This window comes from Pimephales promelas, chromosome 9, assembly GCF_988280905.1.
Source record: "Pimephales promelas chromosome 9, fPimPro1.hap1.1, whole genome shotgun sequence".
Lineage (NCBI taxonomy): Eukaryota > Metazoa > Chordata > Actinopteri > Cypriniformes > Leuciscidae > Pimephales > Pimephales promelas.
This window is the reverse complement of record NC_142777.1, coordinates 20,616,449-20,688,537: the sequence shown is the minus strand read 5'-3', so window position 1 is coordinate 20,688,537 and position 72,089 is coordinate 20,616,449. Positions and strand designations below refer to the sequence as shown.

The 72,089-nt window shown below is 38.5% G+C and overlaps 2 protein-coding genes across 4 annotated transcripts; both read right to left on the bottom strand.

Annotated features, from left to right (window-relative positions):
* Window positions 1–41,306: 41,306 nt before the first annotated feature.
* Window positions 41,307–51,834, bottom strand: cyp4v2b (cytochrome P450, family 4, subfamily V, member 2b). Its single transcript, XM_039649078.2, has 11 exons — window positions 51,500–51,834; window positions 51,291–51,403; window positions 51,109–51,194; window positions 49,776–49,966; window positions 49,544–49,613; window positions 47,888–48,014; window positions 47,491–47,661; window positions 47,311–47,413; window positions 47,012–47,146; window positions 46,421–46,600; window positions 41,307–43,554 (listed from the first exon to the last, which is right to left on the bottom strand). The coding sequence occupies exons 1-11, from the start codon at window positions 51,690–51,692 to the stop codon at window positions 43,391–43,393; spliced, it is 1,533 nt and encodes a 510-aa protein (XP_039505012.2). The 5' UTR covers window positions 51,693–51,834; the 3' UTR covers window positions 41,307–43,390.
* An 83-nt stretch (window positions 51,835–51,917) lies between these two features.
* On the bottom strand, window positions 51,918–71,265 carry fam149a (family with sequence similarity 149 member A). Of its 3 annotated transcripts, none has more exons than XM_089134836.1 (15): window positions 70,868–71,265; window positions 64,028–64,120; window positions 63,767–63,899; window positions 62,974–63,116; window positions 61,706–61,834; window positions 60,366–60,533; window positions 59,173–59,357; window positions 58,370–58,506; window positions 58,174–58,268; window positions 57,803–57,982; window positions 56,446–56,569; window positions 55,802–55,930; window positions 54,532–54,610; window positions 54,237–54,386; window positions 51,918–52,767 (listed from the first exon to the last, which is right to left on the bottom strand). In XM_089134836.1, exons 1-15 carry the CDS (start codon window positions 71,059–71,061, stop codon window positions 52,691–52,693), a joined length of 2,016 nt encoding a protein of 671 aa, XP_088990962.1. In that variant the 5' UTR covers window positions 71,062–71,265; the 3' UTR covers window positions 51,918–52,690. The 3 variants fall into 3 exon arrangements, with proteins under 3 accessions (XP_088990962.1, XP_039505009.2, XP_039505011.2); XM_039649075.2 differs by having other exon boundaries at window positions 58,364–58,506; window positions 70,868–71,264; XM_039649077.2 differs by lacking the exons at window positions 51,918–52,767; window positions 54,237–54,386; window positions 54,532–54,610 and having other exon boundaries at window positions 55,829–55,964; window positions 58,364–58,506; window positions 70,868–71,260.
* Window positions 71,266–72,089: the final 824 nt, after the last annotated feature.

The following is a 72,089-nucleotide window of genomic DNA, read 5'->3' as shown; positions in this document are numbered from 1 at the left end:
GTGTTATGTTTTTCATTTTTCATTCTACAGATAGGGAAATGAAAGCTTTAGCATAAGTTCTGCCTGGGCAACTCAAGTACTACATCACTTACTACCTTCACATCTATCCAATCATGTCTTAATACTTGCTGAAACAATTACCTCCACCCTCCCCACGGGGTCATGTGTTTGATAAATGAAGTTGGTGCACACTAAAGTTTTTGGATGTAGTGTTCTTAAACCAGGCTTTACATAATTACATTATTTAGGTGTCTTATTAAAATAGCCACAGGTGGTTCCTCACATTAACTATTGACATGATCCAGTCATTTCTGATACCAAAAAGTGTCTAAATATATAACTTCGATTCGTTTATTAAACCAAGTAAATGTATGAAATGTGTGCTTGCTATCTTAAATTTATACAATTTAATTTAAAGGGGTACCTCACACCTCCAAAAAAGACAAAGAAACAAAAAGTATCAAGAAACTTCAAATGAAAAAAACTAATTTACTAATTCAAAAACTAATTTACCAGCACATCAGCAATGAATTGACCAAACTATGAAACTGCAATTGAACAAGAGAACTGCACCTCCAACCTATTATGAAATCACCATCATCGTATTATCATCATCATCATCACCAAACCCATTAAATAAACTGATGGGTTAGCCTCACCCTTTTTCACATCAAAGTGAAAGGGTGCTAGGCAGGCTGACTTCTGTCAGGGTGTTTCTTTCAGGCTTACAGAAATTATTCATTACACAGAACATGACACAAAGCAGCTGTTTAATTAGCATTAAAACTTGTTAATATGTTGAAGTTCTTGGCCAGGGTAAAACCTTGCCCAGCCTGACTCGTGTTCCGACTATGGGTGAGCATTGTCAAATCAGTCGGCACATATTATTAAAATGAGGGATGGGCCACAAATCCGTGAGTTTGCAAAACTGTTGGAACGGATTGTGAAAGCGCACCAAATTATGAATTTGTAGGTATGGATTTAAAAAAAAAAAAAAAAAAAACACAACAGGAAGGAAGTGCACAAGACTGTCCCAGGTCTGAAAAATGCCAAAGCACACTACACTTAATGCACATAAATTTAACTTAAAAAACATCCCACTCGATGGCAAAGAGCTCCCAACAACAGATCCTGGGATAGGAACCAATGTTTCCTCCACATAACCAAAGCACGGAAACACTGCCGCATGATCTTGATCGTACAGAGTGGGTTTCCCCTCAGGGAGATGGAAGTACCCAATATTGGTATTATTTGCCCCCAAAAGAAAACCTGAGGAAGTAGGCATCTTTTAGATCTATCATGACAAATCAGTACTCTGTTTTGTTTCTGTAATCTGATTTGAGTCACAAATGTCAGCATTTTGAACTTGAATTTCTTGACTGCACGATTCAACTGAGATCTAATAAAAAACGCAACCTCCTATCCTTTTTCGGAACAATGAAGTAACTTCTGTAAAAACATGATTCACTGTTGGGGGAATACACCTGCTCTACAGCCTGCATGGGTTCCACCACGTAGGAGGACCCCTAGAAATATGGGTGGATGATAACCGAACTGAATTATGTAACCCTTTTCTATAGTGAGCAGGACCCATTGAAATGTATTAGCAGTAGCTACCACGCTTCCTGAAAGTCTACTAAGGGGACCAGTCTCTCAAGACTGGCCTCTGGTACTGGTCAAACAGCCACTTTGGTGCCCTGAAGTGGTGAACCAGCAGGGAACAGCCGAACTGACTGCTTTACGACCCTCCTCTGAGGATTGTTTGGGCACACTGATACCTCGTTACCCTGAAACGGCAAATCAGCAGGGAAAACCAAACTGGCAGCACTGCGACCCTCATCAGAGAGTCACCCCCCAGAGGGTGCCACCCTCAGAAGCCTGATAGCCTTGGCATCAGGACTTTTTCTTAGTCGAAGCCTTCTTCGAGATAACTACTGTCCTCTGATATGTCTTATCCCAAGACAACTAAGGCTGAGAATACTAAAGGAACCAGCCTCTCGAGACGGGTCTCTAGTAAAGGTCGAGAAAGCAATCTGGAGTCCTGAAACTGATGACCATATATACGGATAACCAAACCAAACTCTTAAACCCCCCTTCTGCGAACTCGCTGGAGGGCACCGGAGGGAGATGGGCACTTGGACACAGGTGTCATCCACTTCCCCCTGGGAAATAGCCATTTATTTCCTCAGAAATAAATGAGTACATTTTTTTTTCAAAAATTAAATGCAGCCAAATATCAACATCAACAAGTAGAAATGGTCTAGTTAAATGGCTGAAACTAGTGTATTAATATAGACAGTCTCAAACATTAAAGAATACAAATTAGTTTGCACACATTAATAAGAGAATGAGAGAAAGGGAAATTCCCATCTGCTCAGCTCCCTGCACAAATTATACATTGCAGACCATTATCTACACGTTGCCTTGGCAAATGTGAGATAAAGCAATTCATTATTGCAGATATGCAGACCCATTAATCTACACGCTGCCTCTGCAAGCACACGATCTGAGCCATAGATTTTTATTTTAGAGATGCAGACCCATAATCTACGTGCTGCCTTGGCAAACGCGAGATCTGAGCCAATAGATTATTATTGCAAACCCGTAATCTACGCGCTGCCTCGGCAAACGCGAGATCTGAGATCGAGTCACAGAATCTATATTGCAGACGCGTAATCTACGCACTGCCTCACTAAACGCGAGATCTGAGCCAATAGATTATTTTTGCAAACCCAAAATCTATGCGCTACCTCGAGATCTGAGATCGAGTCACAGAAATTATGTTTTATAAACAAGGTTCGGGAGGAGCATGTTCAAATAAATCATTCCAATCAACTCGTCACCAAACAATTACATGTCTACCCTATCAGCACGAGAGGAAGCATATAAATATTCACTGTCAACTCACCTAACATTCCTAACAGTTTCAGCATCACCTCCACCACCCCGACTCCTCACTCCTGGCTTATTCTTATCACAGTCAGCCCTGCCACACAAGAGACCGTCCCGCCAGAGACCGTCCAGCCAGAGACCATCCAGCCAGATATCTTCTGCTCTGAAGCCCTCTTCACCGCTGGTTCCTTCCAGCCCAGCCTTCACCGCTGGTGCAGGTCAACCACGCAAAGACATGTCACTTCTGCCGATCTAGAGACTTTTCACATCACTTCTGCCGATCCAGAGACTGTTCACGTCCTGTCTGCCGAACCAAAGACTGTTCACGTCACTTCTGCCCAGTCAGAGACTGTTCACGTCACTTCTGCCGATCTAGAGACTGTTTACATCACTTCTGCCCAGTAAGATACTGTTCACACCACTTCTGCCGATCCAAAGACTGTTCACATCACTTCTGCCCAGTAAGATACTGTTCACGTCACTTCTGCCCAGTAAGATACTGTTCACGTCACTTCTGCCCAGTCAGAGACTGTTCACGTCACTTCTGCCGATTCAGAGACTGTTCACGTCACTTCTGCCGATCCAGAGACTGTTCACGACACTTCTGCCCAGTCAGAGATTGTTCACATCACTTCTGCCGTTTCAGAGACTGTTCACGTCACGTCTGCCGATCCAGAGATTGTTCACCTGACCTGGGCCGATCCAGAGACTGTTCACGTCACGTCTGCCGATCCAGAGACTGTTCACGTCCGTCTGCCGAACCAATGACTGTTCCTTTGCCTATTCCCGAGCCAGAGTCTATTCCTGTTCCCGAGCCAGTGTGTGTGTTGTCTGTTCCCGACCCAGTGTGTGTTTTGTCTGTTCCTGAGGCGGTGTGTTGTCTGTTCCCGAGCTGGTGTCGTCTGTTCCTGAGCTGGTGTCGTCTGTTCCTGTGCCCGAGCCGGTGTCATCTGTTCCTATGCCCGAGCCGGTGTCGTCTGTTCCTGTGCCCGAGCCGGTGTCATCTGTTCTTGTGCCTGAGACAGAGCCAGTAACTGTTCCAGAGCCAGCGTCTGTTTTTGTGTTTGTGTCTGTCCTTGTGGCCGTTTTATTGTCTGAGGTGTCTTCTCCGCCCCAGCCGCCCGAGGGGTCTTCTTCTTCGCCTTGGCTGCCACCTGCGCATCCTGCTCCGCCCACATTCCATGGCCCAGGTCTGTGCAAGTTCCATGCCCGCCATCGCAAGACCCTGGTCCCGTTCCCTGTGTGGACCTGGCCCTCCATCCCTCTCCCATGACCTTCTTCACCACCCTCCTGAACTTTTTTTTTATTGGCATCGGGAGCCGCCCATAGGGAAGGGGCTATGTCACAGTGTGGGTTCATGTCTCATTCCTGTTTGTCTTGTGTTCCCCCCCCCCCATTATTGTGTATTTGGTTCAGGCCTGTTCCAGTTTTCTCGCTCCTTGTTTGTGTTCATGTTTTCCACCTGTGTTCTTAGTTAATTTGCCAAGCTATGTCTTGTTTCACTCACCCGTTCCTCGGTGTTTAAGCCCTGTGTTCTTGATGTTGTTATGTTGCCTGTTGCTGTCTCCTTGTTCCTGTTCTGAGTTTCTGTCGATTACCCTGGATTATCTTTTTGTTTAATTAAATTTGTGCTTGCATTTGGATCCTGCTTCCTCCTTGCTTCTTTGCTGATTCGCAACAGCGTTAACAACCAAGTGTTATTTATAGGGCCGGCCGAAGAATGCTTCCACATGAAACACAAGCCAGATAATCATTTGGAGAGAATGAGATGTCAGGAGTGACAAACTGCTTCTTGAGTTAATGGGGACTTTAAATATGCACAATTTAGTGCAATTTTTTTTGAACATGGAAATTAACATTGATAGGAAATTATTAATATTCTGGCTTATAGGCGTATCAATCAATGACAAAATGTCAAAATTACAAAATGCATACAGTATGTGGTCATATCCCTTTTCCCAATGAGCATTGCTGCTGGCAATTCATTATGAATAGTTAACCACACGTTAACCTCCATCTCTGTTAACTAAATTTTCAGCCAGGAATGTTGTTCCAGGATCAACTAAATATGTTGATCCACGAACATGACTTTCTTGGGGAAAATCACGGTGACCCTACATGTACTGTGCTAGACTAACTGGGACTTGCATATTGTTGTCCTATTGTTGATTTGATTGCTTCTTTTCTACTCATTTGTAAGTTCCTTTGGATAGAAGTATTTGCTAAGATTAAATGTAAATGTCCCAGGGACACAAGTGTGAAGTTTCCATTCGAGTGGAATCTGACACTTGGCCAGTAGCACTGCCTGTGTTCTTGTTCACAAGGACTATAGACTAAGGAGTATGGGCCTTAGCTCCAAGTCAAATGAGTTTGCACATTAAATGTCATATGCTAGTTCAATAAATATTATACACATTAATTTGAACTAAATTATATTCTCCAGTGCAAGAGTAATGAGCTTTTTATTTTTAATCATCCATCTCCCTCAGTTTTAATTAATGGGCTGAGCTAAGAGAGCTGAGATAATTCCCATCAAAACCTCAACACTCAACAGTGCTGATATGGATTTTCTTTACCTTTTAATTTAATGAACTGTCTCTAAAATTAAGTACTGTGATAATAAGGCAAAATCGAAGCTAATGGTAACCAAAAATGTAAGTTTAGTATAACAACCGCTTAGGGAATATTTCTTCATTATTTAAGATAATGTAACATGGTTTAGGTTAAAATTAGTGAAGTGATATACAAAGCCTGCACACACACATATAAAACTGCATCCAAATTAGTAAAATAAACAACACTTTCATTAAAGTGAGAAAAAAAAGAAATTAAAATATACTGCTTTTTTGGCATTGTTAAACTGCATGTAATTGAAATTAATTAGAATGATGTAACTCCTGATTGGAGTAGAAGTCTGAATAAAACAGGAAAAGCAGCATTAAGGCTTCACAAGACATATCACATGCTGTTAGTGGCAATGTGACCCAAATAAAGAAAATTTTAAAATGAGACCTTTTACAATAAAAAATACTCAAGCATGTTAAACAATGCGGGAACTGTGCCAAAAGATAATACAACCCGCATAAAACATAATTCAACCCTGAATGAATAAATAGATAAAAACATTTTTCTTTCTGATGAATGTGTAAATAATCACGTTTCATTCTGTAGATGCACATAATTGCATTTCATTAAACCTTGGTGTTAAACAAAACAGATTTCATAATCAATTCCCAATGCTTTGTTCTGGAAATGCAGCACCACGGTTCATATTACGGGTAACGGAAGCAATCTGAAAAGAGAAATTTTTTTTTTACATGAACGACACATCACTGGCGACAAGGGTGGGGCTTCCCAACAACAGAGCAGCCAACTGGGCAGAGCTCATTTAAACGAATAAACTCTCCCTCTCTTTGCCATGTCTTTGAAAACACATGATATCCAGGCTTTCTCTTGAGAAAAGATCATTCAATGAGTGGGATTTATTTGCAAATAAACAAGCATTTAGCAGGCCAACGTGGAGTATAGGAGTTCAAGAGCCACCTGTAAGTCTCCCACGTGTTCTACGTTGGACTCATTCATAATATTCACTGCACTCGGATTATAGGTGGTGGGCGTGTCCACCGGGGTTTGGGCGGAAGTGATAGTGGTCTATTTGTTTGCTACACCTGTTCACCTGAGTTCAATAGGGCTTTGACAGAAAGTTTTCGCTCCCAGGCTCACTCACTCTCTCTGTTTACCGCACTCGCACTTTCGTTCTCACACAGCACTTTTATGACTTGGGAACTGTAGTATCAGTTGTATTTTTACGTGTGGAAGTAATAAATGAGTGAAACTTGATCTTTGAGTGGAACTGAGTTTTTGCGCGTCGCAGTGTTTTCAGTCTCTCAGTGTTTAGTCCCTCGCGGCTGCAAATTTTGTTTCACGGTGTCTACAGCCGCTACACCTCTCTTAAAACTGGTACCTTTTCCCACAGCATTTAAGCAGGCTCGAGTAACTCCACTGCTTAAGAAACTCACTCTAAATCCAGCACATCTGGAAAATTACAGACCGGTATTCCTTCTTCCAATTGTCGCGAAAACACTTGAACAAGTTGTTTTCAACAAGATCTCTTCCTTTCTGACATAGAACCTCCTGGACAACAACCAGTCTGGTTTCAAAAGTGGACAATCAACTGAGACTGCCCTGCTCTCAGTAATTGAAGCTCTGAGATTGGCCTCCAAATCTTCCAAAATCCTCCAAATCCTCAGTTCTTCATCCTGCTGGATCTGTCTGCTGCCTTTGACACAGTTAACCACCATATCCTCCAGTCAAAAGATGAATGGCATCTCGAGAACCGCACTCCAATTGTTCAAGTCTACACAGGTAAGTCCTTTAGTGTGTTGTGAAGGGGTGAGGTGTCTAAGACCCAACATCTAGCTACTGGGGTGCCTCAGGGCTCAGTGCTTGCACCACTTCTCTTTTCCATCTACATGACATCGATAGGATCTGTGATTCAGAAACATAGCTTTTACTATCATTGCTACTCTGATGACACACAACTCTACCTCTCATTCCAACCTGATGATCCAACGGTTGCTGCTTGCATCTAAGCATGCCTGACAGACATTTTTCTAGCTGGATGAAGGATGAACCACCACCTTCAACTAAACCATGTGAAGACAGAGCTGCTGGTGGTCCCGGCCAACCCAACACTACACCACAACTTCTCCATTCAGCTAGGTTTGTCATCCATAACTCTATCAAGGTCGGCCAGGAACCTTGAAGATTTGATTGATGATCAATTAAACTCTACAGACCACATTGCTAGATTTGCCTTATACAACATTAGGAGGAACATGTCCTTCCTATCAGAGCATGCTACAAACCAACTTCTAACTCCTAACAAAGGCAAAAGGTTAAATTTAAGCCATTTTCTTGTAGTGTTTGCCACACATGCATCTCAACCAGTCAAACAAAGAATGTTCCTATAGCGTAACAGTATGCAGCACCGAAAGATAGTGATTGGGATAGTGAACACCCAATTATGAACAAATATCTCACATGAACAGAAAAAGATTACCAGGTGCATCTTCTGTCGCTTTAATATACTGTGGTTATGATTCAGTACTGGACCCATGAATGGATTTTAATTTTGAGCTCCTAAAGTATCTGAATGATATTAAAAGCCACAAGCCGAGGAAGCTAAATGGACAGCCTCCCACTTTCATCAATCATTGAACAGCATGTGTCATGCGGTTGACCCAGAGAGATCATTCTCTGCTGGGCAATAATGAGCCAAGGCGCCAATATATTCTCCTAAGTAGGGCAGAGATCGTCCATAATGAGAAAACTCCAGTCTCCAACTCCCATGATTCTTCACCCTAGTTCCTCTATTCTCATCTACCTCACCGCAACAGCAATGTAATTGAGTTTTTGGATCTTGCCGTTTAGCTTACACCTTCCTTCACCTTCATTCTACCACAGTGATTCACTCAAAGGAGACAATGGGAGTCTGACAAGAGCAACGACGGGTGACGCAACCAAAAATTTCAGCCTAACAAAGCAATTGTCATGTGCTTACATTTTATGCCAGCCCCGAATAAGTCATTATGGGTACATATGGTCATAGCTAGTCACATTCTATGAGAACTACTGTTGAAGTGTTCTATACATGAGGACTTTTCTACCTGTTCCAGTGTGAAACTAAATGGACGGTGTGTGTTTATGTGTGAGCTTGCAGGTTCAAAGCGAGTGCAGTGAATCATGGTTTAAAGCTTGCTATGTTCACCCATCCACAATGATTGAGGCAGCTTACTGACCTCCCACTGTTACCTGCGGCCTCTGGGTCTTGCAACAACTAACAAGACGTTTCCTTGCAGAACAATCCGTATGAAAAACATAATTTCTTTGTTTGATAAGCAAGACTCCGTGCCTGACAGATTTAGCACATACTATGTTCACGAAGGACTGAAAGCAAAAGTTTTTTTTCCTGGAGATTTATCTTACCTCATTCAGATAAATCTCCAAAACCACTGAACTGTGCGGATGACATTTTGTATAGTTAGTGATTTTTGCTCGTTTTCTCCCCTTTCCCTCAGTGTGTAATGTGCACTGGTGTCTGATCACACTCACTGGAAGAGCTAGGTGGTGTGAAGCCCTGCAAAATGTCTCCACCTCTTTTTGTCTTTTCACCATCATCCTGCGTCTTTTCTTTACTCCCTGTCAGATAATTCACTGACACTCCTTAACTGTCCTTCTTCCCTTCATTTCTTTCCTTAAGTATTCCTCATACTTCACTGGGTCTTCCCTCAACCTGTGTTTGTATTCTCTCTGTTGTATTTTTTTGTATTTCTTTTAGGCATGTTGGTGTTTTATGTCATTCTCCCTGTCAAGTTAATCATATAAATTGACATTACCGACAACAACCTTACAGCTAAGATAGTATCATGAACTGCAACCTTAAGTAATTGTAACCTCATCACATTACAGAATTAACCGAATCTTGCATACTAAAACACTTATAAAACATACTACAGTGGTAATTATTTGCATAACTGTACTAAAATGTAGTTTATTCCTCCAAATAAAGGAGTATTCCCTTTTGTCACTACCAAAACAATAATGTAGTTTTGGTTGTGACAATTTTAGATACTTTTGAGCCTAGCTCGAAGATGCTAATCAGTACATGGTTAGCAATCACAAGTTACACACAGATTTTTAAACTTTAGAACACATTTATCTCAAAATGATGGGATCAATCTACTAACCATATAGCACATGAGAGAGAGGGACACAGGAATATTTCCTGATAAAAAAAAAAAGTAGGGGTGTGGTTAAAATTAGTCTCAGCCAATGGAGTACAACATTCACTGTTTTGGTAGTAACATGAAAATGCAGGACACGTTGTTGTTGTTTTTTTTCAAAGTTGAAATGATTAAATGATTTAAAAATAAAATATAAAATTATTATTTTTTAACTCCATTATTTATATTATATATATATATATATATATATGGGTTTCGATAGATAATTGAAGGATCTTAGTTAACATCTAAGACTTTAATAATTAAATTCTTTTCAAATGTTTTTTTTTTTTTTTTTTTTTTTTTTTGCAGTTTGCCAGCACAAAATGTGTTACAAAATGAAGAACCCTAAGAGTGTGAAGGATTTTTTTTTTTAATCATACAATTGAAAATCAAGGGGGTGCAGTGTTTTTTGGACCTTCGATGTATGGACAAAAATCATTTTAAAAATCTTCGTTTGTATTTCTTTTTCTTTTTTTTTTTTGTAGGTGTAATATCCCTTTAAAGCTCATCTGTTTTAATATATTTAATTATAACCTTTTATGACCTCAAAGCACATACTGTTAAACATAAAGCCTAATTATCAGTTTTCATTTCTGGATTAGTTACTGGATTGTTAATATCCTCACTGAGATATCTGAATTGTGAATGAGCAGCAAGATCCATCAAAAATGCACTCGAGTCACGTTTTCCCTTGTAGTTTGTGAAAGCCCTGGAGTGTCAGTCACCCACATTCCTCCTGGTTCACGTGTGTTCTTAACCTGCCACAACTGATCGCGTTTCATCCGTGGTAGCATGTATTGCCATTCACTGCTTTACAGGGGAGTCAAGGCAGTGTAGATTAGCTAAAGGCAAAAGACAAGCTGATTCATGTAGATTTATAAATATATGAATGCAGAGGCTCTATAAATAGACTTGATTTTCCCTGCAAAATCCATTCATTTGAGACGGCCTCCTTTCACCAGGGAGATTCTAGAGGCACTTCCATCTCATGAGAGAATACTACACATATGGTAGAAATGTGTAATTTATTGTTTGGCACTATGTAGATGGTTTTCCTCAGATGATGATATGATAGGTGATATAACAACCCTTGATTTATGTGGTGGACATCAGCTTTATGAAACTAAATGTATCATTTAAATTTCCACCAAGACATTGATGGAAATTATCACTCTATACAGAATTGAAACACTAAATGTAGTGATTTGTTGAGCATAAATAATCAGTAACGTTTTATACTGTAATATAGAAAATGAAATGAAACAGCGCATTAGCTTTGTTCAATGACAGATCAAGCTGCCCAGCAGCTGAGATGAAAATGGCTTACTTCATTTCCTCTCAAGAAAACTAAATCACTTTAATAGAATTGACAATGTTTTGTCAAACCTGATTTTGTAAGTATGAAGGTTTGAATTATCGTTCCAATTTTAACTATGCACTAACTCATTTGACATTTGATGTGTGAGAAGTCAGTATGATTATCATGCATCTTGAAGTAAAACACAATGCACGTTTAACACAATATATTCTTGTCAAAGAGCATGAGGTCCAACTGGTGAATATAGGGTCAAATTCTCTTCCAAGTCATCAAATATATTCTGTTGTAACCACAGTGGCCCTGATACCTGTTTGAAAATGGACCTTTTCCAGCTTGGCTGCACTTCTGTAATACAGACGGTCAGGTGACTGACTAAGCCCTCAAGGAGAATACGAAAGCAGTGTCAGATGCATGATTTATCACTATAATTCAGGAGAAACTGCTGAATTGGCGCTACATTTCAAATAATTTCAAATCACAGTCATGTCATTGTTTGTGGTGTTGATTGATTTGTGTTCGGCTTGAAATCATCTAGCATTAGTAAACAATAAGGCCTGCATTCACAAACAACTTGCATTTAAATATTATTTTGTTTTACCCCTTCCTATTTAAAGCCTCCAGTCAAACCATTGCAACATAATTGTGTATAGTACCAATGCAGCATCTTATTGAAGATATTCCAATATGGCTGTAAAAGAAGAATGTAAGACAATCAAAGAAATTGTCAGATACTTGAAGGATAAAGGTGGCAGTCAAAGATTAATTAAACACAATTGATAATAATTCATTCCTCAACAAAGACTCACACCATACTGCATTTGTGAAATATAGTTTGTCTTTTAAAATAACTCAACCTAAAGTGGTGTGAATGAAAATACTGAATAATTATAAAATTAGAGAACGTAAAGAACCTAACACCCATCTGGGTTTGGTTGGTTGAGTTTTGTAAAGTATAAGCTACATTGTTGAAATTTGTTAAAATTGAATTGAAAGTATAGCCCCTTGAGGATCTTGTTTTCGAAGGGATCCTAAGAACAAACATCTCCTCACATACAAGCCTTCTAAGTAGGGCTGAACGATTAAAGGGTTAGTTCACCCAAAAATGAAAATTAAGTCATTAATTACTCACCCCCATGCTGTACCAACCCCGTAAGACCTTCGTTTGTCTTAGGAGCACAAATGAAGATATTTTTGATTAAATTTGAGAGCTGTATAACTACCACATTGGCTCCTAAAGGACTGCCTCTTGACGGCCCAGAAAGTCAATGAAGAAAATGTTTAAATATCCCAAGTGACTACCGTGGCTCAACTATATGTTTATCAAGCGACGCGAATACTTTTTGTGCGAAAAAACAAACAAAAATAACAAGTTTATTCGACTATTTCTTTTCTTCCTTGTAGGCCAGAACGAGACTTCCTTAGATTTCCACGACGCATGCGCGAGAATTGCGATCTGAAGTAGTGTAAGCGGGTGTGAGCAGTGTCAAATCTCGCGCATGCGTCGTGGAAATCTAAGGAAGTCTCGTTCTGGCCTACAAGGAAGAAAATAAATAGTCGAATAAACTCGTTATTTTTGTTTGTTTTTTCGCACAAAAAGTATTCGCGTCGCTTGATAAACATATAGTTGAGCCACGGTAGTCACTTGGGATATTTAAACATTTTCTTCATTGACTTTCTGGGCCGTCAAGAGGCAGTCCTTTAGGAGCCAATGTGGTAGTTATACAGCTCTCAAATTTAATCAAAAATATCTTCATTTGTGTTCCGAAGACAAACGAAGGTCTTACGGGGTTGGTACAGCATGGGGGTGAGTAATTAATGACTTAATTTTCATTTTTGGGTGAACTAACCCTTTAATTGCATTTGCGATAAAATCGCGATATGATGAAACGCGATTTTGTAATCGCAAGAGCTGCGATTACACTGGTCACGTGACACGCGAGAGAAAAGCAGTCTGCAAGATAAAAGCATCAACTTGACACGCAACGCGGTCTGCGTTCGGAATAGAACAGTTTATTGTGTTATTTATTCTCTCCTCTCCTCAACAATCCTGGATCGATTCAGAGAATTTCAGAATTGAGTATGAGCTTAGTTTTTAAACACAGATGCGTGATGACGCTGCGCGTGCTTTAGAAACGAACCGTGTTCTGAATCTGCTTGCTTCTATTTTCTCGCTCTCTCTCTTCCTCACTCACAACACACGACACCGCTCGAACCTTCCAAAACATAGTAACGTTATTTTATAAAGTTCGGAATTGAACCGAATTACAAGGACATTCGCGGGCTTCATTGAACAGGTTTTGCGGCTTTGCTTGATGTTATAACCAGGGCCTGAAATTAACACCCGACCACCTGCCAAATGCGGGTGAATTTTGCTATTGGCGGGTAACACTGTCAATCTACCTGCCACATTGGCGGGTAGCCAATGAGAATTGAGTGATTCATTAGGATTTTTACATTTCAACGAAGTCCGCTATTGCGGTGGACTTTAGCTAAAATGTGGCGGCACATTACTGGGGTAAAGAGGCCAGCTGAAACAAAACAAACAGCCAACAAAAAGATGAGGATGAGAAAAAGAAAAGTAAAGAAGACATTTTAATACAAAGTGAACAATCGGCGGCAATGGCAAGGTTCGTGAGCGGCTGATTTATGACAGCGACTGTTGTTTCGTAACGTTCATGCGATCAGAAAGAAGATGAGGCTCTTTTTCTGACTACGTGTGCGAGTATTAAACTGTTGATGAGATGGGATGAGATAATGTAACGCGTCGCTGTTGTAGGTTACAGTACAATGACAGTTGCACAGATGTGTGTGCGTGTGCAACTGTGCATGTTGGGAGTTGGGAACCGGTGAGAAAATGTCCGGCACCCGGTAATTTTATCAGTAATAACATTATTAATTTAGTTCATATTTAACCGTTCCTGAACGCTGTAACTAAAAGCTGTTAAGAGTAAGACCTGTACGTGACTAAATCCGCCATCAACACAGCCGCGTGTGATTTGTTTACGAGCTGCGGTAGGTCTATCTGTTGAGTATTATATACAGTATGTTGTGTGTGTGTGTCTGTCAAAATCAATGAATAAAAATATATTTTTTTTTAATGTATGTTATTAGAGTTATTATTACTTGACAGCACTAAAATGTGTGTTCTTACAAGTTAAAGAACAATATTGTGAAATTCCCGGGTTTTTTTTTTTTTTTTTTTTTTTTTTTTTTTACGTTTATGAGGCAAAAAAAATGGCTGGTAAAAAGTCTCTGTGGCGGGTGAATTTTTAAATCCACCTGCCACAGTGGCCGGTGGCCGAAAAAATTAACTTCAGGCCCTGGTTATAACGTTACACTTGCAGTGCGCGTTCTCTCCCGCGGGAATTTTCTTTACAAATGCTTCACAGAGGCATTATTTATGTCTTTTGGAATGCAGTTGGCTTATATATTAAAACCATGAAAATCACTGAGAAGGCTGCTTTCATTTTAAAATACTAACGCGTGCTTTGTGAAGAGCGCTCGTGCATGCGGCTGTGAGCGACTCATTGGTAAATGTACTTGCATGTCAAAATGCTTTTATGACGCGAAATTAATGTAAACACGGTCAGTTATATCTTAAACCAACAGGACAAACCACATTTACAATTTCAAAAGAGATATATGCATCAGTGTGAATGCAGCTTATCGTATCTAAACTGAGGGGAAATCACTCCAGCTCTTGAATGAAAAACATTCAGACAGCCTACTTTTAAATACTGAGACTGTTTATTGCTTGTAATGTTTTTTTTTTGTTTCTCTTTATTTACTAGCTTTTATATTTTGAAGCTATATTATTTTATATAGCCTATTTAAAATTCTTAACATGTAATTGGTTTAATTAAATGTTTTTTTATACATTTATTTTTTAAAGTATGTGTTTTTACACATGTAATTAAATACATATTTTAGGAGTTATTAAGATTAAATAATAAAGAAAAAGAAGAAGAATCGGATCATGAGCTATCTAAAGATTCCCATCCCTACTGTACAATGATTTATTGATTGTCTTTGTCGACTAATAAAAAAGGAAAATCATTTTTTTTTTAAATCGCATATTAAATCGCAATCGCAATATTGGTTAAAAAAATCACAATTAGATTATTTTCCAAAATCGTTCAGCCCTACTTCTAAGTACATTGATACATTAATTATACATTAATCATGCATAACTTAATATATAACATAACATGCAGGTTCAGTTCCATAAAAATAATGAAGTTCATATGATAATTGGAAATGGCTGTACTCAAAAACAAGAGCATACTCTGCAGATGATCATGTAATAATGGCCTGAAGAAATTAAACGAGACATAACGACATAAAACCCATCTACTCTATTTCCTCAAAAGTGTTGATGTGAATAACAGCCTTTCTGAGAACAGAGTTGCACCATCAACCTTATAAAAAGCTCTGCATATCACCGGCCAAGAGGGGGGCACAAAAGATGCCTTTTCTTTAAAAGAATCACATTAAAGTATGTCTGGAGTTTGTCCTTGAGGTGCCCCTGAGACCAGCCATCTTTCAAAAAGAGGACACAGAAGAAGTCTTTTAAGTACCTCACATTTCACAAAGAATGGCAGAATAGGAATACTTCCCAAACAATTTCTACCATTGCTCAAAGAAACATAGAGATGTTTCTAAATGCCATCCAATAGTTCAATGTCTCCTATGTTCTTTCAGAGGGCACATTTACTTCTGGATGCACCCATGTTGCATTAATGGACTTAGCTGCGTGTTTAGCACTGCAAAATAACTGCTTTTCTTCTCATGTACACTACCATTTAAAATTTTATGGTCAGTCAGTAAGATATATTCATTGATCTATAGAAAAATAAATTAATACTTTAATTCAGCAAGGGTGGATTAAATTAATCAAAAGTGTCATTAAAGGTATTTATTGTTACAAAAGATTTATATTTAAAATCAATTCTTTTCTTTTGAACTCTCCGTTCAAAAGAAAATAAGAAAGCTGGGAAAGTCATGGGTGATTTTGATGATGTTCCCGGGATAACCCTGGGGTTTAATCAGGACAACGGGCATGGCCATGGACAACAGGACACAAGCAGTTTCACAAATGCAAGCCCTTGTGTCGCATCTATGAGCTCTGGGACGCTTAATAAATCTCAAGAAGAGCTCCCTGGTTCCATATCAGCAGATTTCATATTTCGGTTTAGAGATCGATTCAGTAAAGAACACAGCTATGTTGTCACTTCAAAGAGCCGAGAAATTTTGCAGCTGCCTGGGTCTTTTTTGACTGGGAAGGTGAGTACGCTTTCATACAGTGTTGAGGCTTCTGGGCTTGATGGCCTCAATGATAGCAGTCGTTCAGCTGGGTCTCCAATTTATGTGTGCATTCCAGAGATGGGCGCTGAGCTCTGGTCTGAATTTCACACGACATTTAAACAGACAGGTGGCGATAACGCCAATGTGTGTTCGGGCTCTGGTTCCCAGGGTCTGTTGACCGAGGGGATTCCCCTAGGCAGAGCCACGTCACGTATAGTAGTGACGACAGATGCGTCACATGGATGGGGAGCTCTATGTCATGGGAACTCAGCCATCAGCACAGAAGGGGCATCACAGGGAAGTTGCAGGCAGTTTTTCTGGCACTGAACCACTTTGTGCAGCATCTACGTGGCAAACATGTTTTAGTCAGAACAGACAACACGACAGTAATGTCGTGCATAAACAGACAAGGGGGCACCTGCTCTCTTCCATTGCTGCAACTGACACGGACACTACTGATATGGGCCAGCGTACACTTAGCATCGCTCAGGGCAGAACATGTGCCGGGCCGTCTAAATGGCGGAGCATGATAAATGGCAGACTTGCTATCCAGGGGGAAACCGCAGGTCAGGGAATGACGTTTGCACCCGAGAATAGTGGACAGATTTGGGATCGTTTCGGCACGGCCGAGGTTGATCTTTTTGCGTCCAGGAAAAACATGCACTGCCCGCATTTATTTTCGATGACAGACAGCAGCGCCCCGCTAGGGGTGGACGCGCTGTCTCATGTATGGCTCAAAACTCTGCTGTACGTATTTCCGCTGGTAGACCTGATACAGCCCACTATGGAACGGAGTACGCCAGGAGGGTCTATTGCTAATTTTAGTAGCTCTGTACTGGCCGACGAACACATTCATCATGACGCTGTTGTCAGGGACACTGTGGTGTCTTCCCCAATGCAGGGACCTGCTGTCCCAAGCAGAAGGTCAGATTCTACATCCTCGACCAGAATTGTGGCATCTATGGGCCTACCCACCGAGAGGGAAATTCTAATAGCGGCAGGTCCCCCAATTAATGTTGTGGCCACGATAAAGAGTGCTAGGGCACCTGCAACGAGGGGACTTTACGCGTCAAGAGATGGCGCATATTTGAACAGTAGTACGGACAAAGGTCATTATCACCATGTCAATGCCCGATTGCAGGAATATTGACTTTTCTACAAGAATTGTTGGAGGAAGGTCGCTCACATTGCATTCTAAAAGTGTACTTAGCGGCCATTTCGGCCTGTCACACAGGTATTAATGGGGCTGCGCCGAGCGCGCACCCACTGGCCATTCGGTTCCTTTAAGGAGCAAGAGGGCTGAAACCTGTCACAAAGTCGATGGTACCATCATGGGATCTGATTGTGGTTTTGGAGGCTATGTGTGGACCCCCATTTGAGCCTTTACAATCATTAGATCTAAAGATGCTGTCTTATAAAATAGCCCTGTTGCTGGCGCTGGCATCAACAAAACGCGTTGGTGATCTTCATGCACTGTCAGTACATCCGTCATGCATTCAGTTTGCGCTGGATGGGTCTAAAGTAGTGTTGCCAGTTTTGCGCAGGTATATTGAGCAAACGCAGGCTGTGCGTTTATCCGACCAACTTTTTTTGTTTTTAACCTTTCAGGGAAAACCGCTGTCTAAACAGCGTCTTTCGCATTGGATTGTGGAAGCAATTTCAATTGAATACAAAAGTAAAGGGTTAGCTCTACCGACCGGAGTGCGGGTGCATTCTACACGGGGCATGGCAACATCATGGGCATTGTTTAGAGGGGTGTCGCAGTCATTTGTTCCGTTTTACCGACTGGATGTCACTGCTTTAACGGTGGCTCGGTCCGTGCTTACTGCAAGGGCTTTAGACCAAGGGCCGTCACTCTCTTGAAAAAAAAAAAAAAAAAGGAAGATCATGTGACGGTTCTGGTCCCTAAAGTTTAGTTCATCGACTTTGCGGGGCGTGTATAGAGATCCCATAGTAATGTGCTGTACTGAGTTGACCGACTGAATGGGAACGTTGAGTTATTCATATAACTACTGTTCCCAGGAGGGAAATGAGGTACAACACCTCTGGTCCCCGCACACTCGGGGTCCCGGTGAAGAGCTGGACTGAACAAAGGGATTGACGCACTTGAATGCATTTATATGCTGTGGGCAGGTAGCATCATGCGTCATTGGCCTTTCAGGCATGAATGTAGGTGTCTTCCACAGCTGGCACTAGAGCGCGATATCCCATAGTAATGTATTGTACCTTGTTTCACTCAACGTTTTCTTTGTTCATGCTCTATATATTATATTATATTATATTATATTATATTATATTATATTATATTATATTATATTATATTATATTATATTATATTATATTATATTATATTATATTATATTATCAAAGCTAGAAATGAACTGAAAACATGCCCCACTTCTGAATATGCCAAGTTTATTTAAATGGACCGTTTTGTTTTTAACCTCAAGGTATTTCATTGTGATTTCTTGATGCAAAGTTGGAATTCTTTGATCATAAAAGGACCCAATACGTTATGCTGTTGGCATTTATTCTTCTGCAAATGGCTTGGCGTCTGTAATATAATGCCTATATCTCTGTTGAACACTGTGACAGAACTGAAGACCACAATAAGAGATCAAAGTAGGTAGTTTGAGCCTCACAAAATACATCTCACACCAAAAGCAATTATTTCGGTCCACTTTACTTGCTCAGCATATATGAATAGTTCAGATGCAAAAGCCTCTAAATGCCATTTGAAATTTTCTTCTTTAATGGTGATTTTTATCAAACTTGTATATTTAAGTTCAGTAATTTCACTTAAATAACAATTAATAGGTAATTATCATTGCCATTTAAGTTAAATCACTGAACTTAAATATACAAGCTTGATAAAAATCATCATTAAAGAAGAAAATTTCAAATGGCATTTAGAGGCTTTTGCATCTGAACTCTTCATATGTGTCTAATCAAATGCAATCACACACTTCACAATTGCTAGGGGTCAATGCCTATCGTTAATGTCTCTGGGTGCATTTTTTTATTTTTTTTGTTAAAACTATAACCAGTCAGCGGCATGCACATCAGAAGGGTCTAATAAGCATTTACATCTCTCATCTTCTCTCAGTTTGGAAAGTAATTCTAGCACTAACAGGATTACAGGGACTTTTATCTCTTTGAGGCGCCTAACGCTATTTGCCTGTGATCGCCAATATGTCTTCGGGGGATTACTGCTGCTGGTGTGGACGTCAATAATATCGATACGTGAAAGAGGCATTTTTAAGCCCAAGTACATATTGGGGAATGTAATCAATAATGGTTTTTGAGGAGGAAGTTTGTGTGGAAGTGGAAACATGTTTATGACATGAGCCATTAACATTTTCTCACTCTCACAAGACCTTGACTCAGCTGACTTCTTCCAGCTGCAGTTTAAGAGTAATTTTGCCATGTCATGGCATTGATTTGACAGAACTATGTCACCTCTGAATGATCTATGGTAGAGTTGTGCAACATATTTGCAACTTTTACAAGCTACCTGAAACAAAACCATATAGTTTTTCCAAAGAGGCTGTTATGACTCCTCTGCCACAAAATATAAGGGCTTAAAGGTATAGTTCACAATCACATTGAAATTATTTTTTGTTATGTTTTAGCTTACCTCAAAGGCATCCAAGATGTAGGTGCCTTTGTTTCAACAGTCGTTTCAATTTTTATATTTTTAGGTCAAACCATTCTTGACTGTCAGTCATATAAAAGAGGTCTATGTTTAGCGTCAGTTAGATGACGCCCTAGGATCCTCATCTAACTGACCTTAAAGGGTACTCTAAAACGTCGGATGTTGATGTATGGTCAAAAGCGTCAGTTAGATGGCGTCTTGGGATGAGAATGTGTTGGTTCACCACCTCAAAGAGCAAGCACAGAGAAGTCTAAATTAAACATGATTTAATGACGCGTAAATGTAAGTACACATTGATGGCCTAACGCCGGTTTCACACCGCACGCATTAGCAGAGCGTCAGCAGCGCGTATTTTTTTCGCCGCCCATGTTAACAGATTAGAGCATTCACACCGCACGCAGAGGCGGCAGCAGTGCCGCGATCGTTTCGACGTCCTTTCTATTTTTGCCACGCGGCTTACGCTGAATTAAAGCAAATTGCATTGATCATGACCAAATTACACAGCAGTTTTGCCCAAAAGCGCATTGATGATATCTATTGTGTTTTAAACAGTCAAACAAATGACCTTCATCAATTTAAAAAGAAAACAAAGTCAACAAAAACAAAAAGGTGAACCAAAAGCTACATAATATAGCCTATTAATTAATAAAATAAGCTCAAAGTCTTGACAAGTCTTTTCTCCTAAATGTATTTATAAAGCAAAGACAACTTACCCATTATAGAATACTTTGCCTGTAAACACGCAGCACGCGTCAACGCTGCCAGTGAAAGCAAAATGCGCGTATCCTGCTGCTTCCGCGTGCGGTGTGAAACCGGCGTAAGACACGAAACGAGCGGTTTGTATGAGAAAAGGAACAGTATTTATATCGTGCCATCAGATCACTTGGACCTTGAGATAAGCTAAAACATACCAAAAATTTTAAATATTCCTTTCAATTATTTGCGGGTATTAAAAATGCCTATAGGCAATGGTTTTAGTAAATTGCCTTATCTAGTTTAGTAAACTCTAGAGTGAGCAAGCTGATAAATTCTTTACATGCATTCTGCAAGCAATCACATCATTACTGCATGGCAAAAGCTGATTGGTCAGCTGATCCTGCAACCAATGAGATTGCTTTCTCAAAACTTAAATAGGCTGGTTCTTTGTTTGCAGTAAACTGAGGCCTCATTTATAAAATGTTGCGTAGAAACCATTCTACATTTGATCTTATGATCATTTTTCAAATGTGCGTAAGAGTGATTCAGAGAACAAACATGCCCCTGTTCCAGAAGAAAAATTTTACAAATCGCAAATTATCAAAGAATCATGGGTGGCAAGAATAACTTGCATAAAATAAATAAATAAATAAAAAAAATGAACGCTGACGTGGATTTTAGCTTATGCACACTCTGATTTTCAAATCAAGAAAATTCTTTGGGTTGCACCATATTTGCACTTTAATCTTTTCATTTAAATGTGTGTTATAAACATTTCACTTCATTGATTTATATTTTATAATGTTTTATAAATGAGGCCCCTGATCCCGCAGCAATTTATTAGATTTATTCTGAAACCCTCCACCTTCCCCAGTTCCACCTGCCTAGATCTGCAATAGAATTTATGTATTCATGCAGCAGTGCATTTATTAAATGCACACAGCAGCTTGTCTGTGTGTCTATTGGCAGGAGCAACAATAATCAACAAAAGCAGCAGCAGCAGCATAGCAGACCTAGGCCACCAAGACAAAATTTGACCTTAACATTCATAATTGCATTAACATGCTAAATCTATTTTGAGAGTTGTCAAGAAATGTAGATATAATAAAGGACAACTGGATGTCTGTCTTTCTCTACAGATTACAGTTTATTGATTTTGTATTGAGTGCAACTGACTGTAAAAGTGGCAGTACCACAAAAAGTCAATAGCATTATTATTACTCTAATAAAAAAAGGATTGTACTGGATTTAACTGTTTAACTGTACTTCATGTTACCATTGTACTTGTTTAAAAAATAAATAAATAAATAAATAAATAAAATGGTTCATAAAAGCATCATTATATAATATACTGCACAAATGTAATTACAATTTGAAAATATTTACCATTTGATGTCATAGTAGTTTATTTACACAGCCTTCCATTCCCATTCTCTCTTCTATACAGTATGCTCAAGTTGAGCTTTTTCAAATTATTATTTTTTTTTTTTACATACTATCCCTGTCTGTTATTCTTGTCCTTTTTGCATTGTAGTTGTGGTCTGGAAGATTTCCTGCTTCTAATACTTTCAGTATGTCATCCCTATTCCCTCAGACAGTATAAAAATGCTCTTAAGATCCAACCTATTAGCCCCTTAATGCACCTAAAATCATCTTCCTCCCTCAGGCCTCGTCCTCCACTACAGCTCTAATTCCATGCTGACTTTGGCAGATGCAGCACCTCTCAGTAACGAGTGGAGGAAGTCGAACCAAATAAGACACACTTTCAATAATTTTGGTGAGGATTAAAGGATATTTATGTATTAACTAGTCATTCCACCCACCGTGAGATAAAGAGTGGGCTGAACTAAGAAAACAATATAACATAATAATTGTATTCATGTTAAATGATAGCTTGTCATGTTGTAAAATTAATTACATCAACTTAAATAATTAGATAAAATCAGTTAACCAAGAGGCACTTTAGCCCAGTTGAACAGAAAATATATCAATATTTGGCATCCAAGAAATGAAAATAAAACAAATAATAATTCTTTGTAAAAAGTCTGCAACTTTTAGTCCCTTTAAAAACTATGCGAGTAATATAAATTAGCTCTCTGTCTCTATATAAACTTTTTTAATGTTTCTCACTAGAAAAACATGATCATAACTGCCATCATGCAGTTGTAACATGCATCAGTGGGATGAACTGAGGAAGTTTTTCCCCACTCTGCTCGACCAACTGAATCTACACACATAAAAGTATCACACTCAAAAAACAAAAAAACAACAACAAACAAAAAAAATAAATAAAAAAAAATGCTTACTTAAGGCTTTGAGATAGCCAACTAAATTTCACAACATTTAGTCCTGTTGCAGATAAATTCAACCAATATTTTCGGTTAAAAGCCATTTGGTCTTCTACTGTGGATTTACATGATCCAAATGTTGCAACTAATAAATTTGCATGATTTGAGACAAAGGTTTGCATCCATATTTTCATAGTCTATAGCTACACTGAAAAAAGTGCATATGCCATGTAGTTACACTTAAGAACAGTTTATACAGTATTTGATCTGACTCAAATTAGTTTAGTTGACTGAAAACAAAGTGAAATTAAGTTTTCTTGAAGTAATATCAACTAATTGCTTCAATTCAAATCACAGTTTTTTTCAGTGCATCTTTACAGCATCCACATAAATCATTTTGGTGGCTTCAATTAATTTAAATAAATAATTATTGTATATTTCTATAGTTCATGAATGTGTCAATCTAATTTGCCACCTTATACAGGGTGTAGTTATTTCTGGATGAAGTGACCTAGTTTCTACCTTTATAATATACTTTGACAATGAAGTTCTAAAAACGTCTTTATTCTCACCCGGGCAGCCTGGCCCTTGCACCTGAAAAACTGTTCCTAGTTAATGTGACAGGGTTCACAGTGATAACTCTGCTGCAATAACTGTGAGAATCTGATTTATTCTTTGGATATGAGTCAAATGAGAACTGTAAGTTACTTAACCATCTGCCCACCTGCAGCTAAACCGTTTGTCATGAGTTCTGCAACAGTTATGCACTTAAACCCTCAGATGAGATTAACGGAAATGGGTGTTGGATATCTGATGCAGTAAGATATCATTTCACCCTTTAAGGACTTTTACAGATTCACTTAACTAAAGGATTTTCAACCACAAGATCCTTGCTTTTCATACTTAAGTCACACCATTTGACTCCAGCTTTGCATTTGGTGTATTGCGGCAATGATTGAGATGAACCCACATGTTCCCAACATGAAAAGGCTTTACGAAACATGAACTAATGAAGTTTCATGGGTTGAAGTAATATGCAATGAATGGTGTAAAGCGATGTCATCTTGTGCACTTACATCATGTCCTTCAGGGATCACTTTTTAGAAAATACATTCATTTTCGGTTAGAAAATCATTATGTCAAAGGATTGTTATGAGTGCATTTTTTTAAAGATTGCTTTAAGTGAAATATATAATTTGAAAGGTTTATGTTGTTCTATTAAATATGTAATGAATAATATACCAAAAATATACCAAATATACCAAAAAAAAAAAAAAAAACAATAATAAAGTATACTCAAAACTAAGACCTAAAAGGGTTCACATTTCCAAGGTGCATAGATCTCAAGGGAGCATGACTTTTGGTGTATAGCCAGTTCCTGCCTCTCCTTTTAGCATCTTGCACTTTTTCATTTGGATTAATGGATCACCAGCAATCTCAGGCAGGACTCTATAAGCTCTGTATTGGACAGCCAAGAGTGTATGCACATTTAGGTTCTGAAAAAAAGAAAATATTTTACCACAATATGAAGAGGTGAGCTTTTACTTTCTGACAAGACTGCCTGAATTACCTACAGATGGCACTTTGGGGTAATCAAAGCTGTTTATATCTGAGAAAATATTTAAGAGCTTCAGTAAAGCACTAAACTTCACAATTATAAATTCAAACAGATGAGACACATTTCTAAAATTTGACATACACATCTTTGAATGTTTCAGCTCCAGCTCTGATTATGTCATGAGCTCTCTTTGCAAGAGAACTTTTTAAATACAAGGATTAATGATTTGCTTGGAGTTTGGCCGATTTATTTTCTAGACTATCAGAAGCAGTTGCTAGACGGCTCTCTTCCGGGATTATGCAACACAGCAGGTCAGTCAAGTGCTCACACGACAAACTCTTTACAGTAGTATTGAGCAAAGAGCAGGAAATAGAAAAAAGAGCAACTCTACACGTGTATTTCACTCAATTAGCATGTGCGCTGTGACCTCCTGTACATTCGCCCAGGGGACTAGTCACAGAATTCTCTCTCTCTCTCTCTTGCTCCCTTTCCCTACCCCCACTCTCTCCTGAGATTTCAAATTTTATCTCTAGTCACATTGTTAGTGAACGGAACGGCCGTCTTTGATACAATATGTGTGTAAAGAGCCAGATGAATTATGCCGCCATTTTATCAGCTCAGTAGTTTTATCTGTGGTTTTATCTCTCAAAAAGTAAAATATTTGAGTAAAAACCTAATTAAAATCTGTAGATATTTATCATCATTGCACATTCAACTGAGTGCAAAGGGAAAATATATATATATATATATCTAAGAAGACCGGCAGGCCTCGGAATCCTGAGACAGGAATAGAGGAGGTCGGTAAACGAGGCAACAATAAAACGGGGATAACCCTGTAGCGGACAATGGTAGAGAATTATGAGCTTATTCGGCCCAAGGTAGCTGTTCTGACTAGGACGAGGGATTCTGGAATGACAGACTACGAAGCATACAACCAAGAATTTGATTGGCCCTTTCGGCTTGCCCGTTAGTTTGTGGGTGGAATCCCAATGACAGCATGGCGAAATGAGAACACGGCGGGATGGGATAGGAAGATGTCTAAGAAGACCGGCAGGTGGAGAATTACTAGACTTGGTCTGAGTGCAGACAGAAAAGGATGCAACATAAAAACGGAAATTACGTTCTCTCGTAGGCCACCAAAATTCTTGGCGGATGGTGGTCACCCTTACCCCGGGGTAACTGACAGCACTGAGTCAGGGACAAATAACAAGTTCTCAGGTGGTATAGTGAGAACTTGGTACAGGTATACCACCGCCGTGGTATAGTGACATGAGCGAGACAAAGTTGTCTCAGTATCCGCCGTTGACGTTCAGCTGCAGAGATATGGATACTCCCCAGCTGCATGGGCTCCAACTCCAGACCACCCATAGGAGGAGAAGTAACAGTGAGCGGGATAGCTTGCTGCTCAGTCACCATGCCCCTAGCGCGAAGTTGAGCTGGAGGTTCGTTGGCAAAAATCTCATCCTTGAGATCCGCTTTCAGTTCGCCCTTAAGTGTGCGATTAAAGCCAGGAGGAGTGTCTTAACAGTGTCAATCAGGCTTGTGTATGCGCTGATCACTCCCCTCTTTTGCACAGTGCGTACCATCGTTCAAACCAAACTCAAGACCTTTGGTTAATGGAAGAGAGTATGATCAGTTTCCTTATAGGGGACAGTAACGCCGGACAGAAGGAGATTCACATCACCATATGGAAAAAAGAGTAAATGGATGGAAAACGTCTCGGATTACAGGTGTAACCCCTGTTCCCTGAGAAGGGAACAAGACACCGCGTCATTGAAAACGACTTTTAAGTGAAGATGCCGCTTCAGGAGAAAGATAACTCGCCATGGCTTCCTCCATCTGCGGCATCTGCCATACTCCGCCTCCCTCGCACCCACCACGTTGCTGTGATCACATGATGCGTTATGCAATATGCGAGAGGAGTGGGGGTTTTCCCAGGATCTAGCAATCTCATTATGAAGGTCTGGAAAAAATGGCAAACCCCGGCGCTGAGGCTGTGACCTGTGCTGCAGGAATCTCTCGTCTAATTTACTGTGACGAGAATCTTCTTGTTTATCTTGTGGCCAGCTGATGTTGAGTCTGGCTACAGCATGTGTCACAACCTTTACCAACTCCTCATAATGCGGGAACATGAGCTGGCGAGTTATACTCATGTTCCTGCTCCCAATGCTTAGACCATCCACTTACACAGAAGCGGATAATTCCAGCCCCGGGCACTCGAAGAAGCCGCAGGGCGGGCTTCTGCACCGTGAGCGAGTGTTACTGAATCCCCAGATGATAAACAAGAAAGTGCCTCAGCAGTCTTGTTCACATCTGCAAGATCCTTTTGTGATCCCTACGATTTAAGACTCCGCGCCACCTCATCGGACGCAGGACCTGAACCGCAAGGATCGCAAGCTTGGCCATCCTCTTTAAAAATAGCCAAGCAGGAGTGCAACACTCTCATCGGTAGTACTTCACAGTGTTCACAGGCAGATCCCTCAAGAGCTGCCTGTGCGTGCTGTACTCCCAAACAGTTCTCACAAAGTTGATGTGTGTCCCCACCCATGATATACCTAGGGCACACATCTAACGAACTGTTCACTTGCCATAATGTATCTTGATAAATCAGACAAACAACACCAAATATATAGAGACAGTTTCAACACATAGCGCTTGCTGAAGAGCAAAAGATAATGTTTCCGGCATCACTTTTATGCATCCGGTTATGCCGTCACATATTACGTCATGACGCAACACTAATCAGGATTGGGATAGTTTCATTCATACTTCATACCTTCACGCTAAGGGAGCGTCCTCAAAAAGTCATTTTCAACAACGCAGTGTTGAGTTCCCTCGACAGGGGACCATCGTTTACTGTAATGCTATTTCTTAGTTTGTGCTTATCTTGACGAAAGCAGAGTACAAATTTGTATTTATTTATTTTTGTATTTGTATTTATTTATTTCTTCGGTCAGTCATTTAGAAATCATGTCATAAATCATGTAACACAAAAAAGAGAGAATCAGCATGAAGTTTTAACATCTACTCGCGTGTAATGGAAATCATGCCAAAGAGTCACAACCCTTTTCTACAGAGAAAACTGGAACTCATTAGAGTATTATTAGGATGAATTGCCCTTTATGGTTCTCACCTTCTGCCAGGAAATCAATAGTAAGAAAATTGGGTTTCACACAAAATAGGGCTATTTTAGGCTTAAAAAGCTCGGCTATAATTATTGTATTCAGTGCAATGTTTATGATATAGGACTTGATTGATGCAAAGCACGGTATTATTCAAAAAGAAGCCAATTTTTGATCATCTCAAAAGCCTTGCCATGGGGGCTCTCAGAGTGAATAATTAAAAACTCATATTTGGAGTGTTTTCACCCCAGTAGCTTGGATCCACTTCATATGAAGTCTCTTTTTTGGACTTCTCATGAATCTGAATGAATGTCTGTGCTACAGGCAGAATTTTTGTCTCAAATTAAAAGTGTCATGCTATGAAAAATTACTAGCAGTAATCTAGATACACTCCCTTTTGATGACAAAATCTGTAACAGATGCTGCCAAACTTGAATATTAAAAAAGGAGGAATGACTACAGCAGTTCCTTATTATTTATGTCTAATTTGCCTGTAAATGTGAAATAATAAGTCTTTACTGAAACAAAATTTCAAATCGAATCACACTCTGGAATAATCTAGCTTGTGCAGGGCTTTGTAGAGATTAAAATCAGCAGGGTGCTCCAGACTTCACAATCCTCAAATGATCTGTGTGTAAGCAATCTCGTCGATGCTTTAGAAGAGATAATGCTACATTAAGTTTTTACTCGGTAAGACATGAGAAAAGCATATCCCCACCATAGTCTCATGCAAAGATGTGTAATCGTGACCCATTTACTACATTGCCTGCAGTGGTAGCTATGTGCATTGTGTATCATGCTATGCTCTGTGCCACAGATATCGACTTTCTCCTCTTGTTATTGGTAAACCATTCCTTGTTTTTAGCAGTCCAATAATTTAAAAATGTAGATGTAATACATAATTACATACTCTTATGAAAAAAAGAGATGTTATTGTTGAAAGTATATTATTGCATGCATAGACATACTGTCATTTAAGTGTTAAAATATCCCCCAATTTACAAATTGACTCCAGTCTTCGGTGTCACATGAAACACAGAAAAACAGAAATCGTTCTAATATATATATATATATATATATATATATATATATATATATATTTTTTTTTTTTTGAATTCTGAAATGAATAGAAAATATTTCATCTTTGAAATCAAAATCTGTCATAATATTATACATTTAATTACTGTCACTTTTGATCAATTTAATCTATTCTTGCTGAATAACCATACTAATTCCTTTTTTTTTTTTTTACTTTTGAATGTGTGATGATAATGCATCACAGATCTGTGATCCACATTGTTTAGACAGGTGACTGTGCTGAAAGAACGATGTACACGTGTATGAAGAGTATTTTCTGACCTGGTTCATTCATCACTCATTGTTATGGATATTTTACAAATAACTGATTCTAATTTTGGTATATAATGTTACACATCATTGAGTATATAATGTTACACACATCATTGAGTTGAGTCAATCTCTAATGACCCAGTCTCTTGTTCACATGACAAACACTATACTCCCCCCCCCCCCCCCACCCCTGATCTACCGTACTCCATTAACCCTCTGACCCATCTAAAATCCAATTTAAACACATCACTTCACTCATGGTTCTGCTCAGGCCCTCCGACAGGGGGGGGACAAATGGGTCTGTTTTCCCGGGCCCAGGGTGGGGGGTGGTTGGGTGGGCAATTGGTGGTAACTGAGCCCTCATTAAATTGTGGAATAATTGTTAAAAAATAAATAAAATGGGAATATTTGTGGAAAAATACTCTAATATTTGAGTTACATAAAAGGTTTGTATTTGTTTTCTTCCAAATTGTCCTTGAAATAGTGGTCAAGAAATAGTGGTCAACGTAGAGCAAGGTAAGAAACAGCACAGCCAACGTTTATGAGTGTTGTCAAAGCCACGGTAGCGCTACCAGATTTTCTCAAACCCGGTAGGCCTACTTGATGCGCGTGAATGCCGAAGCGCATGCAGTTGCTTCCTCTTCATAAAAGTGCTGAGACATTGCGACCGGCAGTGCTGCTGATGTGTTGGCTATAAATCCACTAGTTGATACGAAAGGAGGAAAGAGCCAATATGGAAATATTTTGGATAGGCCTATAGCTCCTAATAGCAACGCAGCGCGCTCATTTTTACCGGCGCGCAAGTTCATTGTTGCATGGCAATGACAGACGCCACAGGAGAGCAAGCGCTTTGTGGAAAGGAGAAAGCAGTGTGAACTGTGCTCTCCATGATGATGAGGAAGTATTAGCAAAAAATTTATTGATTTCTAGCCCTTGCATTAGCTTTACTACTAGATATATTTATGCAGTTGAGAAATAAAAAGCCGGCTGAAATGCGTCGGCATAGGTGGGCCAGATCCGAGTCTATATTTGCTGCGCTGCTAACGCAATTAAAGGTTAAAGCACACTTTTGATGGGGGGCCCATCTAAGATTATCTTGTCCCGGGCCCAGGCAAGACTGTCAGCTGGCTTGGTTCTGCTGACTCAATTGGTAACCAGTACCCCTGCCCCGTGCATCTCACTCCTTATTGCTCAGGTCCCCCACTTCTGTAAATCCACCCTCTGCTCAGCAGTTTATTATCGATGTGCTTCAGTCTGCCCTCACTCTCTCAGAGCTGATTCCTTTATGCTAACCTTGCCCTAAGCAAAGCCGGTCGACTTTCATTAATTACAATGTCCACAAACTAAACTTTCGTATATTCCTTACAGTTTTCCTATTTTTCTAAAAAGCATGTTAATTAAGGTTTTGGAAGTGAACTATACACGGTCTGTGATGTATGTATTTACTATAAATTTACTGTATAGTATGCTAATTACAGGGTGCCACACTCACACTGTAATTTTCTGTGATTATCTGTCTGCAAATCTCTTGTATATTTACTTTATATTTTGTTTTGATCAAAAAAATTAAAAACAGCAATATTGTCAAATAATGGAATTGCATTATTTCACAATAATATTGTTAAACTGTATTTTTTTTATTCTAACATTTTAAAATGTAATTTATTCTTTGATGGCAAAGCTGAATCTGTGTCACGTGACCCTTTAGAAATCATACTAATCTGCTGATTTTCTGCTCATGAAACTGTCTTGTTTTAGTCTGAAAATGAAGAAGATTCATATGTTATCTTGTCAGCTCACAGCCCAGTTAAATGTGCATCCTAATGATGCATCTTTTCCAAGCGTCTCTCTCTTAAACCAACACGGGAGTGAATTAAACTGCAATTCATCTACTGACCAAAAAAGCGCTGGCATAAAAGCTACACCAAAGCATGGTGATCCCAGAAGGTGGCTTCTCTCAGCTCACATATGCATTGGAAATGCTTTTGGTATCATGCCATGTGTTTTTTCCCATTCTCTGAGGACACTTTCAAAGTTAAAGAGCAGGTCTGTGTAGGATGAGAAGTGGGTGGCTTTTCAGTTTTCTATTCAGGTTCAATCTCTCAGTTCCCTCACTGATGTTCCCAGGCAGTGTGCATCTTCCCCATTTGTCCTGTGTTTGGTTGTTAACAAACACAGACGGAGGCAATCTGATACAAAAGCTAAGAAGAGCTGGAAAAGCTTGTGGTAACCTTCCCTTCTCTCGCTACACATTTTTAACTTCTATTGCACGTTGCATAAGCACATAAGCACATATCACATTGCAGCAATCACAGCCAGGGTTTCATCAGAGAATGGTTATTTACAGTAAGTGATAATAAGGATGAAAATTAGCATGCAAGGAGTATCTCGTGTCACCGCGTGACAGATGTAATGTGTAACTGACAGCAAACACAGTCTTGCTTGTTTACTTTGTAACTGTTGGATCTTACCTTTACTGGTTTTGAAAATTATATAGTATTTATATAAACTATTCAAAAATATATATTTTTATTCAGTAACTGCATTTTTTCTGGTCACAACATAATATTTTATTTTGTAATTTGTGCTGTCAAATTATTAAAATATTTTGACATTAACTATAACTATTAATGTCATAGTTAGCTTGCGATTAATCACACATTTTTATCTATTCTAAATGTCTCTTGATTTATTTTTGTCCCATTATTTTTTTCTTATCATATTGAAAACAACATTGGCATTTACAGTGTTGAATTTCACACTAACATCATCACTTGGAGCAAATAATCTCTCAATGTAACACTGTCCATCAAAAAAGGGAGAAAAAAATACTGACATGGTACTGATATTGACAGGGGGGGGGGATTCACATCAGCTGTGTGTGAGCTTGGTCATCGTCAAGTGTTTTTCAGACTGGACATGCTGCGATTGCGATGAAAGCTCAGTTCACAATAACAACACACAGATCACTTTGGTCTTGTCAATGGAACCAATTTGCAACTTTTTTAAAACAAACTTTTCATTCAGAATCTTATTGGCATCCATCCACAAAACGTCATCGCATTACGTGTCCTTTTGCAAAAGCATGTGAAAAAACTACAAAGTTTGCAAGGCCAAAAAGACCGCATGATAAGATCTCATGATAAAATTAACGCTGTTAAAAAAGGTTTGCGTTAACACAGTTAATATGCTGATTTCACAAATCTGCCATTTTGAAAATGAAAGCGAGGCTCCGGTGGGAAGAATCCTGGAAGTACAGAAGTACAGACAACAATGCCTTGGACTACCAACCTGAAGCTGCTGCCGCGATCTATACTATTGGATCTTAATATCCAATATATGATATGAATATAGTTTGTTCCTGTGTTTTTACGTTCTGAATTATATATACATACATACACACACACACACATACTGTAAATTTCTTTTTCTTTCTGTCTGAAGCTGCTCAAGTTTTTAAGCCAAAGCCTTTGCTGTGAGTTGAACTTTTCTTTTACATGCGTCCTGTTCAGTTCAACATCCGCGTTTCCATCCCACTCATAATTAAAGCATAATTGAGCCTGGGTTCTCCCAAGGTTTTTTTTTTTTTTTTTTTTTTTTCATTGGGTCATCTGATGCACACCATCGGGTCACTTGATGTAGTTTTTCGGTTCCTTGCCACTGTTGCATTTGGCTTGCTCAGTTGGGGATATTCAAATGAAATGACCCATCATTGATCAGCTCTACCAAACTTGATTGTCTTTTTTTCCATGAATAAACAAACACTGTTAAGTTGTCTTGATTTATATTGTGAAGCAGCTTTGATACAATCTGTATTGTGAAAAACGCTATATAAATATATTTGACTTGACTTAACTTGACTTGAAGCACACACACCTCAGCAAATTTAAAGGGGGAGTTTACTGCTTTTTTTCTTTGCAAGATTGTGTTTATGGGGTGTAATATAATATTCATGGTAAGAAACAGGCAATGGGCTCAGATTGGTTAGTTTTTTCCGGTGTGTTGTGATTGGCTAAACTGTTGCTCACGTTGTCCGGAAGGTTAACGCCCATTACCTTTCCGGGCGAAACGTGCATGCGCTGCAGTATCAGTTTGAGGCAGAATCAGACCGAGAAAAGCGGCGATGAAGAGAGTCAAGCAGAACCTCACCACACATGGCTCTTACTAAACATTTCTGAATGATAATTTGCTACATTTTTTAACTTTATACACGTTTGTTTTACACAATAGCATCTGACTGGCAACAATAGCAACAGACTGGCTACTCATGTTATACTCAAACAGCGTTGGCATTAGTTTACGTTCTTGATCAAATCGAAAATAACGTCATAAAGCATATGAAAAATAAATTTACAACATTAGTACTTATACAAAATTCAGGTCCATAATGTACGCGTTTGTCGTAGACACAAAATAGCATAACTAGTAGCCTAGCGGCTATAAAGCTAGCGTTGGCATTTGAAAAAAAAAAAAAACCACAAGGCTACGTCTGAAATTATACATGCAGATACATTTAAAATGATTACATCTTAGCCTACTTACAGGTTGTGGCCCAACAACTGCTGCCTCAGGGTTTAAAGCTTGAACTGCTTCATGTTTTAGTAACAGTTTCCGGCAATTTTTGATGAATCCGGCATTGAATTCGTGCAGATTCTGGAAGCTGTCTTCCGTAAATGAGCAGCACAGAGAGCTAAATTACGATCGTCATTTTCAGGATCATAATCCAACATAAATTGTATCCATTGACGAAGTACAGCGTTCGTCTGTGGGAAGCTCGAACACAGAAGACCTGACAGCTGGATGAACAATCTGAACCAGCCGCAGAAATATGACAATGCCCTTTTTTGCATATTCCGGAGGGAGGAGTTGATGTAAATGTATGGGTTAGTGATGTCTAAAACCCAGCTGTAGTCCCAATCAAGTCATTTTTTTAGGCATTAAACTTCCTGATTTTTAAAAGACAATATCTGTTTACTGTGAACTTTCAGCGCTGCAACTTTGCAGATAGCCTGCTGTTCATGCACCAACAGCAACATTACACACTATTTAAAATCAAAAAAAGTGAAATCGCAATCACTCCCCCCCCCCCCACAATCCAAAACAACGCATATAATCGGATATGTCTCACAACTCCAATAGAACAACGATCAAACACACCAACAGCGCTGCATCAATCGTAAACAAACTGCCAGACCATTTCAAATCATCCGCGAACACAAGCAAAGACGTAACAACCCAATGTCCTACCTGTTCAACAGCAGCCTACGTATCCGAAGACATCTGTCCTTTTGCTTTGAACGTCCAATTGTGCGGTGATTGTTGTTAGCAGACCTCGGTCCTATTGTGTTGGAAGTCCAATGTGCAATAATCCTTTTCATTAAAACAAACGAGAGCAGGGCGAATCTCCTTCAGTCAGCGCTGCGCTTTCCTTTCCGTCCAGTAAAAGCGTGAGGCCCTCTTCGTTCGTCCAAAGTCGACGCGTTCACGTTCTCAAACAAGCATTTTGTTGACAAACTTTTAGCGGCTCATAGAAACAAACCAAAGACCGCCAACTGAATGGCTAGAATAACTTCTGTGCCGCGTTTCTTTGAATAGCTTGCATGATGTTTTATTTTTACAGGCTTGAACGCTTTACATGGTCAACAAAATTTGTGCACCAGCACTCAACGCCACAAACAACAGGTGTTTTCACATGCCCATTATCATTTGGTCACATGACTTTCCCATTAAATGGCTCCTACATAACAATAGTGAGCTTTTTTATTTCTGGGATAGTTTTAGGCAGTGATTTATATCAAGAGAATGTTTCTGCAATGTAGAATTAAAAATAGATTTAATGGACAATTTGAGTAATGTACTGTAATACCATTTACTAATACTATAAAGAAAAAGTTTAAATTAAAATGTTCAGTTATTTTTGATTTCTATAGGCCTATATATATATATATATATATATATATATATAATTTTGCTGCTATATGTTTAGGTTGATTCAGAGATGTTATATATATATATTTTTTTTTTTTTTTTTTTACTTGACTAAAACTTTCATATGTAAAGGGTGCTCGCCTGATTCCTTACTTTTGATTATACTTTATTGAATGAAATAAAAGTCTTTACTTATGTTATTAGTTGTGAATTATAAGTGTGTTTTGTGTTGTTTGTTAATGTTCCTATGTTCCTATGTTGTTGTAGGGTCATGTGTGTTTCCATAATTTCTACTAGATGGACTTGACTCTTTTTGGTTAATCAAATGTATTGTTATGAACTGCACATTTGAAATGTACCATATGTCACCATATTTTTACTTTTATTTTTTAAATTCTGGAAATAGCTGACCTTTACTGTTGACATCGGGGACTATGACTCTGTCCCTATTATGTTTATCTATATGACCCTCCAAATGTCAAGCACAGTCATGTTCCACATAACACAGATCAGCTCTGACATCAAGACATTATACAGTATTTCTAAAGAGTTAAGAGATTATACAACACACAGAGTACAGGGATGTATGAATGCTTTAACCCACCTTTATAGATCTTTTTCTTATTATTAAATAGCTGTGATCACTAAGCTTTATTTACCATTGCAGTCAAAGACTGATACAGTATAATAAACTCAACTCAAATGCACTGGGCACCGCTTGTGGCAAGCAATAGCAATGGCTTAAACGGTTAGTTCACCCAAAAATGAAAATTCTGTCAGTATTTACTCACCCTCATGTTGTTCCAAACCTCTATGTGTTTATTTGTTCTGCTGAACACAAAGGAAGATATTTGGAAGAATGTTTTAATCAAACAGATCTCATTCCCCATTGACTACCATAGAAGGAAAAAATACATACTATGGTAGTCAATGGGGAATGAGATCTGTTTGATTAAAACATTCTTCCAAATATCTTCCTTTGTGTTCAGCAGAACAAATAAACACATAGAGGTTTGGAACAACATGAGGGTGAGTAAATACTGACAGAATTTTCATTTTTGGGTGAACTAACCCTTTAAGATCTATATTGAAGGAGAAGGCACTTGCAGGACATTTTTCTTTTCACTGATAACATAATAAACACAGAATATGATCATGAGTTAATTGATGAATGGAGCTTCTAGATTTTGTGACACAAATTCATCAGTGTTATGAGAAAAAATTAATTTCAATCTATGCCACACAGTAATTACACTCTGTTGGTGCAAAATAATAGATAGACAGTTAGACAGACAGACTTTGCCAACAACTAAATCATGCAAAAATATAAATCAGTATGCCACAAACAATAACATGACTTATTCCACTCCCCAGTCATATTAACAGTGTAACAATTGCCAAGGTAATGAGCTTTGTATTATGTTGAAGAGATAAAGCAATATGTTCAATATAGCATAGTTAGCTCACTCCATTTAGAGCTCTTCTTTAACTGTCAGGATGAGGGCAAACCTAACTTTAGACTGCCATTTACAGTGTTTTAAGTTAAAAAAAAAAATCCCTGAAATCTTCTTTGACAGCTCTTCACAACACGCCCTTGATGTTTTACAATGAAAAACCAATGAGTTAGCAAAACATCGATAAGGAACTGGGTATCTTTCAAGGCCTGGAGCTGTTGAAGGGATTGGGAGAATTTAAATATTCAGCTCATGAAAACCAGGCTCCAGAAAATCAATTTGCCTTCACTTTCATGTTGAAGATCTGTGGAGATCCACCACACTAAAGCCCAAATTAAGGTTGAAATGGAGAGCATCCATGTAGCTCCGGGGGAATCTAAGTCCAGGTCGCCTCTGAAAGCGTGACCTAAAGTCATACTCCAATTATCTACGGTTTGGATAACTGGCTCGATTCAGGGTCTGCTAGGGATATTGAAGTGTTCCATGAACACTTTAAAAAGTACATGGTTATAACTATAGAACAGATCTATTGTTACAGGACTAAAGATTGATACTCGACAAAGGCTCACTCAAAACCATTATTACACTCAGTTTTGCTGTTGTGCCTCAAAATAATATAAATAATAATGTGAAATGGTTATGACACAAGGTTATGGCAAATGGTGCAAACCAAAGAAGATCCCAAACCCCGGGGATTTATTAAACAAACGTGCGTACCGCGTACATAGATTTGATCTTAGAGTGTACGTATCAGAGGTGGAAAGAGTACTAAAAATTTGTACTCAAGTACAAGTAGTTGCTAAAATAATACTCATTACAAGCAAAAGTACTGGTGTTAAAAATGTACTTAAGTAAAAGTACAAAGTACCCCTCTCAAAAACTACTCAAGTACTAATTACTTTTTAGCCTCTGATATTTATTTACTTTTATGGGAATCAAATTAAATATTATAAATATATTATAAAAATGGTCTAATATGATTATTAATTAATTATAATGCAAAATAAATGAGCTTATTGGGTTATTTTTTTTATAAACTTCTTTTTTTTTTTTTTTTACATTTTTTGTTTTTTACAATAAAGATTTCCAAAAGTACCCTACTAATATTTCAAAAGTTATCAGCATTTAGCACCGACACATGCGCTTGACAAGTCATCTGCTGCAAGGAGGTCAACATTATGTAGGTAAGAACAGTTAAATACATATATTTTTTGAGATAGGTGTTCTGTTTGCGAGTGTAGGTTACTTGCTGACTAGCAGTGAGTGGTGGGCTGGCAGAGTGATCTGAGGGTTTTCACCGACGTCACGTTCTGGGCGGTAACTCGGATGAGCGGCCATTATGGAGGCACTCGGATGTAAACAACAGAATCGAATGCACTGTTAATGTACAACTGAACACATTGTTACACTAAAAATCCGTGGTAGATGCGAACTCATATAGAGAAGGACCCTATTCATTTGCATAAAGATGGGCATCGGCCAGCTTTTTGACGCGCTGCATTTTTTCAAATGTAGCGCCGCCTGGATGCTTTGCTGAAAATACGTAACATGAACACGCTTGACGTCACATCCGCAGACAGCGCGGGAAAAGTCCGACCCGACAGAAAATAGGAAAAATAGGATACAGGCTTATAGGTGCACCCACTGTGAGCGGACAAGGTGTCAGTATTCTCATCAGGAGATGTTTGAGTCATAAATGGTAAAATAAAAAGGATAGCCTATGTTAAGTTTATTTTGGGGAAAAAAACTGCATTAGCCTCTTTAAAATCTTCATTCTAAGCTTAAAACACGGATTCACTATGAATAAAACAATGTGTTGACAATTACATGCAATCTAACTTTGAGCGCAAGTTTACAATGCTAAATCTTTTTTGTCACCTGCTGAGTAACGCTGAAGCTCATGTTTCAAGTGATGTTTTTAGTCAAATTATCGTGATGTCTACCCAACATTAAAAATGAAAACAACTATCACATAAATTTGAGACATGAGACATAACACAACATGACATATGACACAACTTGATATGTATGACACAACATACAACACATATGACATACGACATGAGACATATGACATGGCACGACATGACTTAAGACATGACAAACACCATGAGACATGACATACGACATGACATACATAACGAGACATATGACGACATACGTAATGTAATGAGACGACATGACACGAGACATGACGTGAGCCATATGACATGAGACATATCTATATTCACAGCAGGTCACAATTAGAATTTTTCCCAGTGCACTTAGCAGCGCAGCATCGATTGTAGCTTTTGAAAGGTAACTAAATAATCATAACTAGGATAATATAACATGGGGACATACATTCAACAAAAGGAATACATAATATACATTTTGGAATAGTTTGATTATGAGTTAAATGTGACAAATCTGTGCCTAGGTGCTTTTCATTGTCCTTTGTCACCTGGTCTTTTCTTGCTTGTCATAGCTCATGATGGGATGTTTTTGTAGTCAAAGGAGCATTTGCAAAGGCAACTAATGTGATGCTGGGTCTTTTAGTGGCCATTATCTTCCTGAATGTTGGAGCTGGACTAATGATTTAGTGTGAAAAAGGAGAGAGATTTTATCACCAGATGTGCAGATCGAGCAGCCTGATTGCCTCCAAACATTACAATGAACATTACAATGATAGTACACGTTGCATTTGTATAAAATTACAGAGGGCTGTTTTTATTGTCCGTAAGAGTTAAGCTACCATTTATTTTTTAATTGCAGGAGACCAATCAAGTTACACTAATTATTGACATCCGAACATATTTTTTTTTTTGTGTTCAAAGTATTTTAGAAAAAAACAGACAGCTTTTATAAGTTCTAAGACAATGATGGAAATGAGTTGCCTTTCCGCACTGCAAATAGATTCTCAAAGCAATTATGTCGGCTTATATTCTTGATTGACCTGTTCAAGCGTTAAGTCAGGAAAAAGACTAGAGAAGCAATTAGTGTGTATAATAGTGTGTGTCACATTATAAAAGGTAGTTTTTTAAGTTTAAACAAATATTGGGCTATATTGAGTTGTGTTAAAATTAAAATCATTCAGTGAGTAAAACACTTGCTTAATTATTCTGTTATGAATGATGCCATCCCTCCCCCAGTATTTCAGTTCTGTGAGTTTTTTTTTTTTTTTTTCACAATTCAAAGTAATTCAAGTTGTTTCCGGAAGAAGGGATTTGACATTTGCCTTTATGTTTTGGATAGCATTGATCTCTGTGCGGCAGACATAGGTAGAGGCGTTTGATGAGATGTGTCCTTTGAAGAATAGAACACTTAAGACTGTGTTATCTGCTGTAATCTCTTTGTGCTTTAATGACTCTGCCTTCCAGCTAAAGAAAACACTGGCACATTATCACCTTTCCATTGCACAGTTAGTACAGGTGGATACTACCATATGTTTAAAAGTACAATTGGATGTGACCTCACTGAAAATCTTGGATATTCTTTTTTATTAAACCTTGAAATTGAAAACAGAGCAGAGAGTGTTCAGACTTTGGAACATTCAGAACAAAGGCATGTTATGAATGATAAATGAAATATTTAAGATTCTGCTCTATTTCTAGATTGATAATCAAATAATCAAATTTGTGACTATGATCATATGATTCTTTGCACAGACAGTCCGATGTTCTTGTTCCCATAAAAGCACTAGAGGCTCTAAAATCATGTAGGAAAACATAATCATCAGGTTTCATGCAGCTCGAGTGCTGCCGTCATCTTATACATTTTAGAATTTCAGTTGTTCAATTGTTCACTCAATTTGTAATGAAAAAACAACAAAAAAACATTATTTTTTTAAAAAGAATTAAACAGCTCATATTATTATTGTTTTTATATAAATGTAATGATTTTTTTATGAATTAATCAGCAGTAGTATTTATTACTAGAACAATTTAAATAACCCATTAAAATGAAAGTATTATGCAATAATTTAATACACTTTTATTTTAGCATAAAGGGTTCTTTAAAACTGGATCAAGAACCTAGAGATCTAGGGTCTATAACAGATAAACCTTTTTGAAATCTCTCATCTCTTATGAATGCGGATTTTCACCAATAACTCTTCAAACTGGATCATCAATTTCAAATGTCTGTTATTTTTCTTGTCAAATTTAATTATGGATTGATAGCTTGCAACATTAAATACAGACATTTTACCCAGAATACTCCATTTGTTTTCTGCCAAGACGCAATAATACCAGCAGACACAATATGGACTTGAAATAATGTCATGGTGAAAGCCACACAATTGTAATCACAATCACTTGGAGCTGCAGGTAAATTTCCATAATTGTTTCTACTTATCTAAATTACAGGAGTAACATGCATTTAAAATCACTTTTATCATGTTTGTGCCATACTCCTTCCATCAAATGATTTTTTTCTTAATGATAGATTTAGTCTTGATGAATTGCAGTAGTGGTTTGGGACTTGGCAAGGTCAACTGATTTTCCCATCATTCTGACAGTTTCAGGTGTCCTCTCACATGCACTGCTCAGGACAGACGAAGGATGAAGAGGAGCAATGCTGCCTCTCTGTGGAGGAGCCCTGCTCCTTATCACCCATCATCCCCAAATGAGCCGACAGAGCAGGTTTAAAGAGAATGATGCAGAGATACAGGTGATACTTGTAGAAACTGAACTGAGTGTTGTGAAGTAATTCTTAATGAAAGATATTCAGTACTGGACATCACAGACTGAGATATAAAAAAATATAATACATTTTAAATGTATATTTATTCATGCAAATTCATATAATTGGTAAAATCTCCCTGGGGATGAATAGAAAGATTTGACTGTTGTTAATATCAAAGGCATGGTATGTTGTATGTCATGTTAGCATTTCTGAGCTTAACTGATCTTTTGATGAAAATCACTGAGCTTCTTAAAGTGTTTTGTTGACTGGGACAAAATACACACAGACTTAAATGTCTCATTTTATTAAAGAAAACATTTCCACTAAATGAAAGCCTCTAGACATTCCACCATGATGAATATCAGTTTGATTAAGCATCACTTATATTCAATCTGTGTATCTAAATAAGGTGCTGATGGCATCCGGTGTGTCTGGATGTGCAGACACTGTTTAGTCTGAAAATACTTTTGCCAAAGACTTGTTTTCATCCAGTGATTCAAGATGATTAATAATGGACAGCCCTGAGGGCTTTAGATCTGCAACAGATCTCTCAATTTGCGATTACAATAACATTTCTTATTATTGTAAATCTTGAAAACAGTTTAATTAGCTTAATATTTTTTGGAAACCGTGATACATTTTTCTCCAGGATTCTTGGAGGAACAGAAAGTTCAAAAGAACTACATTTATTTTAAATAGAAATCCTTCGCAACTTCATAAAAGTCTTTACTGTCACTTGTGATCAATGTAACAATGCAACTCGGCAGTCCACTAGTGATGTGTTGTTCGCGAACGAGTTGCGCGATTCTTTGAAAAGAGCCAGACTTCACTATCCACTAGCTTCTCGCTGTCACTATGGCATTATCAGCTGCTTGGTAAAAAAAAAAAAAAAGTACATTAAAGATCAAATCCACGTACAATCACACGCAAAATCAGAGAATCTACCAGCCAAAGCAAAACCGCAATAGAACATTTCTTAAATTAAGCCATAAGTACATTTTGTTCACTTGGTACACCTAAAGTAAATTGTCTTTTTATTGTCTTGTATATGTTTTCTTAAATTATTTTAATTTTTTTGTATCAGTAGTGGAATCCAATCATTAAATCGTACTCGGTTACTATGTAACCTTGGTTCTCTCTAGAGTGTTGCGTAAGCTAGCTAACGCTATGGGAAAATCCCAAATTTAAAGCGCATTGCTGTACAGAGCAGACCTGGGCGAGGCAGCTTGCACGCCTATTGGTTGCTCTGCGTCAACTAGGGTGTTCTTTGGTTTTTCATACTGAAGTGGATTAATTTTGTGAAGAGCCACCTTGACTGAGAGCTGAGGATCACCGCCAAAAGCCGCCTCTGTAGTGATCATTTTACACAGGATAGTAGTTTTATAAACTTTCGTCGGAGACAACTGGGATTCACTGATAATCCTTTGTTAATGGTAAATGGGTTCGAACTGACTATCTCCCGCCTCGGCGTTCATCCTCCCGTCCCGAAAGCAGTCTCACCTAATATCACTGTCAGTAGCTTTCCTGCGAGTGGGTGTGGTTTCAATGCAGCCAGTGGACACGCCCCCAGCGTTTGCGAGAAGAGATACTGCTAATTTTTTTCAAAATTTTGATAGCTTATTTTAGTTAGTTGGCTGTTTTTTTATCATTCAAATTTGGCTGGGTGGCTAATAACACATTTTTATGTGGTGTGACATACTCAGAACATATACTTAATTTTGACTTTAAAGGGACTTTAAAGAAGAGCATGTGAGAATGAAAGACAATTCAACATTATAAAAGGAAAACTAGATTGCAAATGCACACAAATAGTTGCCACAATTGAGTTGATTTAAAACTATGACATTCTGTGGTTAAATATATTTATTGAATGATTGACCACTAAACTATAATTCATTATTGTCACACTGTTGCTGTGCTAGTTTCATGTACAACACTCTGTGTTTTCTTTTTTCTCATATAATAAAATAATTGCAACTTAAATCAATATTTCATGTACATTATATGGTAAGTAGCAATGTTGAGGTTGTCAATTAACCCATCCCCATATCTTGGCTTATTTTGTGCCGTTAAGCGGCTGGCTGTACACTATTTCTAACTTTTAATTAAGTCCACATGGAATCAGAAATCTGTCTCGTTTTGAGTGTTTGTTTATAAGACATTTTGCAAATTTTATTACGCCTTTAGCTACTGATAAGAATTTGGTACTTTCAGCTCTCCTTTTACCATCCATTCCACAGAATTATCCATTTAATCAATCACAAAAAATACAAAAATGACAGCACATTGCGTTTGAGTCTCCTCAAAGCTAGCAGCACAACTGTCTGTGATGTGAGTGCAGAAGCAACCTTAAGTGTTAATGGTGGTGAGAGTTATTTGATTCTTCTTTGTAGTTTGATCCAAATGCCCTTCTCAGGACGCAAAATGAGTTCCCCCAGAGGCCGCAGTTCCTCACGGCTCTGACATGCCTCTACGTCAAAGTAACGCAAGATTGTAGCAAGAACTACCTTCTCCTCCATCATGGCGAAGCGCTGGCCTGGAGCCAGAGATATACAGAAAAAGAAAAAAATGGGAAAGAAAGAATAAGAATGGCAACAAGACCAAGAGAGAGGAGACATTCATGAAGTAAAATTTCTACTCTAATTTGGAGCTTTCATTCCAGGAAGGCAGTGGAGATGATCGAGTCTAAATAATAAATCTCCAAAGCTATGTGGCACTCTTTCAGTTTTGTTAGAAGCTTATTCTTGTGTGTGGCTAGAGACCTGAACCTGCAAGCACCACTCGCTGTGAAACAATCTGTCTTATTCAGAGGTGGGATAGAGGCCCAAACACTCTGGAGACAAAATTAAACAAATCCAGCATTTTGCAAAGAAACTCGATCTGCTTTACAAAGGAAAACTCAACTCGCAAACAAACTCGATCTGCTTTGCAAAGAAAGCCATTACCGAAAACAAAGGTCAATTTGAGTGAAAATGCAGTGGAGTAAACAATAATGTGTTTTACAAATATAAATAAATGATCCTTGATAATATTTCACAAACAAATCCAAACCATCCTACAAATTGCATCTAACCTTGTCTCTCAAAACCGTAGATGCCGCTAAACAGGGGATTAATTTAGCGCTAGTCTCCCAGGAGAAGCATTTGTTTGAAATGCGCTAGCCTTTGCCTACAACTGAGGAAAAAGTTTCTGTCTTACTTTATTTATAATAAACACCTTGAGGTTTTCCTTTGCTAAATGTTTAGTACATATAAGACATAGATGACGAACTTTCGTTATTGTCAAAAGTCGGCATATCAGTTTCCGGTTTACGACTGTTCATCCGCATCCCCTAATAACTAAACAAGATGAGTGCTGCTGTTGTACGAAAAAAAAAAGAGTTCTTAAACACATCTAAGTTTCTAAGAACTGTAGGTGGATCTAACGCCCGTTTCACACACAAACCGTTAGCAGTGCTTTCACATTTTATGATGCGTTTGCAGTGTATAACTGATCATGGCTTCACACTGTCTACACACACAACTCTATCGTTCTCATATGATGTCTCATATCTGAGTAAAATCACTGATCTATTACCTTGTGTCATTTTGTCCTCAACAATGTTAAATGTAATAAACATTTTGCAAAAGAAAACCTCAAGATGTTTATTATAAAGTAAAACTCAGTTGTAGGCAAAGGCAAGCGCATTTCAAATCAAAGCTTCTCCCGGGAGACTAGTGCTAAATGAACCCCCTATTTTAGCGCCATCTACTGTTTTAGAAGAGGAAGTTGCTCAACTGCATTGTGTGAAAATCTGCCAGGACACATTTGTGAAAACATCGAGCCGAGAGATGTCACAATTATAACAGACAGAAATGCATTTGTATGCACTAGATTTGGAATTTGTCCAAAGGTTCCATGCAATTTGTCGGATGGTTTGTATTTATTTGTGAAATATTATGAAGGATCATTTATTTATATTTGTAAAACACAATATTGGTTACTCTACTGCATTTTCGCTCAAATTGACCTTTTTTTTTTTTTGCAAATTTCTTTCTGTTTGTTTGTGAGTCGAGTTTTCCTTTGCAAAGCAGACCAAGGCCCCGTCCACACTACTGCGTTTTCATTTAAAAACGGAGACTTTTTTGCTACGTTTGCACCTCCCGTCCAGACTAAAACGGGAAAAACGAAGACCTAAAACGGAGAAGTTTAGAAACGCTGCAGCTCCGTTTTGCGTTTTGAATGTCCGGAGGGCGTTTTAGTGCAGACGAGACAAAACGGAGGACTTCAGAAACGCTGACGCAGGGGCTCACGCTCGGCTCTATGATTGGGTGTCATCAGTCATGACGTATCCTTCCCTGATTCGTCAATCACTGTTTACACAGGCACGCGGATGCCCAGTGTTGGTGAATGGTCACATGATCCGCGTTTTCAGACGTTTTAATGTGGACGGAGATCATTTCTAATATGCAGATAAAACGCTGGTGTGGACGGAGATCGTATTCGTTTTAATTCTCCATTTTTAAACGAAAACGCAGTAGTGTGGACGGGGCCCAAGTTTGTTTGCAAAAAATATGTTTGTTTAATTTTGGCCATAGACAAGAGCATTAAGTCTCTCGTTCAGCTAATAATGCTCAATAAGCAGACTGACTCTTAGGTGAAGTATAATAGAAAAAGAAACTTATAATAATAACAATGTCATAGGTTGGAAATTCAGAACTTGAATGAAACTACTGAATCTACATCAGGAAACAGAAAATGTTGCCTGTGCAGAAAACACTTATGAGTCAGTTCATTTTAGAGAATCAAAACATACAACACAACCAGTGTAATTTGATTAGGGAGCAAATGAGTTGGTTTGTTTTGTGAATCAAACACATGCTGTATTGTACAGCTATTGTAGTCTGATTACAAAGCAAATTACTCTAATGAGCCGTTTGTTTTTAGCGAATCAAACGCATACAAGTGCAACCAGAGAAGTCCAATTCCTGAACACATGTCTCTAGTGAGTGGGTTCTTTTTAGTGAACGAAACACTTACTGTGCAACCACTGTACTTTAGTCTGATTCTCAGACAAATGACTCGAGCCTTTTTTTTTTTCATTAATCTGAAACATACAGCTTTTAGCTCAATGTGAAACTTAAGCAAAATCGATCAATTCTTTATGATTCCCATCTCTATGCATATGGCCTCTTTAATAGAATGCACTCCTTTGTATGATACATTTATATCGTTATCCTGTGCTTCCCAGCCTTTTTGTCTTATGCACCCCCCATAGGCCCATTAAGAATGCCCCAAAAATTTTAAATGTTCTCCTTTTCACATTAATTCATATTCTACTGGTTAGCATTTACTCTTATCATTTCTATTATATGTCACTTTTATACCAGTTTTTTGTGTTATCATTCTGTTCTTTTTCTTACCGATGCAGTTTCTTGGCCCAGCAGAAAAGGGGATGTATGCATATGGATGCCTCCCTTTGCTGTTTTCTGGCAGAAACCTTTCCGGTCGAAATTCCTCAGGTTCTGGGAAGTAGCGCGGGTCCCGGTGAAGAGCATATGGTATGATAACAGCATCCACTCCTTTTGGAACTTTGAACCCATCTGCAAACGAGCAACAAAACAATCTCAGTCAGTTATTTTATACATATCACAGAAATTGAACAACTAAACAGGATTTAGCGCACTGCAAAAATGCCAAACTTTACCGTTGTGTGGGAGACAGAATAAAGCTTTAAAAAATAATTGATAAACGGATGCATTATTTGCGCATTGCAACACTTTCTGTCATGAAAAGTTGCTATTTCCCATCCAGCTGCTCTTTCATTTAACCTTGACATGAAAGACTCTTAGCTCTTATCTAGAAATAAAGACTCAGGGTGCTTCATATTTGACAATGGGAGATGGAAATAGATGGCGTGACATCTGCTGTTATGCTGAGGTGCAAATAATGAGAGTGGCATCAAAAAATTTAGATCTTTGATCTTGGCAAGGTGACAAACTGCTGCCACCTACTGATTTGACAGGTCTCGCAGATGCTGCGTGCAAACAGAGGCACGGAGGGGAAGATCCGCAGACTCTCCTTGATAACACACTCCAGGTAGCGAAGCTTTTTCAGGTCCTCCACCCCCACGTGCCGCTCTGACGAACCTGCCGATCAGAACGCAGGAGATGCAGCTGAACTTTAAATGAGGTTGTTAGGAAACATTCCCAAGCTGCATTCTTTACTACGGAGTCAACAAAACAACTGCTTTTATTGAGAACACATTATGCTAAATGAAATACATCCCACATTGTGAGAAAGACTTGTGTACCAAACACTTCCTGTAGTTCTGCCTGTATTGCCTTCTGGACCTCAGGATGGGAGCCGATCAGATGTAAGGCCCAGTTCATTGAAGCTGCTGTGGTATCATGACCCTGTCAAAGAGAATGGTCCTTAAAATAATGTTCAACATTTGTCTTGACAAGCTTTCATTTTATTGTTTTATTTGTACCTCAAACATGAAGGTATCCACTTCCTCCTGAATGTCCTCATGGCTCAAATGCTGTCCGTTCTCATAAGTAGCTTTTAACAGCATATCTAGGAAGGCCTGTCTCTTCCTCTGCCCCTGGTCAGAATCACTATCAGGCTCAGAGCTCATGAACTTCGCTCTCTCCTTGATGACCTTCAGGTCAAGAAAACAAATAATTCTGTACAAATAATCTAAAGGTTTGCATTTAACAATTATAAGTAGATTTTATATAGAGAACACATTGATTCTTAATTCTAAACATATTGTTTTTTTTGTGCAAATAGTTTTAAAATTTACTGGACTTTGTTATTGTTTTAGTTATTTACATATTGAATCGGAAGTCTCACACATTCACAGAAAAAAGAGGGTGATCACTCACACTTTTAGTGAAAGAATGGAGAATCTTCAATCTTCTGGAATGTTCTTTGCCTTCCTGCAACATGTTGTAAATCCAGTCTGGCCACAGCCATGGTGCTCTCTGTCTCTTGGTGATGATGTCACTCATTCTGCAAGAGGAATATAAACACTGTCCGTTCTCAGAGAGGCCAACATGGCCCCTATTTATTAGCAAGAACACATGCTTTAACATTAAATACTTACAATGAGGAAAATAAGTATTTGAACACCCTGCTGTTTTGCACGTTCTCCCACTTAGAAATCATGGAGGGGTCTGAAATTGTCATTGTAGGTGCATGTCCACTGTGAGACACATAATCGAAAAAGAAAAAAAATAAATCTAGAAATCACAATGTACAGTATGATTTTTTTACTATTTATTTGTATGATACACCTGGCAAATAATCAATGTTAATATTTGGTACAGTAGCCTTTGTTTGCAATTACAGAGGTCAAACGTTTTTCACCAGGTTTGCACACACTGCAGGAGGGATTTTGGCCCAATCCTCCACACAGATCTTCTCTAGATCAGTCAGGTTTCTGGGCTGTCGCTGAGAAACACAGAGTTTGAGCTCCCTCCAAAGATTCTCAATTGGGTTTATGTCCGGAGACTGGCTAGGCCACGCCAGAACCTTGATATGCGTCTTACAGAGCCACTCCTTGCTTATCCTGGCTGTTTGCATTGGGTCATTGTCATGTTGGAAGACCCAGCCTTGAACAATCTTCAATGCGAGGTTGTTCTCCAAAATCTCGCAATACATGGCCCCAGTCATCCTCTCCTTAATACAGTGCAGTCGTCCTGTCCCATGTGCAGATAAACACCCCCAAAGCATGATGCGACCACCCCCATGCACGGTTAGTGGAATTATGGCCAAAAAGTTCAATTTTGGTCTCATCTGACCACATGACTTTCTACCATGACTCCTTTGGATCATCCAAATGGTTATTGGCAAACTTGAGACGGGCCTTGACATGAGCTGGTTTAAGCAGGGGAACCTTCCGTGACATGCATGATTTCAAACCATGACGTGTTAGTGTGTTACCAACAGTAACCTTGGAAACGGTGGTCCCAGCTCTGTTCAGGTCATTGACCAGCTCTTTCCGTGTAGTTCTGGGCTGATTTCTCACCTTTCTTAGGATCACTGAGACCCCACGAGGTGAGATCTTGAATGGAGCCCCAGTCCGAGGGAGATTGATAGTCATGTTTAGCTTCTTCCATTTTCTAATGATTGCTCCAACAGTGGACCTTTTTTCACTTTAAGCTGCTTGGCAATTTCTCTGTAGCCCTTTCCAGCCATGTGGAGGTGTACAATTTTGTCTCTAGCTCTTTGGTCTTGGCCATGTTAATAGTTGGAGGATAATAAACGGAGTGGAGGTGGACATTTTAAAGGCAGACTAACAGGTCTTTGAGGGTCAAAGTTCTAGCTGATAGACAGGTGTTCAGCTGTATCATACAAATAAATAGTTAAAAATCATATAATCTGATTTTTCGAATTTTTTTTTAGATTATGTCTCTCACAGTGGACATGCACCTACGATGACAATTTCAGACCCCTCCATGATTTCTAAGTGGGAACTTGCAAAATAGCAGAGTGTTCAAATACTTATTTTCCTCACTGTACATATGTACACTACTTACTTATAGACACTTTGAACATACTCAGAGTCAGCATTGCTCTGAGCATAGATCCTCTCTCCCATAGCAGTTTCTGTTGCAGACAAACATATCCTATATGTTTTATCAACAATTATTATAACTAAGTGTTAGGGCTATTTTACATTAGCATGCATGAACAGTGTGTAAACAAAGCAGCAGGAAAACCTCAACAGCACTCTCACATTGTGCTAAGGAAAGATTGGCTGTACTGTACCACATATGATATCCAAAGCGCACAAGGTTACATAGCTGAAGCAGTTGAACGGCTCTCCATCTCCATGCTTCTGCATCTTCTGAATCAAAATTTCTGTTTGTTCATTCATCACTTCCAGGAAGTCAGAGAGGATAGAGAAGTGGAAGGTTGGAGTCAGCATTTTACGCCGGTTACGCCACTTCTCCCCTGTGCTGTGTGAAGAAAAGTTGAGAAGAGTCAAATCTGTCACCTCAACCTATTATACATAATGTAAAGGCCAAAAGTGAACATCGGGGTAATTTTGTATTAAATGTCTGTGTTTTTGGACTCTGCGTTTGGACAGGAGCCCATAGACCTTGTGTTCAGTGTGGCTGATTATAAACTGTGCTTTTGATAGACTTTGTTAGCAGTGCTTGATGCAAGCTGCTCTTGAACATGAGATTTATAAAATAAAGTATATCAAATAAAGTTTATTATTATTATTAAAACATACTGTAATAGACATGTAGTTATTTCAAACATCACCAATTGCAAAAATAAGGATGTTTTTAACCCTTGCATTATGTTAAAATTCTGGGTACAATTGTTTTGTTCCAGGTTATGGAAAAGGTTAAACAAAACTTCTAACACATTACATAAAAGAGAAAACAAGGAAACTGTATTTAACAATTTTAAAAAATATATTTATTTATTATTATTAATTTTATTAATAATAAAATGTAAGTAAAATTTTATTTAAATAAAATATTTTTTTTTTATTAAAATTTTTAAATTTAAATAAAATTTAATTTTTTCACTTAAACAGTCGAGCAAGGCACTAGAAACGGCACAATGATGGGGTAAATCGTAAGTAGTGAAAGTTAAGTTAAGTTACCTTACGTAAAATAGCGTTTTATGATAACTTGGACGTGATGTCACGTCGGGCTCAGTGATAGGCTGCTGCAGTTCCTGTTGCTGCGTTGACAATGAATACAAAACTAAGGATAATTTTTTGGCTTCAATATCTCAAAAAGATAACAATAGAAGAGAACCTCTCATAAGACAACAAATAATCCCACCCGAAACTGGTTGCTTGGCTGCTTGTCAAAGCCAATGTTGCTTTTCCAGTCTGTAAAAAGTCACTGTGGCGATTACTTTTGTAAATACTTAAATATGTCTTTTATTCATCTATATTAGGATGAGAGAAGCTATTTTAACATAAAATTGACAGTAGGATTTTTTTCTGATGCTACCCCAATTAATTTAATTTCACATATTTACAGTGACCATTACAACATACAGTCTTGTAATAGCAAAGAAAGCAAGCAAGCACAGAGTAATTTTCACAAACAAATTGGTGGTAAACCCACCGTACCTAGTGAGCAGGCCTGTGCCGAGCCACGGATGCAGGAACTTATATGGGTATGACTTGTCAAGGTGTCTGGAATTACTGAGGACCACCTGAGAGAACAATATAGGTATGAGGAAACTGTAAGGAAAACATAATTATACACCACAAAAAGTAAATGGAGAGGATAAAATTTGACAAACAGGTACCTCAATATTCTCTGCATGATACAAGATTAGAAAGGGGACTGGACCCACCCACACCTTTGCAAGAGGAAGGTGTCGGTTTTCATTTGTGCCCTCAATAATCTGGTTGAAAAAATCTTTAACAGAAACACGCTTTTATAATTTTGCAGTGTTAAATGATCATCAATCAATGGTAGCAAGAGCTGATGTTAGTCAAAAAGATCATCCCTTACCACCTGCATTGACTTTAAACTGCAGTGCATTGCCAATGATTGGATAAGCGCCTGGCATTCCTGGAATTGGTCTCATTTCGTTCCATTTTCCTATATAATTTTTAAGTGGATGATATGTGGTAGATACCAAAAGAAGTAGAAGAACGGCTGAAAATATAATCCCCAGGATATATAATCCAAAAAGGATGCCCATTTTGTTTCGATGAAGCTGGCTGTAACTAATGCTCTGAAAGAGGAGCACAGACTACTTCACGGTGAACTTCAGACTTAACTCTTAGCACAAACAGAGAGAGAGTGAGTGAAAAACACCCTGGGGTAATCAAACAGATTTAGGTATGATAACTGGGACACATGCAGGTTATCTGTGGGTTAAGTGCCTCCCGTTAAAACATTAACAGACAACAGAAGGCAGCAATAATGAACAACTATCTGTCGTGATTTACTAGCACACATTCAGCTGTCTTTCTCCAATGGAAGAGGTCTGTCAACTACATTGTTAAAGATAGAAAAGCACCTTGAATGGTCTAAATTTTATTCTAGTTATCTCTTTCATCCAATTACAATCTAAAGCAAACATATTATCATTTTTTTTTTTGTGAAAGTGAGCATTGATAAAATAATTTTAAGACCAGGAAACAATATAATGTATTTTGATTATAATATTTGATTGCTGTGATATATTACTGAACATTTGCCAAATTATATAACAATCCTATTGCAAATTACTCCACCAAGGAGGAAAAGTCTAAATAAAATCTTGCTGAAATAAGTTTGGTAGGTTAAATCATTATTATCAACCATCAATGTAAAATAAATAATTAGGCTATGCATTTTGTTTTATCAACCAGTTGGCCTCTGCGGTAAAAACAAATTAATATTAAACTCGATATGCATTAACAAAAAAATGTTTGGCATTCATCCTTCAAAATGGTAAAAAAGAAAACAACAGGGATACATAAGGTAATTTGTCCCATTAGCTCCAGATTGTTCTCCAGGTCACTGTGAAAAAAAACTAAAGTCCATAAACTGAAGGCACTGCATGTGACGGTTTGTAACTGGACATATGGTGACACAAAATACATACAATAAAGTCATATTATGACAGTGATTGAATATCTGTGAGCATCAACCTGTTGCATTCATGTCTGCCCTGTTAAGTTCCTTCATTTAATTACAAAATTAACTCCCCTGCTATGGCATGACAGGCTGAAATTTCTTCCTCACATGCAATGGAAATCGGCTCAACTGTTTCCGATGATTCTGGCCACCTGAAAGCAGATTGTTATGGAGGTTTACTCAGTCTTAAAGAAATATTTTCATTATGTGAACCTCTTCTCTAGGACTTATTAAATGTGTTAATTAATCTCCAGTGTCCCAAAAGCTAAATAATGTCCATATCTTACTGACAACACACACATATTCCTTTTAATTAAAGCCCCCCTTGTCATTGCTTATTTTTCTGGTTCATTTATTTGTTGTTCTACACAGCATATGGTGTGTAGACTGAACAGTTAATTGGTTCAGGCTTTAAAGATATATTCTATATGAAATAAACATCAACAAAGGGAAATTAATTTAAACTATGTGAATTGTGAAACCAACTCTCAAAAAAAAAAAGGTTCAACTGGGTTCTATATAGAACCTGAGGGATTTTGACTCAATTTTAAAATGCCCCAATTATGCTTTTTTGAATATTATCTTTCATGCAGTGTGTAATATAGCTGTATGTGCATGTAAAATGTCTACAAAGTTTTAAAGATCAAAGTGCTTGATGAATCAGCTAAAATGAGTCGTCAGCAATTCCAGTCTCACTTCCTGTTACATATTATTGTAGCTACATGACAATGTAAAAAAATATGCATAATGCCAACCTATGGTCTTCATTGGCTGCCCATGAACAACGTCTATTTTAACCCGTATTCAGACACTGTAGTTGTAGGTGAGGCCTGGAAGAGTTTGGCTTGTGTTGTTAGTATGTCAAGAAGACACTGATTACAGCACTGTGAAAACAATTTGTATGCACTTCAAAAGGATGAGGATGCACAGCTGCACTACTTCCTGAACTTCAGCCAGCTCCTTTGCTTCCTGTCTGCCATTGTTGCACAAACTGATTATTCCAGGAGTGTCTGATTATTGTTGTTGTGACTACTGAAGTCAGGCACACCTGGATTAATCAGTTTGTCCAATAATGACAGACAGGAAACAAAGGAGCTTCAGGAAATAGTGCAGCTATGCATAAAGCCAATTAAAACAGAAAAACAAACACCATCCATTGTTCGTATCAATGTGTATCAAGAGCTCCTGAGCTCCTCCAGAGTTGAAATTTAGATATGGTAATAGGCGTTTTGTTTTCGACAGGCATTGTCCCCAGTAGAGCATTCACAACAGACTGGGCCATTTGATCAATCAGAGCACAGTAGGCTCTCTGAGGGGTTTAAACAGACTAAATCTTTGAATTAACCGTTTTCAGACTCTTTAAAAAATAGGTGATGAGCAATGTATATATGTGGACTTTATGTTAGTGTGTTTAGACCTTGGATGCATGTAAACCTATTGTAGGAGACAACCAAAATCAGAAACCTTTAAAATAGCATAATAGGGGTTATATGGTTCTATACTGTATATGAGTTGGCTGACAAAACCCTTAGACATTCTATGTAGAACCTTTTCTTCTAAGAGTGTAATAAACTGTTTCATTTAAATTAATTGAAAGATAATAAGCTAGTACCGCACTGACCAATAGAGCCGGGCAGGGGCATGTTCCCTCCTTCCCCATCAACACAGGGCAGACGCCTCCTGCTAGGTGTGGCACACTCCAAGAATCCACTAGCTGTCGAGCTGGTGATTCCCATACTGAAGCCTGTCACACCCATAGGTGTGCTCTCACCTACAGTAGGAGGCATACAGAAATAGATTTTATTGTCATCTTATTTTTTCTTAAATTACATATGTTTAAGAAGTAAAATTTTAGAAAGTAAAGCCATAGTGTGCCACTGGCCAAATCAGGAATCTACTTTGTAAAAGTGACGCACCTTTGACAAGTCCTCGACTTGTCCTCATGTTACAGGCAAAATCCATAGGTGTGAATGACCTTTTCATCGGGGTGTCGGACTGCAGAACAAAACATGGCATGGGTTACTATCTAAAAAATAGACTCTGTCCAATTTACCACCTATTTCAAGCAGTGTTACCACAGCAGTGTCAGAACCAGGAAAGTATCTACTGTATATCACTTCTTGTAGGATGTGGTGACATGTTTCTACAAAGTTGTATAGAACTCTTTTGGTATTTGGTTTTGTTTTACATTAAACTGCTGGTTGCCAATAGCAATAACTGCCTAACATCTGATACCACAATAACTACAACTGGACTTCTTTTTACAAGAAAATAGCATTTCAGTCATTCTACTTCAAAAATATCATATTTAATATACATTATGTGTTACTTGCCATAATTATTTGTATTTGAAATGTACTAGCAATTTTTAAAAATAGTTTCATAGTAAATTCTAAACCATTTCCCCCCCCAGTATAAATACTTTACTTGAAGGGGTGTGCAAAAGACTGGCATGACACATTCATAACCATGACATGACATGAATATGAAATAAGGTTAATGCATGTTTATGACAACTGTCATTAAGTGTCCTTCACTCAATAATGACATTCTGAATGCAAATATGACATTGTTTAAGATGTCTTTGTTATGCCATCTTGACACAAACCAAAACAACATAACCTGTCAGTGTCTTTGTCATGACAACTTGACATTAAATTAAGTTAAACTGTCATGTGGTTGGTTTTGACATTGGCTGTCATGAGGCCATTATCACTGTGTCTTGAATACTTTTCATGACCTCAACAATTTGTCATTAAAAAGATATATGGCTTCATGACAGCCAATGTCAAAACCAACCACCTGACAGTTTCATCTAAATGTTAACCAATAAAGCTAGGTAATTTCTGAAGTTTGATAATTAATCTGCAGTCATGTTTATGACAGGTTGTGTTGTCTTAGTAATGTCAAGTTGTCATGACAAAGACACTGACAGGTTATGATGTATTGGTTTTTGTCAAGGTGTCATAACAAAGACATATTAAACAATGTCATATTTGCATTAAAAATGACATAATTGAACGAATGACATTTAATGACAGTTGTCATAAACATGCATAAAACTTCCTTCATATTCATAACATGTGTCATGTCACATTGATGAAGATGCCATGTTAGTCTTATGCACACCCCTTCAAGTAAAGTGTTACCAAATACGGTACTATGATCATAGTTGTAGTGATTTACTCTGAATGTATGAGTAGTATTGGGCCGAGACAGAGACTCCAGCATCAGGGTGGGCTCTCTCAATGGTGGCAGATTGTTTACTGCGTGCGTGACACTGGTAGCTCCGCCTCTTATGACCCTCCCTCTAAGCTAGGAGATACAGAGAGAGATCACAGCTTTGAATCTGAAATCAAACCAAATCAGCGCAGACTGAATTTCCAATCATCCTTAAATACACATTTAATTACACAGAACTTGATGCCATATTCCTTCCAATAAAAAATAGTTTAAGATACTTTCTATAAGAGCAAAGGGCATGTTTACTATTACTAATGTCATATCAACTAGACTATGGAGGCAATATGTCCCTTTCACCCATTAAAAAATAAATAAACTGCTGCTGCTATCTGTTTACAGTGATCAAAGTCTGAACACTATTTTTAGGATTCTTTCATGAATAGAAAGTTCAAAAGAACAACATTTATTAAAAATAGAAATATTTTGAAACTTTATGAATGTCTTTGTCACTTTTGATCAATTTCATGAGTTTTTGGAAAATATAAGTATACATTTTTCTGGCCTGAAACTTTTGAGAGGTAATGTATGTATGTTATAAGACAGATCAATAGGCTGCAGGCCACTGTGACACCGGTGTGGCTTGTTACCTGCACAAGCCTAGACATAGGCGCATAGTAATCCTGCTCTGGGGACTCAGAAAGTATCTGAGGAAGCCTGTGGTTTTGAATGGCACTCACAGGGGGAGAGGGCAGGCTTTCATTCACAGTGGATCTGTGAGAAACAAACCCAAGAACACATACTTAAATTAGCAATCTGCATGTTTATTCAGTGATGGCAAGGTTAAACGTGTTACAATTAATTAGGTACAATGCAGCTTGAGGGACTAATTTAACAAACCCTTTTAAAAAGAATATTTTTGTCATTTTGCATTTCAAAAAGTCTCAGCCTGTTATAATGCGACCCCAGTAGACCTTACATTAAATAACCTGCAACAACATATTATGAAAGAGTTGCATCATGCATTAAGTTGTTACTGCAGCAAAACCTCTCATTCTTTACGTACAACTTGTGAGGATCTAAAACGATGCAAGCAGAGGTGTAGTTCACACAAAAAATGTTCTCAGAGAAACACAAAAGAAGATAAGAGTATTTCTCTCTTCAAAGGTCACCAATAAAGTGCCCATAAAAGCAAGTGTTCTATTGCCATTTGATAGTTTTTCTTTTATGACGAACAAATCTTTTTTTAACAAATCTTTATTTACAGACAGTCTTCCCTTCCATGGAGCTGTTAACTGCTGCAACTAGATCAGCGAGACAGTGAGTTAAACTTTATTTGTTAACAATTCAATTTGCAAGGCACCCTTTTATACTTCCAGGTCGCACATTAATCATTCATGCTAATGATTCACAGGCTGTCACCGGTCAATGTGATTGCCGTGATTTGATTGCAATTACAGACACCTTTCACGACTGAAGCGTTCCCCCAGAGCGCCATCGACGAAGTGCGAGTTCCAAATTTGGCCAGGATGCTGGGATTACACCCCTACTCTTTCGAAATACATCCTGAGATTTTTTGTGACCACAGAGAGTCAGGGCCTCGGTTTAACGTCTCATCCGAAGGGCGATGCTATACTGGGGCATTGGGACCCACACAGGCCACAGGGTGAGCACCCCCTGCTGGCCTCACTAACACTTCTTCCAGCAGCAACCTGGTTTTCTCAGGAGGTCTCCCATCCAAGTACTAACCAGCTTAGCTTCAGTGGGCAACCAGTCTTGGGCTACAGGGTGATACGGCTTTAAAAGTCTTGAAAAGACTTTAAATTGTGCAAATTTCATGTGAACCACTTTGACGCTATTTCTGTGTTTCTCCTTTAACATTTTAAAGCTTGCTGTTTATATTACACAGAAGAAACAAAGTCATAAAGGTTTGGAAAGACACGAGGGTGAGTAAGTGATGACAGAATCATCATTTTTGGATGAACTATCCCTTTATGCCCTTCTTACAGTCTAGGTCCTCGTAACAGTTGGCTTCCATTTCCCATAAGGCTGTGGTACATCCGAACCCTGCCACAGAGTCTGGGGAATCTGCGCTGGACTGTGGGTTTCTGTAAGAGTGTGCAGGACCCTCTCAGAGCCTGGGATTTCACACACATCAAGACGCTTGGTGCGTCATCTGGGTCATATCTTAGGAGAAGCAAAGACAGATCAAATTGTAGGCCTTCATTTGTTTTCATGTTGATTTATCTTTAGTTAATATACTTCTTAATTCTGTTTCTTATAAAATAGTTTTTAAAAATAGAATTAGCAATAGAAAAACTGTTTTGTTTAGTTTTTGTAGGGTTAGATATGAACTTTCCAAACTCCAAAAGACTTACAGGGCTCTCTCACTAAATCCCTGATGTCTCTGTTGCAGAGGCTTTGCCTGGATTGTCATAACACCATTTAAATTAATCTTGTAGGCACTAGAGTCCTGATAGAAGAAATGGCAAATTCATAACATGAGAACAAAATAACAGACAGAACCTCAACTTTGCAGCAAAGTGCATATTTCTCTTAGAATGTCACCTGTACATTATTGCTGCATGTTGACAGGAATGTGGTTCTGCTACTAGAACCTCTGGACAACAGAAGGTGAGGTCCTTTAACTGGGATCTGAGGTGAAGGCACTTGACTGTCACTCTCTAATGTTCTCCTCTGTGTTGCTCCATCTGATGCCAAAAAGAACATTAGGAATTGAGGAAAATCTCCAACAACGTATTACTCCAAAAAAACAAAAATCACATTGGGTCAAATACAGTTCATTTTGCTGATGCATCAATGAGACTGTAATTGAGTTTTCTATTATTGATCATTATTCTTTGAATATTATGATTTTTTTTCTTCTATATTTATCATATCAAAGGGGTCACTCATCTTTATCGTGGTTTCTACAAAAATAAGCACAACTGTTTTCAACATTGTATAATAAGACATATTTATTGAGCTGCAAATTATCTTAGAATAATTTCTAAAGGATTATGTGACACTGAAGACAGGAGTTATGACAGGAATTCCATCACAGGAATAAATTACATTTTAAAACATTAACATGGAAAGCAGTTATTTTAAATTGCAATAATATTTCACTGTATTACCATTTTTACTGTATTTTTGAGATAAATGCAGCCTTGGTGAGCATAAGAAACTTTTTTCAAAAATATTAAAAATCTTACCGACCCCAAAATGTTCAACACTAGTGTACATTCACGGACTAAAAGCCACAAAACTACATTTTCATTTCCAGGGGGTCTTTATGCATGCAAAAACGGTGTTCTTCACCCACCCAAGACTTATCGATCACACATGCACTATTGGTTTCAGTAATTCAGACACACCGGGGAGTTGTTTCTCCCAGTACTTATGTAAGAGCTTCTCCAGAAGACCCACCACCTCCCTCCACACGTCATCAAACAGCTCATCTGCAACAGCAACACGGATGCATGCATGAGGGGATACTGGTGGGACTCCACCCCTGGGGGCCATGGATGAAGACTTCCTCTGATCCACCTCCTCATCCTCCCTACAGTCAAAACAAGTAAAGAGCTGCAATAAATGATTGCCTTCTGACAGGATGCCTTAAACCAGTGAAGCCAGAGTCCTGATGGTTTTATTTATCAGTAAAACTGCAGAAAACATGATGTAATAACAAGGCTTTAGTATTTGTTAGTGTAGAACTTATAAGACCAGTTACTGAATATCTAAAAATTATCTAAAAAATTATATTTGTGATTCAAATACAATTTTTTAACAAAATGTCTATTTAATTTGCGGCAAATGTTCAATTTAGGCTTTTTAAGAGGCCAATAATTTGAGATGGTCCTCACTGCAGAACCCAAAATCCATTAATACAGTACATACAGTTTACCTAAACCTCCCCATCTCCGCCCCCTGATCCCTAACCCCACCTCTAATCTCCACCCCTTAGATCTGGATCCAACTCCACCCCCTGGATCTCATGTACTGCAATGAGGTGCTACTGAATAATTTAAGGAATTTGTACTTTCAAAATAAACCTACACTGAGGGATATTAGAGATTTAACGTTGTGACAACTTTCCCCAGTCTTCCCTATAATTATGGTTTGTTAATGAAGCAAAAAAGAAGCAAAAAATCACCTCTGTTGCAGTATAATAGAGGGGTATGATAGTATATGGGCCCATTTTACTGACTGTAATGACACATTTTAACAGTATACATATAAAATGTATGTACATTTATAACACTATACTTTGTATAATATTACCTTTGCATTCGATTACAAAAAACTAGTTAAAGCTACATTGAGTTTCTAATACAGTGGCTATGGGAGTGACTGTAAAATTGACATCTTTCTCTCTACCGACAGCCGTTAGCAATCTTTCTCTGTATTTTTTTTCTTTTCAGCGGGTTTTTCTTTTGCTATTTGATCAAAAACTTCAAAGAAATTTAGAAATGTGAAAAGGGTAAATTAAGTACATGATGTTGAGAACAAAAGGATTCTTGCAAAAAGGATTGTAGGCAGATTAAGTAAAAGACAACTTATGACATACATTTCTTTTCCATCATAAGCTAAAAACTCCTCTATGCTGCCCTCTGCTTCATACACCTCCTCTTCCTCAGTGAGGTAGAGTGAATGCGCAGAGAGAGGAGAGCTGGGGCTTTGGACAGACTGCTCACACCAAAGGCCTGGGGCCAGACTGCGGCCTGCTACATACAGCCTGCAGACAGAGAGAGAGAGAGAAAGAGAGAGAGGGAAATGAGGGAGGAAGCAAATCCATGCCACAGACAGCCCAGACTGATAAATGCATTGCCGGTGGACATGTTCAGTGCAGTGTCTTCAGAACATATTGCATATTTTTAATCAGGTGAGAGGCCTCATCCATAAAGGTTGGTTGTATGTGTTATATCAAATGTATAATGTATGATAGGCTTCAGTGCATATTTCAAAAAAAAATAGATAAGTGCAGTCAAGCAAAAAGAAAGAGCTAAACCCAGAAACAAATCAATAGAGTGAGCTCATTAATCAAGAGATAAAGGACACACATATTTTTTGGTAAGATAAGACTGACCTTAAAAAGTTCAGGAGTAACTCCAGCGATAAACAGAATACCGTTGTAATTGTATAATGCAAAGACATCGTTGAAGAAATGTTCTATTATATATCAGATAACATTAGATTAGGTTATTCAAAGTGTGGAGAATTTGCTTTTTTATGTTTTTAACTTATGCTCCCCAAGTCTGCATTTATTGATCAAAAATATAGTAAAACAGTAATATTATGAATTTTAAATTAACTATCGTCTTTATTTTAACATATTTTTAAAATTAATGTATTCCTATGATTGGAAAAATCGACTTTTTGCGATTATTCCTGTGATTTCTTTCAAATCAATCTTACTGACTGCAAACTTTTGAACAGTAGTGCATCAAACTATTTTCTTTAAATTAATTAATTGAGTTTATGACACCTGGCTAGATGTCAAAGCATTTCATACGAAAAAGCCATAAACAGACAGAAAGTAATCAAATACAGTTGCTAGAAAACAAATAGCTGAGGTTTCTTTTGTTCCCAGATAAGTTTTACAGGTTGTTTGAAACCATCTACACTGGCCCTCAGTCGGACAGACCTCCATCATTGCTGTGCTTAATGCCCAGTATGGGCACTCAAGTGGACAACCACTTGTCAACCACTTATCAACAGTGTAGTACTAGATCCTCATTTAAATCACAATTTCATTCATTCTTTTTTCAAAGAGAAACATATTTGTATAGTTGAATCCTTCTCAGAGCTGTTATTTTCTTGAACTAAAAAAATAAACAATTAAACATTAAATCTAACCTATGTGTTTTTGTAATTTTAACTGTTATTTAATTTTATTTAAAGGCTTACTCGCTATGGTCTTCCCTCTTGTCCAGACAGGTGGGTGTGGAGAAGGAATAGGTTCTGGCACTGGACTCATGTCTGCAGATGTACTGAACACCCTCCTGTTTGGGGGGCTCCAACTGGTTTCCTAAAATTCTGTGGTCAAGGATGCAACAAAACAAGACTGTATCAGTTAGCAGGGCTGTGCAATTGCTGTATAATGTATTATAGACCATTTCACAAGATGGAAACAACACTGGTCCAGAAGCACTTCCTGTTTCAGTTTGTAGCTGTTTTCTTTATTTCACATGTAAAGAAAACATCTTAAAGATGTTTGTTTAACTTTTTGATTCAGTTTTAAATGTTCTGTTGGTTGTTTTTTTATCCCAGCTTTTATGTAGTGTTAAAAAACTGAAACAGGAAGTGCTTCTGGACCAGTGTTGTTTACATCTTGTGAAATGGTCTATAAATGTTTATTTGGAAATTGTCTTCGAGTAGCACAATAATTTGGTGATAGTGACACCTACAGGTGAACAATGGGTAGTGTTGGTTTGAACCATATAGCCACAGTAGCTGTGTGAATGTCAGAATGCACATGGACAATGAGATGTCTGATCGGAAAGAATATTTGCTTAAAATATCTCCAAATGTCTCCTGGAATTCTGATTAGAAGGGGCACACGTTATGTTGTTTGTTTTTTAGATTTCATCTGTTAATTTATAAGTTAAATGCACTAGCTGTGTGATTCAATAAGCTGTGGACTTGGCTAAACTGTGCCTTGGAAAATGCATTCGCCCATTATTCATGTAAATTTATTTATCTTCAATTTTCACAGTGTCGTAATAGTGTCAAGATGGTATGATGGCGGCGGTGCTGACCCTTTGTGAAAGAAGATGTTAAACATTAAAAGATCTGTTGAAGCATGATTTTTCTAATCAAAAGAAAATGCTCAGGAGCCGTTATAATGTGATAGTGCTTATGTACAGCAAAAATGTTTCACATGATTCACTGACTCCATAACAACACCATTTGATTCCTTGATGAATTAATCAGTTGAATGTATGATTCAGTGAGTGACCCATAAAAACAGTAACTTTTCACCATTTACTCAATATAGAACACATGTAAACTGATTTTTTTTTTTCAGGATTATATGATGAATATAATTTTGAATAGAAAGCATTTTCTTTAATTAAATTTATTAACCTTAAAAAAAACTAACATTGCCAAACCCTTTTAGCCTAAGAGCAGTCAAAATTCTCACACAAATCTATCTTTGCTCAAAGGAGCTGTACCTGAGATGGGGGGTGTGTCCATTCCACTCCTCACACTCCTCCTGCAGGGACTCTGAGGGGCTGCTTACGCTCCTCTCATACAGGAGCTCATCCACAGAGTTAAAGAGCTGACGCACACGCTGAGTATTTGCCCGCTCAAATTCCTGCATGCAAGGAAAAAAACAAAAAAACACTAAAACATTCAATACACAGATGAGGAGATAATAATCAAAAATAACAGACAATATTTTTCCAATAGTTTATTACCTGGAACATTTTACTGACAATAAATAGCAGTGTTGAATGCTATTCAGAAATTAATTGAGAATTCAATTTACATTCAAATTCAATTAACTAATTTCAACTGAGGTAGCAAACAGGATACATAAATCTAATAGTAATTTAAATTAAAATGGAATAAATTAACTCTATCACTATATATATTTAATCTGTACATGGATAATTTATATATGGAGCTAAAGGGCTGTAGAACTGGATGCTTGTTGGAGGATATGCTTTATGCTGATGATTTGGTGATACTGTCTCCCTCCAGTGGTGGCCTGCAGCAACTTCTTGGAATATGTTCTCAATACGGACTAATGTTTGATATAAAATTTAACTCAATGAAGAGTGTGGTAATGATCGTCAGAACCTGGGAGGATATGAAATGTGTCTATCCTTCTTTCCTAATATGCAGGTGAACCACTAGAGGTGGTAAAGAAAGTTAATTGAATGGGAGTTGATTCTAAAATTGTGAATGTTGCCCAACCCTGATGAAAAAAAAAAACATCTGGAAGAAGAACAGAGGCATTACATCATATCTCCAGGAACAGATGGAGCTGTGGTCTGTGGAGAGACCGGGGCCAGTGCCTGGGCTGCCGGAGCGGGAGGGGAGGTGACTCACTGGGGTAGTGCCACCGGCAGATGACTGACCACATGACGAGATACTACCAAAGAAGAAATGAGGCATTATTTAAGGACTCTGTTTTCTACTTTAAAATGTCATTAATATTGTAGAGCTAAAACCTTACAATAAGTACTGAATATTCTGAAATTAAAATAATGATTGTATTACCTGAGGCCACAGCTTGAGACCCTGTTGACTCCTCTGCTGAAGGGGGCAGGTACAGCATTAATGCTTTTGCTAGGTTCGTTGAGCAGCTTTTTCCTAATACATGATATGGGAATAAGAATGAAGATGGATATACAGTTAATGAAAACAGATCCATTTATGACTTGTACAGAACACGTGCTGAAATGATACATTCAGAGGCATTTATTAACTGAAAAGCACAATAAGCATTCTTTGGTTAACATGCTAAACTTGATTTAAAACTATTTTAAAATGGATTCTGATTGTTGTTTCATGATAGCAACATTAAATATATATATATTTTTTGTCTTTTAGCAGTACTATTTAAAACGAACTAATCAAGGCAAAGAGCTAAAACAGCTTTTGCTCTGAAGGGCATATCCACCTGCAGGTACAGTATAAGAGGGTCACATGATGCTGTCGCCTTCAAGCTTTCACTCTGTCTCAAACTGCCTCTAATCTATCAGACAATTATGTCATGAATAATTTAAACAGTACAAGATCAAAGTACAATATACAGGCATGCTGGAGTGTCACATTTATCACTATGACAACAAGAAGCTTTATCTGGAAATGTTATACAGTAAAATAAAAAACAGAACCCACAATTAAAAAAAAAAACATGTCATGTATGTGACAGCAATATGTCACATACTGTGTACATGACAATTGTAATGGGATTATTGAAGTTGCATATTTTGTCCAAGTGACCATGTTAATGTATCAAACTTATATCAAAGTTCAAATAATGTATAACGTTATGACACATTTGTGATTGTTCTTTTAAAAATGCTACAACGTCACAAACAACTTACCCAATTACAATGAGTCCAGCATGTCTGTCATGGCACACTGTCCTGTAGCTGTCTGGGTAGTAAGAGAGTACAGGAGGCACATGTAGGGTGGCCAAAGATGTGGCCCACCCAAAGCCCAGTGCACTGTGCATGGGTAAATTACTCCTAGTGGTACCCAGCCAAATAGCTTAAAGAAAAAACAGCAACATTCACACTTTCAGATCAGCCATCAGAAATGTGTGACTTCTTGTTTCCCCTGCAGGTCAACATGAATGTCCTTGTCGTCCTCCCGCCCAGTGCAGAGGTTCCTCTGATCTGTTCATTCAGCTCCATCAAGGGAGTGTTTGGACACGCTACAGTGGCACAGCACAGGTGCTTGAATGTCCCCACCCTCCCCTGGATGACTCATAGGTGTACACTACACACCTTACCATCCATTACAGAGGACTTTTTCTTTTTCCGTAAGATTTTTAAATGGAGAAAATCATTCTCTAGAAACCCTTGGAAAATGTTTATAGGAATAAGACATCCAAGATTACATGTTTAAGGATATATATATATATATATATATACACTCACCGGCCACTTTATTAGGTACCCCATGCTAGAAACGGGTTGCCTTCAGAACTGCCTCAATTCTTCGTGGCATAGATTCAACAAGGTGCTGGAAGCATTCCTCAGGGAGTTTGGTCCATATTGACATGATGGCATCACACAGTTGCCGCAGATTTGTCGGCTGCACATCCATGATGCGAATCTCCCGTTCCACCACATCCCAAAGATGCTCTATTGGATTGAGATCTGGTGACTGTGGAGGCCATTTGAGTACAGCGAACTCATTGTCATGTTCAAGAAACCAGTCTGAGATGATTCCAGCTTTATGACATGGTGCATTATCCTGCTGAAAGTAGCCATCAGAAGTTGGGTACATTGTGGTCATAAAGGGATGGACATGGTCAGCAACAATACTCAGGTAGGCTGTGGCGTTGCAACGATGCTCAATTGGTACCAAGGGGCCCAAAGAGTGCCAAGAAAATATTCCCCACACCATGACACCACCACCACCACCAGCCTGAACCGTTGATACAAGGCAGGATGGATCCATGCTTTCATGTTGTAGACGCCAAATTCTGACCCTACCATCTTAATGTCGCAGCAGAAATCGAGACTCATCAGACCAGGCAACGTTTTTCCAATCTTCTATTGTATATCTATCTATATCTTCTATCTATATCTTCCAATCTTCTATTGAGCTTGTGCAAATTGTAGCCTCAGTTTCCTGTTCTTAGCTGAAAGGAGTGGCACCCGGTGTGGTCTTCTGCTGCTGTAGCCCATCTGCCTCAAAGTTCGACGTACTGTGCGTTCAGAGATGCTCTTCTGCCCACCTTGGTTGTAACGGGTGGTTATTTGAGTCACTGTTGCCCTTCTATCAGCTCGAACCAGTCTGGCCATTCTCCTCTGACCTCTGGCATCAACAAGGCATTTCCGCCCACAGAACTGCCGCTCACTGGATGTTTTTTCTTTTTCGGACCATTCTCTGTAAACCCTAGAGATGGTTGTGCGTGAAAATCCCAGTAGATTAGCAGTTTCTGAAATACTCAGACCAGCCCTTCTGGCACCAACAATCATGCCACGTTCAAAGTCACTCAAATCACCTTTCTTCCCCATACTGATGCTCGGTTTGAACTGCAGGAGATTGTCTTGACCATGTCTACATGCCTAAATGCACTGAGTTGCCGCCATGTGATTGGCTGCTTAGAAATTAAGTGTTAACGAGCAGTTGGACAGGTGTACCTAATAAAGTGGCCGGTGAGTGTATATATGTGGAATGATGGAAAAGTAGAGGAATGATGATACAGATGCTGAATAAGCTCCTCCCACTGAAAGAAAGGCTATTGGTATGCAGTGATAGCTTATTTTGTATCACACTGCATCACACTGGTTCCCTCAGAAAAAAACCCTATTGGATTGTAACCTTTGAATTATAGCAAAAAATAAAATCTGTGATCAACAAAACTTTATGATATGATACGTTAGAGGGGGCGAGCATCCCTCAGGAAAGTGCTCACTGGGACCATCTGCGCCCCGGCATGAAGGCGGGGTTGGCAGAACAGGCCCCTGAGGGAACTGAGGAAGAACGGGCACCATAAAAAGAGGTGAACACCTATCTCCCTCGTGGGGATCACCCTCAGTGTCCTGAGCCCTGAGGTGACAGGACTTCTAACCCCAAAACCTACATAGCCAATATAATTGTCCTCAAATCAGTTCTACTGCCCAAAAGCTTTGGCTGAGAGTGTTCTGCCTGTTCTGCCAACCCCGCCTTCTTGCCGGGTTGGCAGAATGGGCCCCTGAGGGCACAGAGGAAGAATGGGCAACGTAAAAAGAGGTGAACACCTTTCTCCCTCAGTGGGAGAAAAGTGAAAGGTCAAAGGAGAAAGGGACCTTTCTCCCTCAGTGGGAGAAAGGTCTGCACCCCAGCATGAAGGCGGTGTTGGCAGAGCAGGCCCCTGAGGGCACTGAGGAAGAACGGGCACCGTAAAAAGAGGTGAACACCTTTCTCCCCCGTGGGGCTCACCCTCAGTGTCCTGAGCCCCGAGGTGACAGGACTTCTTAGCCGAAACCTACATAGCCAATATAATTGTCCTCAAAACAGTTCTACTGCACAAAAGCTTTGGCTGAGAGTGCAGCGTCTGGTCCCACTGTCCAGCAGGGGGAGCGTGAGACGCGATACTCTGCTTTTTTTCGGGGTGCTTTATAGTTTCCTGGTCTACGACGTCACCCGCCTATGACGTTCCGTCTCTCCATTGGACTGATTCCATATGTGCTTCATGACGCACAACGCAGGGGCATTCCCACAGCGTTCGACACAGCTAGAAGTTCCCTTGAAAGGGAAATAAAAATGGCTAGTTAATACCACTAATAAGGCTCAAAATAGCCCCACACTAACACACTGACCTAATGAGGCATATACTGTATGCAAACCGAAGCATTGAGAATGTTGTAAGTGTACAGACACTTTAATAAGAAGATATTTTTTAAAGACAGTCCACTTTGCGTTTACAGGCAGGAGGCATCTTTGCAAAACAGTCTCGACCAGTCGAACCACAAATGCTGTGACAAGTGAGCTTGTCGATCGGAATTAAGTTCGTGAAATCTAATTACATGGAAATGCATGAATTATATTAAGTCTGCACTGTCTGAGGAAAATGAGGTAATGAAAGTTGCAAATCTATAGGCTATTGCAATAATGCCGTATAATGCCCTTTATTTCTCTTAAAGGTTAACGAAGAAGATAACAAGAGCACTCTGTGCATATAGGAGCACAAACTGACACCACAGCTACAGAAGAAGTAGCACAGAGAAAGGGGAAAACTAATTAGCAGCGGGTGAGGGCTTCAACGGTTGGCAGGGGTCAACAAGGAAGCCCAGCATCAGTGGCGGCTCATGTTTCTCTCACAGAGCAAACAGCAAATAATTTCAGCAGGTTGAACGCCAGGGCCTAATGAAACATGCATGACCAGCATGGCAGCAGAAAGCCTCAGCTGACTGACATGGATTCTTTCTCATGTCTGCCTTTTAGCAGCAAGCACAACGGGACAGTGATTTTACTCAGTACAAGCCTGTCAAATGTTACACCTTTTCAGAGTTCGGACAAAACGTCAAACCTTGTCACTTTTTGCATATGGTATACAAAAGTCAGCAGCACAGGGGATTATGTTAGATTTTGGCATCACAAGAACTGCAATGATCAAACTAATCAATCAATCAATATATTGTAGGCAATTTCATTAACCATAATATAAATAAATAAATAAATAAATAATAAACTTGTATGTGCTTTGGGGAAGAGTGAAGTGTAACTATAAAACAAATACTTCAGTTGCGTATTGGTATTTAAAGTCCCCATGAACTGGAAGTTGCAAACAAATTTCTCAAGTGTTGTGACATATTTCCGAGAAAAACGGAATACTAAAAGAGGCAAAATAGTGGGTGTGGATTACTGGATTTTTCCCAACTAGCACCTGATTAAATCTAGAAAAGTAGGTGTAACACTAATTGGAATTATAACACAATTTTTATTTGCTATTACTGCTGCAATCTTAACCATTACGGTAGTAACCTGCATGTAACTCACTAACCCAATGAGTGCCGTAACCAAAAATGCCCCTCCTCGCCATCTTTCCTTTCACATGCTGTCAATGCTCGCAAAAAGGAGCGTGGTTACAGATGTTAAGCAGACACCCAAACTCTCAAACCTACGTCATCAGGGAAGGTCCTCCAATGCAGAGGGGAGGGGAATTTTCAGATTTTGATAATACGCAGCCAAAACATTTTTTTTGCGTGGATTGACTAGCATGGATGAATTGTTCACCACAAACGATCAATTTAGGCAAACAAAGTAAGTATGGTCAATTTTAAATTCATGGGGACTTTTACCACACATAAAAACACAGTATGTATTCTTAAACTATTCTTAAAGCTACAGTCCGCAGTTTTTCCTCTTTGTTGCCATCTCTGTTTGAAATCTGTAATTGCAGTCATTCGCGGAATTATAAACTTTACGTGAGTTTTTACTTCAACACCCTCGACACGACAGCGCGGATGAACACAATGTTTGAGGAGAGTGTGGAGCTGTCAATCACTGCCCTGTGGATACTTGCATTCAGAATCACAGATTATTCTTTTTTGAAAGTATGACAAAATAATCCTTTTCACCAGGAAATGTCATCTAAACAAGTAACATCCACTATTGTTCTGGTTCTGACATTGCAGTAAATCGCGCTCATTAAATCTAAAAATCACTTATCATTCACGCAAAACCATACAAATTGTACTTAGTTCTCAAATTGTTAATGTTAACAACGTCAGCATTGCGTGACTATGTAATGTCCTGCCGGGCGATATGCATCCTTGTTTTCGCATGGGTCTGGTTGCAGTCTCTTTTTTCTGTACCACACCGAAGTCGAGCGAAGTCTTTTGCATTTACAACGGGTGAATCTCTAGTTGTCACTGATGATTGTCGTTTGAACCTTTCTGGATCCGCCATCAAGTGCTGTGGGAAAAGGCTATAAATCTCCACCTCCAACATCCTCACATGCAATATAGCTTTAACCAAGACTCCTTGTAAACTCGCAAACCCACGGAAATCCACCAGTACCACTGGAATTGAAAACATTATTACAAGCTTACCGCTTTGAATCGAGCTAAGGCAAGCACATATTTTGAATACTTGTTTTCTCAAATATGTATTTTGGATCATTTTTAACCCCCCAAAAAAGCTATATGGACTGCAGCTTTAGACACAACACAACAGTGACACAACAGACACAACAGTGCTCAGTTTCACTCATTAAACAATTTGCAAGGCTTATAGGCCTAATTCCATTTGTCTTATATCCAGAATACAGTGTCTGAAAGGTGAAAGGCAGTAGCCCTTTTATATCTTTATTTTTTTTTTATATAAAACTGCATTGAAGGAAAGATACACATTTGCCTTCCCCTCTTCTTCTTCTTATTTTTTTTTTTTTTTTTTTATAAAGATCAGCTCTAGAGAGGGATTTAAGTAGTAACTAAATGCTGGTGTAGATTGAGCAATTAGATATGCTCGTGCCAGAGGAAAGACTATACCCTGATTCGATGACATTAGTCTTATATTAATTAGTTATCAAGTAGTGAGCACAATTCAATTAAACATTGAAGGTCTTGCCATGAAAGAACACAGTCTTGACTATTTTCTAAGTTTTAATGTACTTATAGCAGCACTAAATAACAGTGTTAACGACGTTAACGTAACCCCTTACGTTATTCCTCAAGTAAGTTGACGTGAAATTAGCTAGCTAACTTGTGTTGCTGTTAGCTAGACATAACTTAACCTAGACAGACAGAAAACCCCAATATACCTAAACTTGAATAACAAAGAAATTCTAAAATATTATTCTCAAAGAATCTACAGGTTATTGTTCTAAAACTTGAATGAATGTTTGACACACATGTATGATGTAGACGAAAGAGAAGGCACTTAACTTACTTCATGTCAACACTCTCTCGAGCCGGACTCATATTGTCCTGAGATCTTCTTGTCCTCTTCCATTGAAGTCTTCGCTCCGAGTCTAGCGGGGACTTTTCGAAGCCACAGTGATAAATTCTGTCCGGAAAGTCATGCTGGTACTTCGGTCCGGTAGAGCCGCCGCTTGGCTCAATGCGCTCTATTGTCACCTGCATTAATGACTGTGACTCACAGCTTCACCGCGCTGATAGCGAGAGCTGCGCGCGCTCCTCGTAGACTATTAGACAAAGCAGGTGGCAAGCTGTCACTCACCGAACGAGACGCTGTATCTGTCATTAATATATCTCCAGCATTAACTACATTTCGAATTTTGGGGAGGCTGATTAAGACTCGACGGAAGTCAAACACTAGGTTGAGGGGTAGGCCTACTCAGAAGTGAACTCTTTAACAGACCTAGCTACGCGTCGTAATTAAAACAAAACGTTTAGTTGGCTCGCGCAAGAGAATTATGCTGCAGGATTCCTTTCTAGTGCTTTCGGACTAGAAAGGAAAATTTCGTTCCGAACGATACATCAACAAAACACAATGAATATTGTAATTATTTAACATTTATTATTATTTTATTCGTCACGGACACGATTTATAGGCCTAATTAAAGATCAACATAAAAAGTAAAACCAGTTTAATTAAGCTCTGGCCTAGTCTTGAAATTAAATTATACGTAGCAGCCTATAATAGTAAAACAGTTATTTACTATTTTTTATATTGTTATTGCCTAATTACTAAAAATAAATATAAACAACAGATGCAAAATAAACTTTGAAATACATCAAGAATGCTATCACCTATAGGTGCAATTTACACGTTGAACACTAGATGAAGCCATAGAACAGCATATGTTAGTGTTGCTTTGAGGTTTGCTCTTAGCCGGGCTCACAACAAGTTATCTTCTTTTTCTTCTTCTTCTTCTTCTTTTTTTCTAAATAATTCAACGTGTTTCCAATATTTGGAAACATTCAACGGCTTCAATAGCAAAAGACCCATTAGGAAAGAGTTGGCTATTTCGCATGACCTCCTGGGATTTTGCTTCATTGGGCTTCTGGATGAATAAATTAGCTTTGAGAAAAGGGGACATGTCTTTACAAATAAAAACCTATAGAGATATGGACTGCACTGTATAAATCCTGTATCTGCCATTATCTCTTGATTAAAGGGCTAATAGTCCATATTTTCTGCTATATTG

Coding starts and splice junctions, on each gene's coding strand:
- cyp4v2b (XM_039649078.2), bottom strand. CDS start 51,692: ATGGGCATCCTTTTTGGATTATATATCCTGGGGATTATATTTTCAGCC. Junction 46,601..47,011: donor CTGCGAGACCTGTCAAATCA/GTAGGTGGCAGC, acceptor GCTCGTTTGCAG/ATGGGTTCAAAGTTCCAAAA. Junction 43,555..46,420: donor TGGGCCAAGAAACTGCATCG/GTAAGAAAAAGA, acceptor CTCTGGCTCCAG/GCCAGCGCTTCGCCATGATG.
- fam149a (XM_039649075.2), bottom strand. CDS start 71,061: ATGCAGGTGACAATAGAGCGCATTGAGCCAAGCGGCGGCTCTACCGGA. Junction 63,117..63,766: donor TCTGTTCCTGGAGATATGAT/GTAATGCCTCTG, acceptor CCTTGCATGCAG/GAATTTGAGCGGGCAAATAC. Junction 54,611..55,801: donor ATACTACTCATACATTCAGA/GTAAATCACTAC, acceptor TTTGTTCTGCAG/TCCGACACCCCGATGAAAAG.